At 38.3% G+C, this 72,089-nt stretch overlaps 1 protein-coding gene across 4 annotated transcripts; it reads right to left on the reverse strand.

Annotated features, from left to right (window-relative positions):
• Positions 1-24,494: 24,494 nt before the first annotated feature.
• Positions 24,495-30,976, reverse strand: LOC147615081 (uncharacterized). Of its 4 annotated transcripts, none has more exons than XM_086779038.1 (7): positions 29,700-30,976; positions 27,645-27,747; positions 25,713-27,070; positions 25,485-25,598; positions 25,248-25,408; positions 25,021-25,155; positions 24,495-24,854 (listed from the first exon to the last, which is right to left on the reverse strand). In XM_086779038.1, exons 1-6 carry the CDS (start codon positions 30,291-30,293, stop codon positions 25,098-25,100), a joined length of 2,388 nt encoding a protein of 795 aa, XP_086635164.1. In that variant the 5' UTR covers positions 30,294-30,976; the 3' UTR covers positions 24,495-24,854; positions 25,021-25,097. The 4 variants fall into 4 exon arrangements, with proteins under 4 accessions (XP_086635164.1, XP_086635162.1, XP_086635165.1 ...); XM_086779036.1 differs by having other exon boundaries at positions 24,603-24,854; positions 25,021-25,176; XM_086779039.1 differs by having other exon boundaries at positions 24,603-24,854; positions 25,713-27,067; positions 29,700-30,967.
• Positions 30,977-72,089: the final 41,113 nt, after the last annotated feature.

Below are 72,089 nucleotides of genomic sequence, written 5' to 3' on the forward strand. Positions count from 1 at the left end.
CTACTTGGTGATTAGGGGCTTCAAGTTGATAGACAGGTTGTCATCTATTGTGACAACCTTAGCAGTATACAGTTGGCCGAGGAACCTAATTTTTCATGCGCGGACCAAACACATAGAGGTCCATTATAACTTCATCAGAGAGAGGGTCTTAGTAAGAGACATTGATCTCATGTATGTTAGCATAGAGGAGCAAGTAGCTCGCATCTTCACACAAAAGCCCTAGGAGCAGAGAAGCTTCGTAGATTTTAGACTATGCTTGGAGTCCTAGAGATGGAGTTGAGCTTGAGGGGGAGTGTTAACATGTCAAGCTCAATATGAGCTGACACTTATGACCGTTTCTGCCACTTACATCACTGGCATGTTTGGTAGGATGCTGACATGATGGATCTTTGCTAGTGATTCTATACCTAGACTATACTAGCTACTATTCCACCACTAAGTTATGGCATACTTTTCTTGCCAACTCACTCAGCCTGTTCACATTATGGACTGCATATACATAGTACTTTAGTAATTATGTTGTATTTTCCTTAGAAATATTTTTGTTGAGAAGAAGAAGAACAAATTTTTAGCCTCTCATCTTGTGTGTTCTCTTCTAGGGTTTGTGTGAGTGTGTATGTGCTTTCAGGAGCTCAAGTTATCTTCCTCCTTGCATCTTTTCACCTATGGGATTCAGTTCTGGCAGCCATGCCCTTCCATTTTAGACATGTGATAAAATCTTTGTGTGCCATGGGTATGGTGTCAATGTTCTTGCAACCCCTGTCCTTTTCTTGAAAACCATAGAATGCAACAACATCAATGGGGATAGACAAAATGAATGCTCTTACAACCCATGCCCTTTTCTCTTGGCTTGATAGCAAATCTTAGAATGTATCAACATGATGAATTGAAATTTATGCCCCTAAATTTGAACTTATGTCCAAACCTTTGTGTGATTTTGATGACAACCCTATTGGCCACCATTCAAAGGACCAAAACAATGACCACACTTATCCAATACCAAAAGTGTCCAAAATTATAGTGCACTACCTCTAGTGCCCAAAGCTTAGGAATGTAACAAGATGAAGACTTGAAATGCATGCCCTTAGATTTGGACTTATATAAAAATTTGTGTCCAAACTTGCAGTGCACATAGTGCCCAAATGTTGGGCATTCAACATGATTAAAATTGGACTTATATCAAAATCTGTGTCCAAACTTATAGTGCACCTAGTGTCCAAACGTTAGGCATTCAACATGATTAGGACTTGAAACTCATGCCCTTACATTTTTAGACTTTCAATGCAATGGCCTCTCCAAATAGTGTCCAAATGTTGGGCATTTGACAAGATTAGGACTTGAAAATCATGTGCTTATGTAAAAATCTTTGGGTAAGGCCTAAATTAACACTATTAGAAGAAATACCCAATATTTGAACTAGTGTTGAAATCTTGGTCTTCTCCAAGTCCTACTATTAAATCTTAGATTTGGACCAATGCTAACCGCATGTGGTTAACATGTTTCTGTGGCAACCATGTCCGCACACTTATGAAACAAGTGCCCATACTATATTATAAATCCCATCATTTGATGAGGCAAACGCCCTAAAAATACTCCCAAGTCTTGAGCTTCAAAGGATAGACAAGAGGATCTTGGCTAATTGGCCAAACCATAAAGAAAAGCCTTGTAACTATGTTCCGGGTGCCTCGGGTCACTTACTCCCCGGGCAACCTAGTGGGAAAAGGCTTGGAACCATAAAAGCCAATTTCTCTTGTTTATAACTCAATCTTCCATTTATACAATAGAATTAGAGTGTTCTCTCTCCCTCTCTCTTGTAACTCTAATCTAGCATGTGTGGTATGCTTAGGGTTAGGGTTTGGGTGTGATTAACACTTCCTCTTGCTTCTTCTCTCCCTCTTTCTTGAGTAATCACGCTATCACCGCCGCGATTGGCTTCCGCAAAGATCCCACATGATCTTTGCGAGCGGTTGCACCACCCGTAGGATTAGAAACCGCCTCGGTGTGATAATGAGTGCATGGGGATCGCTGACAACGAGCGGCTATCCATATGCAAACGGTGGAGCTCTTGAGCACGGCTCGAGCTCGGTGGATCGGTAACTTTCCAAGATAAATTTTTGTTAGTTTACCATCTTTGGCGCCGCTGTTGGGAAGTGCCAACCTGCTTCTTGTTGAAGCCTTGTTTGAATTGGATCGAGTCTTGATTGCCCTGTCAAGTAAGTAACTATGGCATTCCGGTTTGGGTTGTTTGATTTGTTTTGTTGATTATTTTGGTTGTTTTTGTTGTTTTGGTTTTGATTTTTTGCATAGATTATGGTTTGGAGTAAGATTAGTAAGTGTTTAAGCTAAAAGACTAGAGATTTGATTGATTAGAGAGCTCAAAAGAGAGGGTTTTTGCTAAAACCTAGAGTATTTTCTTCTAATTTTTTAGCTTTGAATCATGTTTTTGTTATATTTATGTATATATGTAGGTTATGAATGTAAGATAGAACCTTAATCAACCAAAAGCCATAAAAAATCACCAACAATCTCTTAATTTTTATTAATTATCACTAATCTATTGGTTAGTGTCATTAGTGAGCTTAAAGAGAGTTAAAAAAAATGAGCGTAATTACTTGTAATTGGACTAATTGGGGTGGCATTAGTGTTCTAAACACTTGCTTTCACCTAAATGCATTCTTATACCACTCCCATTAGGTCACACTTAGTGAGAATTAGCACTAATTAGGCCTCATTTGCCTAATTTTATCTCTTTTGAGTGGGTTAATTGGAGGCTTAATTATAAGGGTTCATTGGGGATAATCACATCATTGATTAACCTTGAGATTTCTAATTAAAAGGGTTAATAGGAGATAATCACATCATTAGATAAGCCTTGACATTGCTAATCCACCAATCAAATCCCCATCTTAAAACTCCTTGCCATTAAAAGGAGGAATTATAGAGAGCAAAGAAAGAGGGCTAAAGGGTGATTAAGTTTTAGTCAAGTTAGATAATATCTAGATTATTTGAAAACTAGTGAACCTCCTCGACCCACTAGGGTTGTTTTTACACACACGAAACACCCAAAAAGACCTTATTTCACCTTAAGGGGACGTTCATGTGGAAGAAAAAAGCGAGCAAAAACTTATATTTTTGATCCGCACATGCACCTTTGAAGCTTTTCTAAGCCTCAATGTGAGATCCCTGTTCCCACCGCGCAACGGAATCGGGGTACTAGCAACGGAAGTAGCACTTCTTGCACAGGGTAGAGTCCCACACTCGGGGCCTCATCCACGGATATCCGGACAAGAGACTAATCCGTCGGTTTTTCCAAAACCGAACCTGGAAAAACTTCCTTTATCCGGAAAGCACGGACGATTTCACCAGGATAACTTTTTACTCTAACGTAGTCAAGACCATTACTGATCAAACTGATCCGTCTGCACCTATAAAGGTACTCGGTCAGATCAAGGAAGAAACTTGCACTTGGATCATTGGGATCAACGCTTTTTTCCCCATCAAGAGGCACAGCCGTTGATTCCTATCCATAGAACAATTACTATCCGGGATTTACTTCATCTATCGTAATAACAGAAATTGAGTCTCGGTTTACAGATCCATCAGTCCAGCCTAACCCCATCCAGTCCCATGGGTTAGCCAACCACCCAACCACTGTAGTGATGCGATCCAATTAGGAATTTGGTTAGGTTTTGTCTCGGTACCAAGGAAAAGAGTTCCAAGGCCCCCTAGCCGGAAGTTCATGCAAACATAAAACTACTCACACCACTTACACACCCAATATGAAATTGCCTTTTTCTCAACATCAGCTAACTTTAAAACAATCCTTTAATGAAACCATTATGTCACTGATGACAATCCTCAAAGTCTCTGGTTGAATCCTTATTTCCAGTCATTCATTCATCGGTGTGCTTATGGCATCATTGGCAACCAGAACGCTCACCACCTGTTCACTCAGGGCCTTTTCCATAGTTCCTAGCTCATAGTAACCGGCAATATATTCATATAACAGAATGGAATCTCCGTGGAAGATCAACAAGATCAACCCACAGATCCATATAAAAGAGCCATGGACTCATCCGTTGAGGACCAGCAAGGTCAATCAACCAGATCCATGCCCGGTTTTAGAAAACAACTCTTATTCCTTGTTCCAATATCTTCCACGACGCACGTGTGGGTATCTTCGGCGACCCAAAGCCCGAGCACCGTATGGTCAGCACCCTCTAGGATCCTTCGCAGGTGACCTAGCGCTTCACTCATAGGCCGCTTCCTTGGTCCCTCATCCACCGTACCGGAAGCTCACCATTTAAATCGAACCGAGGCTGGTCAAGACCTCGGTCGACCTTGCTACGCGAGACGTCCTCCATTGACTCTCCGTCAGCAGTTGCAACTTTAACAGTTAGGTCTCCATGACCTTAATCCACAAGACGGTCAAAATGCTTCCCCAGCATTCTTGACATAAAACAGTCATTTACAAACAGGTCACAAAATACAGTTTCTATATCGACTCTCGTCTTTCCACATTATCCCTCCTCAGTCCACATTACTTATTCTATTTTCCATTCATATGTGTACTCATTCTCATCCATTCACTCATATTGACAACACATTATTTCACAATACACATTCACATTTAGTATTCTACATACACCTCCATGTTCGTACATCCACATCATACCTCCAATCCCACATCCACATACATACATCCACATCCTCATTCACACATCTACATCTACATGCATACATCCACATCTCCATGCATACATCCACATCCCCATTCACATTCATATCCATACATTCACATCCACATCCACATCTCATCCATACATTCACATCTCCATGCATACATCCACATCCACATTCACATTCACATCCATACATCTACATCTACATGCATACATCCACATCTCCATGTATACATCCACATCCACATTCTCATTCACATCCATACGTCTACATCTACATGCATACATCCACATCTCCATGTATACATCCACATCTACATTCTCATTCACATCCATACATCTATATCTACATGCATACATCCACATCTCCATGTATACATCCACATCCACATTCACATTCACATCCATACACCTACATCTACATGCATACATCCACATCTCCATGTATACATCCACATCTACATTCTCATTCACATCCATACATCTACATCTACACGCATACATCCACATCTCCATGTATACATCGACATCCACATTCACATTCATATCCATACATCTACATACATACATCCATTTTTACATTCATACATCCACACTCCCATTTTCACATCCACATATCCACATACATACATCCATTTCCACATTCCTATTCATATAACCCCATACGCCTTCACATCTATTCTTTTACATCACATCCATTCTCGCCCTATCACAACCCATATACATCTTATCCCATCAGATACACTCTTTACTTCATCCCATACACATCTTATCACATCCTAACTCATCTCAGCACATCCTATCACATCTCATACACCTCTTATCATATCCTATCACATCCTATCACATCTCATACACCTCTTATCATATCCTATCACATCTCATACACATCTTATCACATCCTATCACATCTCATACACCTCTTATCGCATCTTATCACATCTTGTCACATCTCATACACCTCTTATCACATCCTATCACTTCCCATACACCTCTTATCACATCCTATCACTTCTCATACGCATCTTATCACATCCTATCACATCTCATACACCTCTTATCACATCCTATCACTTCCCATACGCATCTTATCACATCTCAATATCTATTTATAGAATACAAGAGAATTCTTATATTTGATATAAGATTTCTTTACACATCTATTTATGCATAAATTCCATTTTAAAGAGAATTACACTTTCGAAATAAAAATCAATCTTTTATGCATCTTCCTATGCATAAATTCATTTTAAATGAGAATGACACTTTTGAATCAATCTTTTATGCATCTTCCTATGCATAAATTCAATTTAGTAGGAATTACACTTTTAGAATAAAAGAATTTCTCTTATGCATCTAATATATGCATAAATTCCATTTATGATGAAAATCACACTTTTAGTATAAAAATATCTTTTATGCATACCTCTATGCATGAAATCCAAATATAATAAAAGTAACATTTTTATAATATAATAATCATCTTTTATGCATACCTCTATGCATGAAATTCAAATGTAATAAAAGTAACACTTTTACAATAAAATAATCATTTTTTTGTAACATTTTTACAATAAAATAATTTTTTTTTCATACCTCTATGCATGAAATTCAATATGATAAAAGTAACATTTTTACAATAAAATAATCATTTTTTAACTAACGTTTTTACAATAAAATAATCATTTTTTTAATGCATACCTCTATGCATGAATTTTAAATATAATAAAAGTAACACTTTTATAATAAAATAATCATCTTTTATGCATACCCCTATGCATGAATTTTAATTATGATAAAAGTAACACTTTTACAATAAAGTAATCATCTTTATGCATACCTCTATGCATGAAATTCAATTATGCTAAAAGTAACACTTTTACAATAAAATATTCATCTTTTATGCATACCTCTATGCATGAAATTCATTTATGCTAAAAGTAACACTTTTATAATAAAATAATCATCTTTTATGCATACCTCTATGCATGAAATTCAATTATGTTAAAAGTAACACTTTTATAATAAAATATTCATCTTTTGTGCATACCTCTATGCATGAAATTCAATTATGCTAAAAGTAACACTTTTACAAATAAAATATTCATCTTTTATGCATACCTCTATGCATGAAATTCATTTATGTTAAAAGTAACACTTTTATAATAAAATAATCATCTTTTATGCATACCTCTATGCATGAAATTCAATTATGCTAAAAGTAACACTTTTACAATAAAATATTCATCTTTTATGCATACCTCTATGCATGAATTTTAATTATGCTAAAAGTAACACTTTTATAATAAAATAATCATTATAAAAACTTGACATTAATCAATTAACCATTCACCTAGGATAGAGAATGGTTGGTTTTGTTAGAGAAGAGAGGGAAATGCCTTTTTGTAATGAAGCATAACATTTTTAGAAAAGACATAAAGCATCAAAACCATTTAAAGCCATATAAACCATAAAATAAGTGAAAAGAAGAATCACCAACTTACCAATGGCTTTGAAAGCTTTCCTTTGGCTTGATGGTTTGAGGGTTCAACTCTTGTTTGAACAAGAGTGGCCAACCAATCTTTGGAAGAGGGAGATGTCAAAAACTAGTGAATTATTAATAAATTCACAGTTCTTGACTTGGGTGGAGTAGAGTAACAATGTATAAACATTATTGAGTTTCAATAAAAGGGGAAGGCCTCTATTTATAGAAAAAAGTGAGCTCCTAACCAAACAAACTGATTCTAGAATTTTCCAACTCAGTTTGGTCAATTTTTGACCATTTTTAGGTCAGTTGAGCTAACTTTTTGTAACTAGACTTGAATTAGGAGAGGGGAGAGATGAAATATCTCAATTTTTTATGATTTAAAACTCAATTTGCATATGTGAAGTAGGCGCCTCATTAAAGGGGCTCCCCTTCTTTACATATGTGTCAAAAATGAAATCATTATATCCAAAATATCTCATATTTTAATATTGCTCATAGTTTCTTACTAATAAACCTTGTACATATTCAACTCTTCATCTTATGTGAGCATTGAAGGGACTCCCCTTCCTTACATATGTGTCAAAATGGAATCATTATACCCAAAATATCTCATATTTTTAATGTTGCTCATAGTTTCTTACTAATAAACCTTGTACATATTCAACTCTTCATCTTATGTGAGCATTGAAGGGACTCCCCTTCCTTACATATGTGTCAAAATGGAATCATTATACCCAAAATATCTCATATTTTTAATGTTGCTCATAGTTTCTTACTAATAAACCTTGTACATAGTCAACTCTTCATCTTATGTGAGCATTTACTCATTTTTGGGTATCTTCTTTTACAAAATTGGATTTATCTCCTCCCCACACATGGATTGATCTTATTGGTCCATAGGAACCTTAATTGGACCATAATCCAAAAATTTCTAAAAATCTAGACCCTTAGGCTAAGGTCCTTCATACCCATTTCCAATTAATTCCAATTGCACATTGGAAAGTTCTTTTTGAATTTCTGTTTCAGGGGAACTTATTTTAATAAGATGAGATATTTTTCTATCCAAAAATATTCAAAATTTGAAAATTCTCTCTCTAGAATGTTTTCTCTCTCTATGTCAAAACAAGCAGAGACGAGATCTCTTATATTTCTGAAGAGGGAATTGATTACAGGGGGAAGATGCTTGACATTTTGAGAGGCTGGGGAGGAATCTTACACTCAACGAACATCATGGGCATCTTTTAGTCATGGTTTCATGCCTCGAGTGCCTCCATTCCATTGGGCGGTACCCCAATCATTGTGCATTCACATGTGGTCAACATGCCAACAAGCACATTTGGCCCCGTGAGGGTGAGACGATTTATGAAGAGCTTTCATTTAATGGTTCACCTCCATACATGAACCAAGACATAAATAGATGCCCTGAGCACACACATGTGGCTCCTCTTATAACCACAAGAAACACCTAAAAGACCTTATTTCACCTTAAGAGGGTATTCACGTGCAACAAAAAAGAGAGCACAAACTTATATTTTTGATCCGTACGCGCACCGTTGGAGCTTTTCTAAGCCTCACCATACACCATGGACACCTTTCGGTCCTCATGGTTGCATGCCCTGAATGCCCCCATTCCATTGGGTGGCATCCCAACCATTGTGCATTCACATGTGGTTGACACGCCAAGCACATTTGGCCATGAGGGTGAAACGATTTATGAAGAGCCCTCATCTAGTGGTGCATCTTCGTACATACACCAGTGTGAATAGATGCCTCGAGCACACACACGTGCCTCCTTCTATAACCACGGGCCTATTCTCATCCCCCACTCCCCTTGATCCCCAAATTGATATTTTGAGCTTAGCACAAGCTATAGGTGTAATGATGGTGAGAGAAAGAGATTGCACTCATGATGGAGTACCACATGCACTCAAGGGAGTACCACCATAGCCATAGAATCATGGAGCTCCAAGAAGTATGATTTCATTAGTCAAAAAGTGAGTAATGCCCCTAGTTACAATATTCACTTATATACTTGCCCACCTTTTCACACTCATTAATGTTGGGCCTCCATACTTTCCCGGCCATATCCATGCCCATGGGCTCCCTTTGATCTAATTCCAAGCCCCCTTCATTACAAACCATCCCCACAAAAAGGTTTCATCCTCGAACCATGTATCCTCGGAGCAATGTATGGGCTGTTGGGAATCTTCTTGACTTCTCTCATGAATGCGAAAGTACATTTGTTGCAACTCCAAAAGTTCCTCACACAAGAGAACTCCACATAGAGCTGTGCACTTATTTGATGTACATATGGACTGCCCCCTATGATGTCCATAAGCCCATGGAGTCTTGTTGAGCTTTGGATTGGTGAGTGGTGAAGTACACCAATGACCATGGCTGTCTATACAGTAAATTTACAGCAATAGCATCCTTCATATCATCATCCAAATCCATGCAAATAGCTATCCAAAGACGCCATACAGTTGTACTCATTTCATTAAGACTCAAGCATAAAGTAATAGATGACCCACACCAAGTCCCCACCATCAATAAGGTTGACTTCCAAAAATGCCCTGTTCCCATCCGCTTCAAGTGGCAATGCATAGTATCCACCCGGGTCATATGGAAATCCATCTGCTTCAAGTGGCAATGCATGCTGTCCACCTGGACATATGGAAATGAATACACATCAAGCATCTTTCCATGTATACCGGGATCAAATGGGTATGAAACATCATGGTTGGAAGTGTCATCACCAACCAATGTTCCGCCATCAAACATAACATAGACTATGAATGGCTCAAGTGTAAGTTTGAGCCTCAAGAAGCATTGCCTTTATGGACAATACACTATGAGATGATCAAACTTTAGTTTGGAACTTAAATTAGCTTTAAGTTTGAGCCTCAAGGAGCATTTCCTTTATAGACAATACACTAGGAGATGACCAAACTTTAGTTTGGAACTCAAATGACTTTTTTAAAGTTGTGCCAAAATTGTGAATATTTCCCAAATTTCAAGGAAAAAAACAAACAATATTATACTTGCAGAAATAACTTCATGTACACAATTAAGTATCCTAAGGCAACATTCTAAGTTTACAACAAAAAAAAAACACATTTATTAGGAATGAAAAATTCCATACAAATGAGAGATCTCTAACCAAAACAAGCAAGTCCACAACATTTACATCTTCTAGTTACCATGATTATTCCCTTTTATTCAATTCATGGCAAGACTATATGTTCTATTACACTTCTAAACTAGGTGTATTTTTCTTGCACTTTCTTCTCAAGCTCCTCAAATGGATTCTTCATTCTCGCTCATGTAGCCATGTGTATGCCAACTCCCTATTACAGTATTTAATTTCATATTCTATTGATATACGTCTCCATCTTCAAAAGGACCATCTTCATTGAGTTTATTCCATAGCTTTTGTGCTTCTAGACTCTGTTGTATGCGCTCCAACACTTCGCATCCATTTGCTCTTGTCTTTTATCAAGATGTCTTCTTTGATGTTCCGCATATTGCTATTCAACCTAGACATGTTGGAAGGATGAGAGGGTGAGAGATAGAGAGTATGGGGTTAATGTGTGTGTGTGTGTGTGTGTGTGTGTGTGTGTGTGTGTGTGTGTGTGTGTGTGTGAGAGAGAGAGAGGAACAACTTGTTGAGGGACTATGCATTCAAAGAGAGGAATTATGGTAGATCTAATGAGCTCCAAGCCATGCCTTTATATAATTTTAATTTGTTCTAATTGTAGCCTCCGCAAGTCACTTTCAATAGGAACCTCTCCATTTTTTTGTTGCATGCAAAAAATAATGATTAAAGGAACCTCTTGGTGCATGCAAAAAAAAGAGTGACTAAAGGAACACCTCTCCTTTTTTGGTACTTTCAAACTGGGAGAGACTACCGGATAGAGAGATTGCACATGATCCCGCCCTATTTATGACCTAAGCACTCCTTATTTTTGAAAAAGAAAAAGCGAATTTTATTTTTATGGTTAATTTAATGGAAGTCAATTATCACTACATTGTTCGCAAGGTCGTTTGAAAGACATACATTCCCCAATTTTTGTTAGCTTCAGGGTAAAATCTTTCAAACTATTCATTTTAGTTTTTGAAAAATATTTTAAAAACACTTCATAAGTTCTGGATAATGTGCGAAGACATGCAGGTCAAGAAATCCAAAACCTTTAAAAAACTTGACATAAACAGAAACATGCCAAAACCATCTGATGGCTTTTGATCATGACGTTGCAAGTCCTCCCATCATGCCACTCTATGAAATTTTCAAAAAGAGATAGACACAACACTTCCCTAGGCACACTATGCTTACATTAGCATTGACCTTTTTGCACTCAAAATCCTGACCAAATCTTCCTTTTTAGATGTGGTTGAGGTAAAAACATGTTATTGTTTACATTGAGCCCAAGTACACGTAGTAGATAAACAAAATACATGTGCTTACATGCACTAAATGAACGTCCTCCACTTGCTCTCATCTGAAGATCTGGACATGTACAGCATGGTAGCTTTGCAATTATGACATCAAACCTCTCACCTTGCATCCTTGAAGAATTAGTCTCTACTACACACACCTCATGTTCCATTTTGATTACATCCCTTTTGCAATGATTGAAGCTAACAAAGCAAGAGCACTATCTATCTGCTTGGCTATTATCTATGACACTCATGTCTTGTTGTTATATGTACATTATGTGTGCTATGTTATATGCACATTATGTGTGCATATACTAGGAGGCTAACCCACCTTAGGCTTGTGAGCATGGGAGCATGGGAACAAGCTCTAGTGGAGCATGGGTTAGGACTAACCTTAAGGGTTAAGGTTAGGGTCAGGCATCCAAGGGTCACACATGGGAAATGGAGAGTGAAGAGTCACTTGAGGGCCCTCCTATATAATAGGGGCATGGGGCACACTCAAGGGGGGCTTGGAGGCTTGGAGGCTTGGGCTTGTGAGGCCAAGGCTATGTTATGCTCTCTTGTGTAGAGGATCATATCTACCCACTTACCATTTCACACTATAGCTACATGCTATTGGATTGGAGTTATACCTCTTGATGGTATGGGATATCAAGGTAGAGGTATGATGTATTTCATTTATAATTCATGTGTGCATCCCTTGGGCTTGGGGGTGGTTGGGTGGATGAGTTTATGCCTGATTTATGCATGTTTATGCATAACAATTATCTAGAGAGATCTTAGGGTTTTAACAGTGGTATCAGAGTACTCTCTAGTTAATTGTTGTTGATTTTTCTTTCTTATTGCAATTTTTGACATTTTTAATGAAGTCAATTTTAATATTTACTAGTAAAAATATTATTTTGTTGATTTGTGTTGATGATTTGCATGTGGATCATCAATATGGCGATTGGAATGCGTGTTACTACTATTCAATGGACGAATCAACGTTGCAGGGAAATTTCGTGAGTTTAATGCTATTTTTCTCTATTTTTGTGGTTTAAAATAAGCATTAATGGAAATTTCTACAAAACTACCACATTTTATTATGGATATTTTTGGTAGAATGGATTCCCTAAATTTCTAGAATTTTAAGGAATTTTTCCCTAATTTTTTAGATTTTTTTAGAGCATTTTTATAGTTCAAAATGTATTTTTTATACATTTTTACGGGTTTTTCCGGGGGTATGCGATCAAATTTCTGTCAATTTTCTGCTAAAAGGCAGTAGGGGACAGCATGTTGATGCATGAAATGCTCTCCCATGTGCATGGGACCCTCTCCGCCTCTCAATTCTGATTTTCCCGTGTGAATTTCTCTTAAAAGGGGTTTTTTTAATTAAACATTAATCATAATTAATATTATGATTAATTATGATTAAGTAAAGGTTTAATTAAAAACTTTAATCAAAGGATTAAAGTTAAGCTCTCTGTTAACAGAGAGAGGAGGAGGGAGAATTAAGTGGAGAAGATGGAGGAGAGAAGGAGTGGAGATGGAGAGGAGAGTTGATCCTCCCTCCCTCTCTTGGATTTTGGCGCACGCAGGGGAGCTGCAGGCAGCCCGCCGGGCGAAAATCGCCCCCCCCTCCCAAACAAATTTTTCATAAGCTTTAGTTAAAGCTTATTAAGGTTATTTTTAAAAAAATGAGTTTTTAATTACCAAAAAAAAGCTTTTGAAATTGTTTTAAAAAAGCTTGGAAAAAGCCCTAAAATTAGAGAAAAATTGAACCACTCACCACCATGACTTGTCATGTGGTTCAAAGCACCTGAATCAACATACTATACATCATCCTTACATGCTCCTACATCATGTCTAGACACAACATTAACTACATGTTGCATAACAAACAACCTCTCATTATCCTCATTATTTTTGCTAGAGGACGCATAATTATTTTACTGCACTTTAGCCCCTAGCTCAGGGGTGGTTCGAAGCATACAACCTATGGAGGTGAGCTAGCCTGCCCCCCTCTTAGGGGGTTCGTTTTAATCACTCATGATTTGCATTTAGGAGATATGTGGGGTTGTAACACTTGGTATCAGAGTGGCTTAAACGCAGACGGTATTGCGATGCACGGGCTTTTCCGTTTTGCTTTCCATCCAGGTGGTCGACGAGTATCATATCCCCCAGCTGTGTGCACTCCGTGAATTATATCCACCACACTACCATCAGGAGGAAGCGTCCAATGGGGGGCCTCTTTTTGAAGATTATGCCTGCCACCCCACACAGTTGTCACATCTGGGGGAGCCCTTCATGAAGCTACACAATACACTCATTGATGAAGAACAACCACAAAGTAGAGCACAAGATCCTCTACTTCACAGGGCCATGTTATAGGGCAGTGGCAACAGACCCTACAGTTGTCACAAAGTTGGAGCAACATGGTCTTGGAGGATTGCTTACTCTGGAGCCATGGGGCCTGGACCTTTACAACTGTCTATATTTCACTGAGACATATGATGCCAACATGCACACATGGGAAGTTTTGGATAATGAGGGCCATCCACAGAGAGTGCAACTCAGCGTGGAGCTTATCATAGAGGCTTTACAGCTCCCCCACCTGGACCAGCCATATGTTAGACTCACAAATTCCCTCAAGCTGACCAAGGGTACCTACAAGGGCGCAACCAACAAGGACGGGGTGGAGTGGGTGAACATTACTCAGGAGGATTTGGTCATGCTAGCCAGAGCTCTCCAATTTCTTTTAACCACCCCGCTAGACTGGCAGATTCAGTAGATGTAGCATGTCCACCACTAGCCTGGGTGCACCAAGGACAAATGGTCAACTGGGCAAAATACTTACACAAAGAGCTTCATGTAGTATGCTCTACCCACAGGGGAATCAGGAAACGGCCACTTTATTGACAAAGGTACTTTATCATGCGACTAAGTGGGAGGAGTTACCCCGCCCCATCCAGTTGAGTGGCCCCAATGTCGTACACCCATCTCCATGCCCCCGCAACAGTCCTCTCCAAAGTTACCACCCGCAAAGCGCCACCACCCTCCCAAGGGCAAGGAGTAGGTACACCCACCGCCCAATCTAGACCCTACAGAGGAGGAGCTGGAAGCTGAGGAAGCCCAAAGAAAGGCCAAGGAGGAGGGGAGGCAAAAACACCCGAAACTGTTGGCTTTCTGTATTCTGAGAAAACAGTTGAAATTTTTTGACCGTTCGTATTCTAAATGCGTTCGGGGTAAATTAAAATTTTTAAAAATATCTTAAAAATTAGTGGAAAATTAGACAAAGGTTATTTTAAATTTCAAGAAAATGTGGGGTTGGTGTTTGGCATGTGGTGTGTCCATTCGGGCGCCCGTGAGCGTTCAAATTCCTTTAAAAATATATTTTTTGACCCCGAAAATTAAAAAATCCATTAAAATTATAAATTTTCATTGGATTTGAGAATTGTCGGGCGGAATTGGAAATTTTGTGAACGATGGGATTCTCAGAAAAAATTAGGAATATTCTAGAAATTATTTTTAGAAATCCTGAAAATTGGTATTTTTAAAATATCAATGGTATTTTGGCAAAATTAATTGTTAAAAATTTTCTGGAAAAATATAGATTTGGAATGCCATAAGATAGGTTTGGTGGAATTCAAAATTATCATATTTTGAGGCCCTAGAAAATTAGGAAAAATTAGAGAAAAATTCATGATAATTCTTTTTCTCGAGAATTTAATATTTTCGAGGGTTATTTAATGTTGAAGTACGTTTTCTCGTGCTGACATTAGATAGATGTGGGTTATTCACATATTATTAATACGATTGTACCTCATATTAGTAGTTATTTCTGTTTGAATTATTTCTAAACGATATTTTTACCATTGTTTAGCCATTCTTTTCCTTAATTTCTTTTGATGGCTATAATCTGCGTTCAAAGTGTGTTTCACCTTTGATACTTTTTCATGATAATTTATTTTACACTTATTTAAGTGTGGTTTGTGCTTAATTTCTTAAGCCTAAGACACATTCTATCATGGGTTAGTTGATCGATTTGTTTTGGTGGATTTTATTGGATGTTTTCCAAGTTTTATATGTACTCATCAGGTTCTGCCTAGATCACTTGTGTCTAGGGGGTTTTTAATGAGTGCTACACACATGTGTTTCACTTACTTACTTTGGAGTTTTGCTTGAACAGCAACACGTTCATATACTCTGGATTGTTGAGTTGGCCACCAATTTTAATGCTTCTTTTGGCATGATTAATGTCCATTAGATGGTATGCATTGATTTTTATGATCAACTATGGTTTTCATGGATTCGAGAAGCTTCTATGCTTTTATCCATGGTTTTACAAGGATCTTTTGATCTTTTGAATAATTTTATATGCTTTGAAGGTAGCATTTGCCTTTATTTTTTGCACATAATTTTGGAGTACATTGCTTGTACTCTTGTACATATTCCAACTCGGATACCTAGTTGCTTATATATCTAGGTGAGTTATTTTTCTACCCTAACTTTATTGTGTTTTGGGTAGTTATCATTAGAAAGGTACCAATAATTCAAATTCTTTTCTAATGATGTACTCGGAAAGACTTATTCCTTGATGTAGTCTCAGAAATATAGAGACAGGTTTTAGTATGTGAAAGTCTAGGATAAGGCCATCTTATTCCTTTTATACTATAGGATTTTATTCATTTTTCCTGGACGGCATACTAGGGAGTTTCAAATTGTTAAGGTATGTATGGGTGGTATCATGGTGGTATGGGACACTAGTGATCCCTCACATATATTATCTTATGGGATAATTTGGGCTCAAGATTGTTGCTTTGCTTACATCACTTAGCATGTTGACCTCAACATTCAAAGACAATCTCATTTTCTAAATTCACTAGAAGTTATAGTGTGGACATTTTCTAGATAAACTTCTTTTATCTATAGCCTGCATGTTTTGATGAGTGTAATCTCGTCGGCATTTTCACTTGTTGAAATCTCTTTCTTTAGAGTTCAATGAGTTTATCTTGTTATGTTCGGATTAAGGAAATTTGGATTTTTTCTTTGTTGGCATTTCTTTCTCTAGTTTCGTACTTTAGGTGATTTATACAATCAACCTGATGGTTTACGGATGGACATATGTGACTCATCGAGACACTGATGACTCTCTATGTTGATATGGGTAACTCGAGACATCAATTATTCCATGTGCAGATGTGGGTATGTCGGGTCGCCGATGAATCCCTAGTTCTACTGTTATAATGCCATGTTTTCCTACTTTATTCCGAATGGTTTACGAGGAAGTTACTTTGAATGTGAATTTCTCTGATCATCCACAGTCTGATGGGCAAACAGAGCGTATGAATCATATTGTCGAGTATCTGCTTCATGCATATATCTCTGAAAAAGTATCAAATTGGAAAAAATATCTTCCAATGATGGAATTTACCTGTAACGGTTTTAAATATACGGCTATTGGTTTTAGTCCGTTCATGCTTATGTATGGGTATCAACCCAGGGCACCTATTGATGTCGGTCTTAAGGACATTGGTTTTAGTCCATTCATTTATGTATGGATATCAACCCAGGGCACCTATTGATGTCGGTCTTAAGGACATCGAGCTTGATGCATCAAGGGATTTCTTGCATGATATGCAGGAAATGCTGACCGAAGCTCGGGATTCTATCAAGAGTGCTTAGGTAGCATGGTTCTATGCTGATAGAGGACGTTCAATTTGGTCTTTTGAACCAGGAGCATTGGTTTATTTAAAAGTTCCTAAAGATTTTCAGACTTTGTCAAAAGGAAAATGCTCGAATTTATCTTCTAGATATTGTGGTCCATTTTGATTTATACATCGGATCGGCACGGTTGCGTATGAACTTAAACTACCTCCACATGTTAGAGTTCATCCAGTCTTTTATATCAATAGATTGAAAAGAAAACTGGGAGGTGAGGATTACACAGTTACTCCTTAAAGAACTCATTGAAGGCGAAGATTTATCCTATGTTCCACATGAACCTGATAAGGTACTTGAATTCAAGGAAAGGAAACTTTCTAGTTGACCAATCCCTGAGGTTAAAATTAGGTGGAAAGATAGGGAAATAGAGGATTCGACTTGGGAGTCGGTTGAGATTGTTCAGCGCAGTTCTCCTTCTTTTCATTGCAAGAGTGCAATGTTTTGAGAGGGGAAGTATGTTATATGTACATTATGTGTGCTATGTTATATGCACATTATGTGTGCATCTACTAGGAGGCTAACCCACATTAGGCTTGTGAGCATGATGGGAGCATGGGTTAGGACTAACCTTAAAGGTTAAGGTTAGGGTCAGGCATCCAAGGGTCACACATGGGAAATGGAGAGTCAAGAGTCACTTGAGGGACCTCCTATATAATAGGGGCATGGGGCACACTCAAGGGGGCCTTGGAGGCTTGGAGGCTTGTGCTTGTGAGGCCAAGGTTATGTTATGCTCTCTTGTGTAGAGGATCATATCTACTCACTTACCATTTCACACTATAGCTACATGCTATTGGATTGGAGTTATACCTCTCTTGATGGTATGGGACATCAAGGCAGAGGTATGATGTATTTCATTTATAATTCATGACATGTGCATCCCTTGGGCTCGGGGCTAGTTGGGTGGATGAGTTTATGCCTGATTTATGCATGTTTATGCATAACAATTATCTAGAGAGATCTTAGGGTTTTAACACTTGTACCTTGGGGTTATGCTTCTTGTTGTGTTCTCTTCTTATAAACTCTCCTTTTACAGAATAAAATCCAGCTCCTTCTAGACCTTACACCTCGTCGCTCGTAAGGTTTGTGCCCTTCTCTGAACTAGCCAAACACTTGGAGGCTGCACATGTGCGTTTGTTATTCTTGAGCACATGGACCATGTAAGGTCAATGCTTGTATTGCAAAACCACATGATCTGTCTACATTGTCGACTTGTCCATTTGTACATTCCGTAAAAGCTCGGTGTCAGGACCCCTTTTCCTGACTGTTTGATTTGTTTTCTGCATTTCCCTACTTGGTCACCTAGCCATGCTGCTTGGCAAGTGACTTTGCTGTTTATTTTTGTGCGACAAAATACCCACATTTGTATCATGAATATCCATTTCCCACACTCTTCTCATTTCCTCCTCCTCCTCTTTGCTCACCTCTGTTTGTTTATTGTTTTGGGGGAAAATCAAGTTTTTTCCCTTTAGCCTTCCAGGGTTGATTCTCTGTAACGTATTATGGCCCATGGGACATATTTTCATCCTCATTTATTATGGTTTATGGACGTTGCTTGTGGTGCACTGTCTTATTGTCGCCCATGATATTGGAAACGTGGGACATAGAAGTTCGTCTAACTGTCTCTCCCACCAACCTACTTGTTTGTGGTTGGACGCAATAATAATCCACTTCTATTAGCACACCTCTCTAATAATAATCCACTTCTATTAGCACACCTCTCTAATAACTTTGCGATGCTTTGACCATATCCTAAGTGCTTCCCTTGTTGACATGCGTGTATTTTTGCACTTTGAAGTAGTGCGTTGGCAAAGTCTATCTCCTACTGCATCATAAAGAAAGATGGTCCCCTTAAACCCCTCACCAGCAAGCCAACTTACATGCTTGGACTCTGCCAAGTTTGTCTGTGCAATGTGCTCTGTTTTTGTGTCATCTACAACCTATGAAACAAGATGAAAATAAAAAAATAATTTCAAATAGAAACATAATTTCCACAAACCAACATTGATTCTCCCACCCCAAAGAAGTTGTTTTCTCCAATGAGGGTATCGTACATTCCACTAGCTCAACCAACAATCCATAGTAGGAACCGTATGCCACTTTGCCATTACCCCACCATGCTCTTATATATCTGTATTTAGCTAAGGCATCTTCTTCGCTTTCCGCACACCTCCATTGCCTACACAAAAGCTTATGATTGTCTTGGTAATTCTTGACCACATACTCCTATGTATGTATGTGAAGACTTTGTTCCCAATGAAACAAGCATGATCTATCTCTACCCTCCATTCTCTTATCTGGCCTGCCATTGTAAATAGACTTCAGAGCCCTCCAATTTGCTACGGCCTTGTCTGCCCATGAAGCCAGCAAAGTTTCATTTTGGCAGCCCCTTTTGCTCCACTACCTCACTAAGCATCTGCCAAAACATTTCTTGTGCATCTGTGGCTTCCTCTTTCATTTCACAAGTGGCAATCGTCATAATCTCCTACACACTAAAGTTTGTACTTCAATGTATGAGTGCATGTAAAATATTAGTAGAGCATGGACATTGTATAAGTACTATCGCAAAGTATACCTAGGGTCATAAACATGTGTTGCCATCATGGTCCACCCTACAACCCTACGTACATGGTCAAAGCATACCCAGGCCTGCCTCAAATCTCCATTCCCAGAGTGATGCATCCTACTCACAAGGTCGACACACCTGATGATGGTTGACATCTTGAATACATAGCAATTCTTGTGGTCTTTTGTCCCTTGTCTTGGGAATCTACTCCCGTGTGAAAGAATTCATATGCACATTGTTTTTTTAGATCCAGTATGCCTGACTCTGTACCACTTGAAGCGCGATCACCATGCTTTGAAGCCTTAATCATTCTCTTGAACCTAAGTTGAACAAAAGAACTAATAACATTAGATGGAAAAAAGTTCACTCAAAAGAGTTTGAAATATATAGATTTCGAAAGCCTTTACCTATGTGCTTGAATGAGGGGTTTCATTTTTTCTAAAAGACTTTCAAGTTCCATTGGTCCAATTTGATTTTCCATTGTACTTGGTGGTCTCACCATTGTATCCATGACAAGGCGCTTGCGGATATTCATTTGAATTTTGTGTAGTCCAGAGGATGATAAATCAGATACTGCCTCCTTAACTAGCTCCTTAGTACAACTAATGGCAACTCTTGAAGTTCCTTTTTGGACTACATGTGTTGATGCACACCGTGGTGTATCATCAATCTTGTTGAATGTACATGGGCAGGCATGCAATAGTATACTAAAGCCCCACATTTTGCAATGCAAATAGGCATGCTTTTGCAAAAAAAAAAAAAAATTTGCAAGGATCCAAAGCCATGGGTAGAAATCCCCACTTGGCGTACATTCTTTGTTAATTTATCTACAATTCAAGACATTAGTTAGTTGCATCCTATTGTGTGATTAATGTGTGAAATATCTACAAACACTCGCCAATCCTTGACAATTTGTTTGCCTTGCCATTGATTCTAAAGCTTCCACAGAGACTATTTGTGCATTCAAAAACCCCTCCATGATAGCTCTTACAATGCTCGGGAACTTTACATGTGCTTTGTCGGTTTAGTCTAGAAATGGCCTTCATACATTTGTTCCATTCCATCTCTATACGCACGAACATCCCATCAACATTTTCTTCAATATTCCACCATGAGAGTAACTATTCATTATGACATTGACAACATTGTTCAACTCATCACCCTTTGGAACCACATTGAGAGTCGTTGAAGGTTCTTCATTCGTGAGATCCACCATCTCTATAGACCCTGATGGAGCATCTTTCATGAGATACACAAAATCTTTTTTGACACTTGGAGCGGACTTCTCACCCTCCCTTGACGGAATCACTAGATATCTATTTGTTGACAACTCCTTGTCATCAAAAACATACACAGTAGAGGGGGAGGTGGTCTTGCTTGGATTCAATTGCATTAAGTGATTTGGATTGTCTTCTAATTCACAGATGGTGAAGACACTAAGAGACACATTTGGATTTCTAAAGAGAGGAGATTGTAACTCCCAGTCTTTCAATACCAAATATTGACCTACACAAGGAAAAGATACCATGTGGTCATTGTTCAAGGCACCAAACAATACTGATATAGCAGAGTAATCCATTACAAACACAAAATCCAGACAGCTCACTGTAGAATATTGAAAATATATTCGCACAAAAATGTGAGAGAGATAGAGAAGCTTAAAGTAGTGCTTAAATAGATAAAATTTGATAAAATCTTTAAAAACATTTCACGTATAGTTTTGGATATAGGTAGAACTGCATTAAAATTTTAAAAGAGATCTAAAAGAATTTGCATCAAAAACAATGATTGGCACTATTTGGGATGCATTGACTAGTTATTCCTCAGTAGATTTTATTCTGTTGTTTCATTTTTTTATCAAAAACAATGATTGATAATATCCTCAATGCATTTAATGTCATTTAATGACATTAAATTCTCTTAGTTTACAGAAAGGCCAAAAGATAAGAGTTTTCTTCAGAAAAATGCACGGGGGATGAAGGGAAGGAGGAGGAAGAGGAGGCAATAGAGAGAGGGAGGAGTTCTATAGATGAGAGGAAAGGGTTTGATTTTCTAGAGGAGAGGGAGGGGTTCTTTTGGAGGAGAGGGAGGGGTTCTTTAGAGGAGAGGAGAGGGAGGTGGGATGTGGGGGGTAGTTGCGGGGTTGTGGTGAGCTCGCCATAACCCCCGACCATTGGGAGGGTAGGCATGGGGCCCACTTCCTCCCAAAATAGGTGATTTTCCCCTTATAAAGGGGGGGTCGCCTATTTTGGACTCCCCTCCTCCCCTCGCCTGCTAGGCCCTCTCCTCTCTTTCCCCTTGCGCCTCCCTCTCCCCTCCCCTATTGCCATCGGCCCTCCCCTCCCTGTCCCTTGTACGTGCCCCGCAAGCTTCCCCTCCCTCTCCTCTTATGCCTCCCTCTCCCATCCCATGTTGCTGCCAGTCCTCCCCTCCCTCTCCCCTCCCTTATTTGTCGTCGGTCCTCCCCTCACTCTCCCCTTGTGCCTCCCCCTCCGGCTCTCCCCTCCCTGTTGCCGCAAGCCCTCCCCTTGCACCTCCCCCCGCCTCCTCTCCCCTCTCTATTCTGTCAGCCCTCCCCTCCCTCTCCCCTTGTGCCTCCCCTCCCTTTACCATTGTGCCTCTCACGCCTCCCTCTTGCCGCCTCTCCCTCCCCTTGCTTCTTCTCTTCAAAAGCAAGATGGCTTGCATGCTTGGACATCCTATTTGCTAGGTTTTTTTTAATTTTTCTTATATTTGTATTTTTTAAAATGATTCATTTGTTAAAAAATCATATATATTTGTGTTTAATAGTTATTACAATACAAATATCTTTAAAATTTTTATAAATGTATTATACATAAATATTAGTTATCTAATTAAACGTATAAAAATTTACATTTATAAAAACGATCTTGGAATTTATGCCAACCCAGGAATGGTACTGACTTTTCCATTGTGTACAACGTGCACAGACACACAGGACTTCAAGAGGTTCTTGAAAAGAGAGGTGTTGTGGAGCCAAATTTTAAAACAAAGCACCTCTACAATCTGGAATATAGAGACGACCTACAAATTGAAATTTCCCAACACATTCTCTATCACCATACTTGAAACGAAAAAGAAGTACTTCAATAGCGCGTTTGACGAGCTAATCGAGAGAGTAAAGTCTTCCTTCACAATTGACAAGCAGCCCGAATTGAAGCAAGCATCAAAGAGATACGTATTCAGGTACTTTCTTTGTTAACTAAGCTTCTAACACCTTGTTATAGCACTATATAACCTACATTTTGTAAACCCTTGGTGTTGTACGCAAGTGGCTTAGAGCATGCACTTTAGCTCGAGAAATCAAGGCGATCCCCCAATCATCAAGTATTGGTTGGATGGATAGATCCTCCAATGACACAATGTACACACATTTGCAAGCCAATGATTTTTGGGAGGAGAATGTGTTTCTTACTTATCCTTGGTGGTTGGACTTCCCTTGTGAAAAATATCCTTTTTTTTAAAAAGCAAGTAAAAATTCTACTACAAGAAAAGAAAAGAATAGTCAACCAAAGCTACTAAAGTAAGTAAGCGTAATTTAAAAAAGGGTAAAAAATGTTGGACCCACTCTATGTAAAAATACACAACCATTGGTTTTATTTCATAAGGAAGAAGAACCGCCTCCTCAAACCAAGGAGAGAGAGAGAGAGAGAGAGAGAGAGAGAGAGAGAGAGAGTGGCTGGGCAAGACTAGGTGGGGCTAGGCGAAGGGTTAAGGAGGAGGATGGGGAGGGCTAAAATTGTAGAGAGAGAACAAGGAGGGAAGAGTTGAGGAAAAAAGCCCACTCGGAGAAGCCCACCCCATGCCCACATACCTAGTGTGCTTGCTTCTTCATCTACATAATGATTTTGAACACCTAGTGGTCTACAGTGATTTCCATAATTGTTTACTTTGCTTTCTTTGCTCTCGTTGGGACTATTATTAAGGTTTTGGCTCTACAACTTTCTTTTGGCTATTGGTGGAATTTCTTTTTTAAGGGCTCTTGTTGCTCTACAATTCCAATGTGTTGTGTCTCAATTCATGAGAATATTCCCACCACAATGGGCAATATGGCCCTCTTTGACACACCTATAGGATACCTTCTATCTGGCTTGACACCAATCTTTGAGGGAGGCCTTCCAACTTATACACTAGCAATTACATACAGCCACCAAGAGAGTTCAGTAGCCAGAAGTGGCCAAACAGATAGACCTTGCTAAGAACATAGCAAAAAGAAGTTCCAAACTAAATGTCAATTGAAATAGCACTGATGCTTTGGTTGGTAATCTAGTTTTAAAAAGCTCCAACTTCATCTTAGACAGTAAGGCAATTGTTCACTCTAAAGAGCCACAATGTAACCTTGATGTTATAAATCCCATATGACCAAGAAAACCTCACCCATTTCTGCATCGAGGCCATATGTGTTTTAATACAATGAGCAACTCAATGAATGAAAAGTCCATGTTGGCATTTTCTCCCGATGGGGAACGAACTGAAAGCTAGGTTACTCCCAACAAAGGTGGTGAACTTGCCCATCACACAGTAGTGCGTTCCCCTCAAATGACTTGTTTTGACGACTAGTACATATAAGACTACCCGATCAGAAATTGGATCCACATCTAAATGCCACGTGAAGGGCAATTGTATGCTTTCTTAACAAACAAAGAACATTTAGCACACAAAAAAAATAGACATAATGACTCCAAACAACAAAAATGAGAAGCAATAGCAAATGTTGGTCTTGGCAAGAGATTGTGAAATTCAAGTTGAAGCACCCAAATGTAGGATAAAACATCTCTAGATATGTAAGGGACAAAAAAACAAGAACTCCAAGCCCCAGTAAAATGACTATGGGGAAAAATATGGCGCCTCCTTGAAATATAAAATGTACACTCGCAGAGCATGGATAAACATTTTCCCAGAAAACTCTATATCTTCATGTGAGAGACGGCCTTTGCACGGGATGTACAGAGCTAACCTGAACAGCCAATCCATGGATTGAGTAAACATTAAGAGTAATTACCAGTGAATGTGATGCTAACCAAACACCTTGACTAGCCCTACATCTATGCATGTATGGTGATGCAAGTAAGAAGCTTTTGATGAGTGAGCCATGTCTGCTGATAGTAAACCAGGTCGCTTACCAGCCACTCAAAGAGGCACCACAGCATGAATACTTCAGAGATTGTTGCCATTTGATTGCAACAGTCTTTACCAAACACTATGGTGGAGCCTCAGTTGCTGGTTTAAAGGTTGCGCTAGGCGCATCATAAAGCCACCTGCAACAACCCACAACATAGCTGCTGCAAGTTGATAAATTTGAGGAGTATATTGAGGGAGATACAAGCCAATGCAGGGGAGGTAAAGGGACCTGCACAGGAAAATTGGGACAAGGCCTTCAGCCGTATTGCCACCCTTCAGAAGCTCTTGGCGCCTTTCCATCTCCTTCGCATAGCTTTCTGCCCGTAAGACTAGACATTGACCTTGAATAGTCCCGAGCAAATTATTGTCACCATGGTTGGATTCGTAAACCTGTTGTTTGTATCAGCTTGGTTCAAAAAGACGCATATTAGCTTCTTGTGAGAACTCATGCTAAAACCAAAATTACCTCATGACCCTCTGGATTTGCAGGCCGGCCAGCAATCATGGCCATGTCTGTGGGATAATAACACCAATTAACCCTTACCCACTTGGATCCAGTATCGGTATCCTCCCATAAAGCCTATACAAAACACAATCCACGCACATTAGAAAAGAGCAATATATCAAATATCTCAGATGGATACTAGAATGCAAAAGCTTCGCTGATCCACCTAAAAGTTGATATAAATATGACCTGCAGCCGGGCAATGTAAGGGGGCACATTCGGGGCCTCGGGACGGAACAAGGCACAGTCTTGTAGCCTATACACAAATCCACCCACACTGCAAGCTCTGTAGAAATTCTTTCCATCGTATTTCTGTGCTACATCACCTATCCACTCTACTCCAAAACGGTCATTGTCTTTTACAAGCCGATTAAAGTCTCCTTGTTCCGATCCCCTTGATGTGTCGTTAAAGCTTTCAGCTGCCTCAGTTGATTTGGACTGCTCACTTGGATTAGGAACCCCAACAAAAGGGAAAGAACGAGAGCTGATGGACTCTCTGGATTTCTTGCGCTGCACATCTCTACCAGCTATCTTCCCTGCACCTCCCCCACCTTTTAATCCTTGAGACTGGGACTGTGAAAGCCATTGGGATTGCGCTGTAGGCGGTTGCCCCACTTGTGCGCGTGAAAAGGCTGATCTAGTACTGATCTGAGCCTGAGAATGTGAGGGTATTTGATTCAGAGTATGATTGAGAGATTGTCTGACTTTCGGCATACATGCGCGTCTCTGATTCTCTGCTTGCGCAAAACTGTCCAACAAAGCAATAAAACTCCCCCCCACGCTGTCATTGACCACAGGATTTGCAAGCTCAGAGGATGATTTGTCAGGATCACGAGCCAGGACATAAATTTCTTGAGCCACTGCATGATTTTTTCCAGCCCACGTTGCCATGCCTTCTTTGGAAGCATTTCCAGAAGCCATATTAGTTGAGCCCATTGTCCTCTGTGAGATGTCAGTCCTTGCTGGACCCTGTGCAGGACTCCCCATGACAGCATTAAGTCCTCCCGCACTTCCACCAGCAAAAGAGGACCCTGCCTTGACCCGTCCATACTTGGGTTTATGATGCTGTTCTTGGTTGTCCTCACCGCCAGCAGCACATTTTGGACAGTACCAGTCACCTTTTGGAATGCCCTTCAGCAGATAAGACTGCAGACACCGCAAATGAAAGACTTTCTCACAGGAATCACAAACCAAGACATTTGCAGTCTCTCTGACAATCAACTTGCACATCTCACACGGCATCAGAGCACTCATGAATGTTCTTGGATGAGCTGCTTGGAACGGACAATCAGCAGGATACCTGGACTGTAGCAGGTCCTGTATAGCCTGCGTAAACTGTCTGTGTGAACATGTTGCCTGTTCATGCTTCTGTGCAGATAGGTTTTCCTGATCCAGTGTAGTAACAGAAGAAGATGGCGAGACTTGTCCTTCGAGGTGCAAGTGGCCTTCTTGCAAATTGACGTTTGATAGCTCAGCCTGCATCTGATCAGCTTCGTCTCTTGCAGCCAGCAATGTTCTAGGGGCTGCCCAATCATTGCTAGGAACTGCTGATAATACAAATAAATTTCACACACCAAGATTATTATCTTTTTGGTTCAAACATTCAAAACAAAACACCCACAGTAGACTTTTCAAACGCCCATAGTAGACTTTTCCTTTGGAAAACTAAAAGATAAGAGACCTCGTAGGTACACAGACTATTTGAGACCCCAACCGAAATATCCTTGACTCGACCCTCACTCACCCAAACAATGTCAAGATAGCTGGCCAAAATAACAAAATGGGAGGAGCTCTGATTTCCCCTCTGAAAGAAATTATTTCAACTTTGAGGCCAAGCCTTCCAACTTTGAAGACTTCAAAGACTCCTGAAGGCTTCCTGACAATCAGGCTATTCAACTAACAGCTTGTAAAGATCACAAATCCTTGAAATTTTGGACTTCCAACCCCAAGTCTCGAAGTATACCAAGTGAATGAGATAGCAGTAAGAAAATGGAGCAGCTTTTATCAAAAAACAAGGGCATTCTTCTTTAGATACAAAGAAGCTCGAAGGCAAAAAAACTCGAGGCTGAAAAATATTTGGAGAATTACATACTCTAAACATATGAGTGTCTTAGACTTTACCAGGTAGGAATGATTTCTGGGAGTCAGCCTCTTCGATATCCCTTCCATCGAAGGTCATTTGTGACATTGAGCCAAAATCTGTGTCGTTTTGTGCATGCTCAACCTGTAAGAATACAATGTTTAGCAAAGTAACAAGCATGTTAGTGTGGCCTGCATCAAATAACTTTCAAGATTTAAATCGGACTGCATGCATTTAGAACTCCATCAAGATACAAGAGAAATAAAGCCCTTAATGGACAAGATGGATTTAAGATGAAACTGTCTGTATTGTTGAAGATATCATCCTTTCTGATGTCTTAGAGGTACCACCCATGTATACAGCATGTTGCGCATACACATAAAATCAAGAAGATGAAGAAAATGCAGGTAGGGAAAGAGAAGCCCTTACAGAAAAAACGAATTTTTAGAATGAGATAGGTCCCATATTATGGTCATTTCTATGTGTTTTCAACGTGCACAAGTAGTTTTTGTAGAGGTCTTCGCAATTGTCTCAAAGAGTGATGCCTATGCCTTTATTTTTACCTTTACCTTCATAATCTTGATAAATGAATCATTTTTTGCAAGACAAGGCATTTACTTCCTCTGTTCTTTCTAGATCAGTGGGAGCTACCTTCAAGTTCCAGAAAGTAAGGGAGTGGCGGTTGCGGCCACACACCACATGTATTTGAGAGGAAACATTTTAGAGCTTTGTAAAGTTATGAGCAGCTCAGGACTAAAAAACACACCAAGATGCAGAGATGACCAAGTAGAGTGGAGATTGAGGTCAAGGGACCTGCAGCAGATGCCTTTACAAGTTGATATGCCTTAACTTTCAGATTAGGAATCAAGCATATGACGAAGCCCTGATACCAGCTGCCATACCCCTTGGGTAAAATAGCGCAACACCTGGAGATGAGAGCCTTAAGCTAGAGTCAGCACCACTGCCTGCCTTGAAGCCAGAGTCCACAAACCAAAAGCAAGACAGCACCGTGAAAAGAACAGCAAGAAAGATCTCCCTATCAGACATACTCTCAATAAATATATCCTTCTGATTCTGGTTTTATTTTGTGTGTGCTGGTCATGGTGGATTTCAAGGGGGGCACAGTAGAGGTTTTCCGCGTGCGCACGAGCATGTGCACAGGCGTGCAGGTGCGCAGGCATGCATCTGTATGTGTAGGCATATGCGTGTGCCTGTGTGCATGCCTGTGTGGGAAATAAGGGTAGAAATTGATCATAGTTGTGTATGTTAAAATTAAGCATCATTTCTTGCATTGACACGTTTCCAGCCATAAGCAGAGAGTAAATGAAACTGGATGAGATTCAATTCTTTACAACCGATAGAAAAAACTTTTAAAATTGCGTGTGCCCATTAACACATGACCAGTGTAATATCAAGTTCAAAACCCAAAACACTCACTTCAGTAGCAAAGTGGAGAAGAGTACACGAACAAAGTTAAGGGTCTAAGCTTGGCCAAAGAGAACCATAGCTTCATCCTGACAGTAAGTTACCCTCTCTACCCATCATCAGTGGGCCATTGGACTCCTCAAACAGGCACGGCTGATGGTTAATCGCACATGTGTGGAAAAAACAAAAGACTACTTACTTTAATGATTGACTTAAAGGCAAACGAATAAAAGGATATGCCTTCAACCCCATTTTCACCCATCAATACGTAAACACTGCCCACAATGCTATGTCCTAAAATCATGGCATGTGACAAACACACACCCGGTAGCCCGAGTTATGTGATTGAATACCTATGATGACTCATTTCTCTAACAAAGATCTCAACCTCCTCACGCCTACTAACAAACTAATTCATGGAACTTGGAAGCATGTGGATACCAACATTACTTAACGACTCGATATTATAGCTTGGCAATAATGCAATAACCGTCCATGTTCCTCTTATCAGTAGCAGAGACCATTAGCATCTTGTGATTCAGTTTTCATAAACAATTTAAGAACCCGAATTGTAGTCCACTGCATGAGCCATTTATTATAAACAATTGCTGAAAGACCAAAACAATAATTTGATCATGAGTTGAGGTGACTTGGCATGACGGACTACATACCTGATCTGTCTGCATTGATGGTGGTGGACGAGAACTCTCCAGAATTTGTGAGAATGTCTTGACTTCCTGCCCTGCTGGTCTCCTCAAACCAAGGTCTTCAATCAGATTCTTAATCAGATCCGGTGATACAAGGTCCCTTGGAGCCAGTTCCTGCAGTAAAAAACCTAGGTGCCCATAAGCTTCAGCTTGAAGCTTTCTTTCTACACCAGTTGGCTCCCTTCCAGCCCTTATGAGTCCAAGTCCTGCCAGGATTAACACAATGTCTGCCACGTGTTTGGTGATGGGGTCCAGACAATTTCCTGAATCCAGTGTGCTGGTCTTTATCCGCTTTGTGGCCGGTTCTATTGAAACCTGCCTTTCAGCCAAGTCTATAAAATTGGTTAGAGGAACCATGGCCCTATCCTGAGAATGGGCATCAACTTCAGAAGCCTGTTTCAGGGAGCCACCTTTGGCTGACCCATTTAGTGTTGTCAAAGGGCACTTCTTTTCTGTGGATGGTTTGTCTCCAGGTCGATGTTTAGAACCATCCTTTCTATCATCATTATACCGGGACATGGAAGAGTCTTCTTCCAAGAGGGGACTGGTGTGAGCCATTATTTAAGAGCATGAAACCGCATGTGGACCAGTGCTGCTTCAACAAGGGCAACCCTCCTCAAATGAAATAGATCCCATTTAAGGTCATGGAGATGAACTCCCACATGCAGTAGACCCCATGCAAGTAATGCACATGGGAATCATGCTTATGGGCACATAATGGCATAAAATCTTTTCAAAATTTTCGTGTGGTTGAAAAGGGTAGCTTGGCAAGGGGGCAAACTGGTGACCCAATACCCAATGGGTGAAAATGCGATCTTCTACCTTCTGAAACAAAATGACCAGTGTGTGCAGAGGAAGTTGCCGGTCCTCCCAATAAGCTTCGGATGAAGAGACCCGCAAGTGCCGGTTGGGCGAAATTCTCTGCTAGACAGCCCCTCTAATCTCGCTGCGAAGACGAGACAAGAGGTCCTCCGCGATCGTTTGAAATAAAGAGCGAGAAAAGCTAATAATTCGAACACAGGAACGAGCTGTCTTTGCTATCGGAGATGGTTGATCCATCAACCAACTCGAATTGCCGCGCAACGGACATTGGTGGCCATTTAAAAAGAGAGAGAAAAAAAACCCACAACGTGCGCCCCCAAGCCGAAGGCAGGAAAACAACGAGCAAGTTAATCTTACCCCAAGGGCCCAAACCTCTCTTCAAGATGTGTTGTGTTATGAGCTTTTTCTTTACAAGCCCTAGCTTTTCCTTCACTTATGGTTTGGTTTTTATCTAATTTTTCATCATTTCCAAAGCCCTTAGAAGCTAGTGTAAAAAACTAAGATGCATTTTATTCTGGTCCACACATACCAAACCATAGTGAGACAACAATCCTCACCTTGTAGGAGGACCCAACTTATGCCTTAATTTAGGGTCCATAAGCTAAGTCTAACGTGAGAAGAGGAGAGAGTGTGTGTGTGTGTGTGTGTGTGAGAGTGAGAGAGAGAGAGAGTTAGTTCACTCATCCTCATCATTGAAGAGATGCAAGTTCTAGTTCTAGTTCTCATATGACATAAATTTTTTACATTTTAGATGACGATGTTTTTTCTAGGATAAGAAATTTGATATAAAGAGAATTCTTATGTAGTTTGATTTGGGATTAAATGCCAAGCATGAGGTCGGTGGTCCCTCCCCTAGTTTCACTGGCTTTATATCTTGGAGGAGTGTTTTTTTTATAAACTTTGTATAACCTTGAAATTTAAATACCTCCATGTTGAAGGTAGGAAAAGAACGAGTAAGTTAATCTTCCTCTAACCCTCCCTTCAAGATGTGGCTCTATTGTGTTATAACTAAATGGGATTTCTTTTAACCTTCCACAAGCCCTAAGCTTTTCTCTTGCAGTTTGATCTATTTTTCATTTGTTTCCCCAATTTGAAAAGGTATTTATTAAAAAAACTATTAGAGTCTAATATAATTATAATTATGTTTTCAAAAAAAGTACTCATATAACAATGAGCTAATTTAGTCATCGATAATAATTTAGGATAGGAAATACGATTGAAACAAAACTTTCATGTAGTTAGACTTTGTTAACTCTTTTCTATACACCCAAAATCCTCACTTCTAGCACATTATGTATAGGTTGTGGGCCATTAATGTATCAAAGCCAACCATGTATACATGGGTAGAGATATGAGTTGGGCACCGACTTAAGTTGGACTTTGTTCTTCTTTTGATCTCTTATCTTCTTGCTTGCTTGATTGTAGGGTGCATGCTTGTGTGTGTTGATGGAGTGTGTTGAGTGTGTACGCTTGCTTACTTGAGTGAGAGTATGATTAAGCATTATTAGAGAAGAAGGGGGTTCAAGTTTTCTAGCTTAACCTTTGACTTTTGGAAGGATTGCTTAGTTCATTAGAGAGTAGTGGTAGGGCTTAAATAAGAGGGATCAACACACCTCTTGGCCTCTTTAGCCTCTCCAAAGGGACTTCCATGATCCAAGACAAATGGTCTAACTACTAGGACTATGGTTCCTTGCCAGAGTGCAAGAAGGTTCTTGACATGTATCGTTATCGAGGATCAAGCTAGTCTTGCATGAGATAAGGAAGTAGAGCTATTTTTCTACTAAAAAATCTTTAATTTTTCCCACTCTATCTTGCCCTTGGATTTTCACTTGGATGCAAATCCTTGGTAGATTGTTATGGAAATGTGTTCTAGAGTAGATTGTTGAGAAAATGTGTTCTAGAGTACAATTAGAGTTGCATTGTCATCACAAGGGAGATTCAACCCACTCTTATGTCGATGGTGGCTTCTACTGAAACTCTCTTGTTTATTTAATTTGGTTTATTTAAGGTTTATGCTTTCAAGTTGTGCATGTATATGCTTTCAAGTTGTGCATGTATATTCCCAATAGATGATTTATGGGAATATTTTGAACCATTGGATCAAGGGCTAGGGTTCAATACCAACTTTTTCAAAACCACTTTTACAAAACCCAAAAACCACCCTTCTTTTGCAAACCCACCTTCTCTAAATCTCAATCTCTCATGAATCAAGCCGTATGGATTTGCTCAACAAGGCAGGGGCTCCAACCCCCTAATTTTGGTTTTGCTAAGCTCAACCTACAGTGCACTACCCGTTTATTTTTTTTAATATTTTTGGGTTTTCTTTTCTCAAAAATCTCAGTAGCGCCGCTTTTCCCTTCTCTCGAATTGCGCCGGCTGCCAACCATATAAATCTCATCCTCTCCCAACGCCACCTGCTATTCGACGCTCAATCGTCACAGCCAGCCGCCTCAACATTTCTTGTGCTGCTAATTTCAAACTTATTGGTCGTTAACCTTTCGCAAAAAGATTAAGTTTCAAAGCTAAAAGATTTAGTATTAAAGCTTAAAGCTTTTTGTTACCAAAAGATTTTAAAAAGCTTCTAACAAAAGCTTTAAAGCCTTAAAGCTTTATATTATAAGCCCTCAACAAAAGCATCTCTTCAAACTGAATTCGAAGGCTTCCACAAGCTAAGTTCAAAGATTTCTAAAGATCAAAGACATAAATTCAAAATTTTGGATTAATACAAAAGTGGGTTTTACCAAAATTGATTTTTGGGGATGAAGGCAACCATCTCAAAGCACAACTGGGCTACTTCAACAAATTAATCTCGAAAGCTTCAAAGACCACTTACAGGCTTTGTGACACTTGAAGTTGGGAATTATTGCTCTACAAAATTGGGACAACATACGACTTCAACAAATTCAAAGCAAGGATCATAAGTACTACTCTTCACATATTGTTTATTTGCTTATCTTAATTATTATCAAGTTTTTGCAATTTTTATTTCTCTCTCTATCTTTATCCCTCCTCATCAAACCCACAACCTCCTTCTATTTCCAAGCAACTTCTATCTCTTCAAGATCAATTAAATGAAGAATGAACTAAGAGGATAGAATTAGAAGAACTAGCATCATTTTTAACTGTAGCCTTTGCCTCTACCCATTTGGTCAAATAGTCAGTTGCGACTATAATAAAATTTTAATGGTAAGAAGGATGCAAAAATGGTGTTATCATCGATTAGTCAACTTGATAATTATTTTTCTAGGATTTTTCGAGACAGATAAAGTCAAGTGTGCTACAAATCATTTAGTTGAAATGGCATCTTTGTGGTGGAATGCAATCAAGCAAGGGCATGAAGGCCTAGGACTTGAAAATATTTTCAAAAGCTCATCAAAAAGAATTTCTTGCCACCTCAATATAAAGCAAGAGCACATCAACAATGGGATATGCTTTGTCAACTTGACAAAGAAACTATACAACTTTATGTGGATAAATTTTGACAAGTTCTCATTCAACTCCAAGTCATTAAACGAGTGAGAACAAAGGAACAAAGACACAAATTTATAACTGGATTAAAGCCTACTCTTTGAGTAAAGACCAACATGTTCCAACCTTATTCTCTCTCCATGGCAATCTCTTTGGTTTCCAATTGTGAGAAAAACAATGGAGTACCAAAGGATAACAAACCACAATAGGATTCTCATGCTAACAAATTTCAAAAGTTTGATCCTTTTCGTAAGTTTGACAGGTACACCAATGATACTACCAAGGGTGTTGTTTCAAGCAACAATAACAATCGTGATGCTAACAAAAACAACAAGAAGAACGATGACGCAAAGAAGAAGCAAGATTTTGTACCTCGAGTGGTGACGTGCTACAATTGTTGACAAAAGAACACATTGCACCCAATTGCTCGGAGAAGAAGAAAAAGTCAACCACCCAATTGCACCCAATTGCTCGGAGAAGAAGAAAAAGTCAACCACCCAATTGCACCCAATTGCTCGGAGAAGAAGAAAAAGTCCCCACACAAGTCAACATGATTGATGGTGATGAAGATGCACAAGACGACGACTTCTCTCCCGAGCAAGAGGGTAATTCCAAAAACGAAGATCTGTCAAATGATCCAAGTGTGCCTAAACCTATTGAAAATCAAGTTTCACCTTATATGCTTTTAAAAATTAAAGGACAAATTAAGGATAAGGAAGTAAATATATTATATAATAATGGTAGTATGCATGATTTTATTTCCAAAAAACTTGTGCATACTCTTAAATTGAATGCTATTCCTTCAAATTATAAAATCAAAACTGCTTTTCAAGGAATAAAGTATAATTACACAAAATAAGTAAAAGATATTATTTTATCCATTGCACCATATTCTCAACCCCGTATTTTTCTAGTTGCACATTTATATTCGTATGATGTTATTCTTGGAATGCCATGGAGACATGAGCATAACCCTCACATTGATTATGATTCACATGTTATCTTTTGTATTCAATGGGTGAGAATGTATGCTAAAAAGGATTAAGGGAATCTAGTGCACTCCTTAGCCATACCCAAGATAAGTGAGCCATGAGGAAAAAGGAAAAGACTTATCTAGTCATGGTTAATGAGGTTTCTGCCTCTAAACCAATTTCCAAGGACACCTTACACCAATCATTCATTTCATAATTTTTTGATTTTTTTATGAATGAGTTACCTCCTGGATTACCTAATTCTATACCGGAAGACCATAGGATAGACATTATCCTTGGTAGTATTCCTCCTTGTAGGGCTCCTTATAGAGTAAATTTTCTAGAGCAAAAAGAGATCCAATCTCAAATCAAGGATCTACTTAATATTAAACTTATTAGGCCCAGTAGTTCACTATGAGCACCTGTTCTTCTCGTCATAAAGAAGAATGGAATGTTTTGCATGTGTATTGACTACCAAGCTTTAAATAAGAATACTTTCAAAAAGAGATATCATATCCCACGTGTGGACGACCTCTTAGATAAGTTGAGAGGAGCTAAAGTGTTTTAAAAAATTAACCTTAAGTCAGTCTATCATCAAGTTAGAATGGCCGAAGATAAGACTGCTTTTCGTACACAAATGGGACATTGTGAGTTTTAAATAAGAATATTTTCAAAAAGGGATATCATATCCCACGTGTGGACGACCTCTTAGATAAGTTGAGCGGAGCTAAAGTGTTTTAAAAAATTAACCTTAAGCCAGTCTATCATCAAGTTAGAATGGCCGAAGATAAGACTGCTTTTCGTACACAAATGGGACATTGTGAGTTTTTAGTAATGCCATTTGGACTTACTAATGCACTGGCTACATTTAGTCGTATGATCAACCGTATATTCTTGAAGCACCAAAATTTTGTAGTTGTTTTTTTCGATGAGATCTTAGTCTTTATCAAAGACGAAGATGAGCATAAGAAACATCTAGAGATAGTATTCAATCTTTTGAACGAAAACCAACTCTATGCTAACCCAAACAAGAGTGAATTTTTTCAAAAATAAATTAAACACCTTGGACATATCATGGCTGCCGTGTCGATCCAAAGAATATAGAGACCATTAGATCATGACCTAGACCAAAGGATACCAGTTTTCCTTAGACCATTCTTTATGGTAGTGTGATTAATGCTAGTAGACATGGTATTGGTGTTGCAATTATGTAAGATAATCACTCAATTGCTTTTTGAAAGTAGAAAATTGAAACCATCTGAACTTAAATATAGTACCTATGATAAAGAATTAATTATCGTTGTTCATGCATTAAAGATTTGTAAGCATTATCTTATGGGTTTTGAATTTATCATTAAAACTTATCAATAAAGTATTAAACCCGTACTCTCACAACCATTAATATCATATAGACATATTAAGTGGGCATCTTTTATTCAAAGTTTTCAACCTACTATACAATACACACCTGGACGTGAAAACGTTGTGGTTGATGCTTTGAGTAGGAGACCTAATATTAATAATATATATGTTATTGAAGGTATCTCTTTTGATAACATGAAAGAAACATATGATAATGATTATGATTTTTTTGATACATACGACAAATTAAAAAATAATGATTGGTTACCATATTTTGATTATTCTTTTGAGGATGGTTTTATTTTCTATTAAAAGAGATTATGCATTACTAAACCATTTATGCATTACTAAACCATTTATGCAAACTATTATTGAAGAATCTTATCAACCTCTAGAGGAGCATTATCCACTTTACAAATAGTTGCCAGAGATTTCTTTTGGCCTACTATATGCAAAGGTGTTGCTAAGTTTGTTTCAGAATGTGTTATTTGCAAAAAGATCAAGAGTCATAAAGGAAAGAAGTTTGGTTTACTTATGCCTTTGCCTATTCCTAACGAACCATGGGAACAAATAAGTATGGATTTTATAACTGGATTTCCTTTGACTTCTATTAACACAAAAGATATGATTTGGACTATAGTTGATAGATTTAGCAAACAGACTTATTTCATTGCTTGCAAAAAGACATTGACTACTTATCAAGCTGCACATATGTTCATTAAACAAGTGTTTGTACATCATAGTCTACCAAAGATTCTTGTTTTAGATAGAGATAGGAAAAGTTTATAGTGATTTCTGGACTACATTGTTTGATAATCTTGGTAAAAACTTGATTTTTCTATTTCTTTACCCTGAGTCTAATGGACAAACTGAAGTAACAAATGGCACGATACTTGATTTGCTTAGATCTTATGTCTCATCTCAGCCTAAGCAGTGGGATAAATATTTGCATATTTTACAATTTGCATATAATAATTGTCCTCACACTGCTACTAAGAAAGCACCATTTGAGAAAGTCTATGATAAGGTTTTACCTACTCTACGACTAGACTTTCGCATTCTATAGAGGCTACAAATTACTTTGTTAGAGACTTTGACCAAATCCATGAAATAGTAAAATCGAACATTCAAAAAGCTCAAGAGAAATACGTGAAGTACGTTAATCGTAAATGCAAACATATCATCTTCAATGAAGGCGATTATGTGCTTCTTCGTATTGAGAAAAGGAGACTAAAATTTGTAGCGACCAACCTTGTTAAGTTAGCTTCTAGATTTTATAGACCTTTCAAGATAATAACAAAGATCAATGATAATGCATATAAGTTGGAGTTACCTTCTACTTGGCATATTCATAACTCTTTTCATATTAGTCTTTTGAGACCATTTATAGGAGCTCTACCATCTCATCCTACATTACAACAACCTCTTGAATTGGTAGATGAAGAAGAACATCTTGTGCCCAAGTCTATTATTATCTATGAGACCACCACTACACGCACGGGTAACACTTATGTCAAGTATCTTGTGACCTTCAAGAACCATCCTATTGAAGATGCTAAATGGATGCCAGAAAAGTTTTTCTGTTCTTACCAAAATCTCATCCACTCTTATCATCCATGCAATTGAGGTCAATTGCAACCCGAGCAAGAAGGAATGTTAGTCGTAACCTCTTTGTGGGACACCCATTGTTTTATTTCAAGACATTTTATTTTGGATGCACCTTTTATTTATATCATCTACTAGGATTAATGTGTTTGATCAAGCTATGTGTGTTGGTATGATGTCTACTAGGATTAATGTGTTTAATCAGATGTGTGCACTAGTATGATATGGTCATAATTAATTTGTTTAATCAGATGTGTGCATTGACTATTATTATTTTGGATGTAGGCAAAGAATGATTGGCGGATTATGTGTTAATCGTGGGTGGAACATGTGTTGGACTACCATGAGATATTTTGGAAGACATGTGAACACCTTTATGGTTTCATATTTAGGTATCTATATTTTTGTAAGGCTAAGACCTCATACCTTTTGTACATACTAAATAGTATTTTATGCTTTTGAGGCCCAAGACTTTATATTAATTCTTGTTATATTTTTGTAAAGCTTGCACTGCTTGTGATTTGTTTTTGAAATTATCTTTTTGAAAATACATATAAATGGATGAGTGATACAAGGGCCACACTCATCCCATGGGAGATTCAACCCACTCTTGTGTTGATGGTGAATTCTACTCAATATCTCTCTCTTGTTTGTTTACTTTGGTTTGTGCTTTCAATTTGTGCAAGTATATGTTTTGTGATAAGAAATTAAAGTTTCCTTCTCCAAGTGTCTAAAGGTCCTAACAAGAATAGCGATAATGGATGATGCATCCATGCTTCTTACCCTAACAAGAATATCGAAACATCTTTTGGGGTGCTAGCCTATGGATATGCGGGACCTGGTCTACAATGGTGGCAACCACACTAATCTCATATCCTTGGAGACGTGGAAAACTCTTGGAAAACCCACACTTAAACAAGAAAACACTTACATTCAAATTTCACATGAAATGCATTTAATGAGTGTTGGGTATTTCATTCCTAAAAATTTTATAGGAAATAACCGGTTGGAGTGCAGATTTCATGTCATAGATAAAAAAGCACTCCAAGGCCAGATTATCATTGGAAGAGAATGGATTGATGCCACTCACTGCCAAATCAATTCTTGGCACGAAGAAACGGACACCACCATGGAAATCAATGGCAAAAATATTCTCATCACTAGTAGTCTCCACTATTCCCACACCCGATGCCTCACCAAAGCCGGTCGAAAGGCCACTGTCGACACCATCCAAAATTGACAATCAAGTTTCGTCTCGTGAACAATCCCTCTTAACTCCACATCCTTGACCACCCACACCGTAAGCACCTTGACTTCTTACCTTTATCATGGCAATCAATGGTGGGTGCCTAAGCATCTTCTTACCGCACTCAGGGATTCCATGATGGCTACACAGAACGTTGGATCCCCAAATGGCCATCTCTCAAACCCAAGATCAAGTGTTAAGGAAACCCTACCCTAACATGTTGTGGGAATTTGCCTATCCATCGAGCTTGCGCTAGCCTCAAGAGCTCCACCGTAGCTGCTTGTCACCATCGTCCTCTTGCACTTGTTGTTGTCACACCAAGGTGGTTGCTCTAATCCAACAGGTGATACAAGCTCTCTCAAGTGATTAGCACTAATCACTCCCAAAGCCTAACCCTAAGCACACCACACATGCTAGATTAGAGTTGCAAGAGAGAGAGAGAGAGAGAGAGAGAGAGAGAGAGAGAGAGAGAGAGAACACTCCACCTCTAGTTCACAGATGGGAGAATGAGTCACAAACAAGAGAAATTGGCTTTTATAGTTCCAAGCCTTTTTCCACTAGGCTGCCCCGCCGGGAGTAAGTGACCCGAGACACCCAAAATATGGTTACAAGGCTTTTCTCTATGGTTTGGCCAACTGACCAAGATCCTCCTGTCTATCCTTTGAAGCTCAATACTTGGGAGCATCTTTAGGGCGTTTCCCTCATCAAGTGACAGGATTTACAATATATAGTTCTGGTTCCCATTACATAAGTGTACGGACATAGTTGTCAGATAAATGTGTTAACCAATATGTGGTTAACAAAACAAGAAGCCAATTAAGCCAACAAAAACCACCCCCAAGCCAAGGCTTCAATGTTGGCTAGTCCTCGACTTCCTGTTACAAGCTCAAGGCTTCTATGAAGGTAACACTTGCCTTTGGCTACCCAAAAACACCGCTTGTGCTTATCCACCCACAACAACTCCTTGGGAAGCCGCAAGGTCCCACAACCACGGGTTAGGCGACCCCAAGCACAACGAAGCCAACCACATTGGGTGCCTACCAATCTACTCCAAGCTCAAGGCTTCTATGAAGGCAACACAAACATGTGGCTCCCAAGCCACAATCAAAAGCCTATCCTCCGTGTTGACAACCTACTTCTAGCTCAAAGCCTCATCGACAAACACCCGGAAGCCTCGATAACCCACGGACTTTTATCACTCAGAAACGATGGGTACCCAAGCGCCTATTAGAAGCTCAAGGCTTCCATGATGGCAACTCCATCATTTGGCTCCCACGGCATACCCCCTCAATAGTTGGTCTAAACCACACCAACAAAGCCAGTACCTGTCCAATCAAACAAAGATGGTTTAGCAACCAACATGCAAGCAAGTTCCCTCTTCATCAACTTAATCCTATGAACTTTCCCATACCCAACCCATGGGCACTCAAAACCTCAATTTTCCCAGCGCTTTCAACCACAAGAGCCTTGTCCACGATGCTCTGCCATGCCCCTCAAGTCTATTGAACCAAGGGGCAGTGCTACAAACGTCAGCACTTATCCAACCACTCAAGGATAAACTCAAAGGTAAGCTCACAAATCTCACCAATTGGGCCACTCAGTACAAAACCCTCTTTAGGGGTGCTGACCAATAAACACATGTAAGTCCTCATCCACATGAGGACCCCAAAAAAAGAGAGTCTCTAGGTGATTAGGAATATCTAGGTGATTAGGTCCATGGGCACACCTTTTTCCCTCGCCCATGCACAACACCTACAATTCTCACTGGGATCTGTCCTATGCGCACATACCATGTAAAGACTCATCATCATCGACAACCATCCAAGTACATATATGGATGGGAGGGACCATGGTGGGTGCAAGCTTGGTTAATGGTACAACCCATCGCTTGGATTTTCTTAAAAAACCCCGCTTTACTCGAATAACTGTGCTTCATGACTAATCCACCTACCCATAACTTCTTCTTTGGTTCACCATCTTTGTATCCTCACCATCATCGACTACCACTCCTATTAACACAGGATCCTAGTTCCCTGAGCTACCATGACAAAAGAATACAAAGCACCAAAAGAAAAAGAGAGTACACCGCAACCCGATAACTCAACATCCACGGGAGCCATGATGGTGTCTTGCTAAAGATGCTTGAGCTTCATGTACATCACCATTAAAATACATGAGCATAGTTTATTCCAACTATGCTCATGAAGATAATAGCAACACGGATATGTGTCTGCACAAGAGTATCAGAAGAGTAATTGTAATGGAAAGTGTTGTTTAATGGCAACCTTTTATGAGAATCATAAGCACCTCTATGGTTAGTGTTTCTCACCTCTTGTCCAAATAGCTTTCCAATCTTTGTTGTTTCAACACGATGTCCAATACAAAGCCAAATTGTTCAACCTTCCCTATCATGGTTATGACTTGATACATAGTACCAATGACAATAAGGGAGCCATTATTGTCAAGGATGGTCTCACAAATCTTGAGCAATAAAGGATCGTCTCCATCTACATGACATCGTGAAAACATGAGAATTGGTGCCCAACGTAAACATAATAATAGGTAAGGTCATAACATTTGTTGAAAATTTTCTCTTGATCACTTACATGTACAGACATTCCATGGTGAGATAACATCATCACGGAAGACATAAACACAACCTCATATGAGCAACCTCACTACAATAAAATCACATCATGTGCTTGTATTGAAACCTTTAATATTAAAGGTCCGGTTTGTCTCTTTGACACTTTGCAATATATCTTGAAGACGTGCTAGCTCCTCTGGACTCTTCTGGTTTTGAATTGCATGGCCTATCTTGAAAGGATCCCCTACAAATGCTCTCATCTTTGAAAAAATATCTTGCTACACCATGTTGACAAGAGTTACACATTAATTTGTCATTACACGATATAAAATACACACATTTATTTTCATTACACATGTGATGCATAATTGATGTACATTTGTGATGAGCGCTAAGGTTTCTACAAGCGTAGAGAAACTTGCACTTTGATGTTGCAACATGTTTGGAATATCGAGGACTGGTGTACTTATCATACCATGAGATACTCCTACAAGCATAAATTTTGTAAGTACATTCACTACACATATACATTATATTGTCATCAATATTTCGTAAAATCATACTGAGCAAATTCATTTGGATTGGTGTCAAAACCGTAAGATTCCTCCTCAGCCCCTAAATAATGAATAAGCTTTCACCTCAATCCCCTGTAATCATCCCCTATTTCAGAATGCAAGAAAATATTGTTTTCCCTTGCCTAGAGAGAAGAAATATTCTAGAGAGAGGTAATTTAATATTGAGATATTTTTGGATATAAAAAATCTCCTAATATCTAAGATATATTTCCTTGAAACAGAAGTTCAAAATAAATTCTCCAATGTGCATTAGGAATCAATTAAATATGTGTATTAAAGGTCTTAGCCTAAGGGTCCACATTTCAGAAATTTTTGGATTGAGGTCCAATTAAGGTTCCAATGGACCAATAGGATTAATCCAAGTGTTGGGATGAGATAAATCCAAAGAATAAAAGAAAATTTCTAAAAATGAGTAAATGCTCACATAAGATGAAGAGTTGACTAAGTACAAGGTTTATTAGTTAAAAATTAAGGTATATTAGTAAAAAAATGAGATATTTAAGAGAAATGATGAATTTTTGACACCTTGGTTTAAGGAAGGGAAGCCCCATCAAGTAGGCGCCTTTTTCTTCATCATTACTTGGATTTTTTAATTCAAAAAAATGTGATATTTTTATCTCTCCCGGAGCAAACTGGATCAAAAAGGGAGCCAAACTGATCCAAATCTTGTCCAAATTGAGTCAAACTAAAGCTGGAAAGCTCTAGAACCTAGTTGGACTTGGTTAGTGGCCTCCCTCACCTATAAATAGACCCTCATTCCTTTGTATTTTTTATCTTTGAGCTATACCATGCTAGTATTATCTTAAAAATTAGCATATTTTTATTATCCCTTAAATTGCCTCTTCTCTTTGGAGCTTGGAGCTTCTCTCTCCTCCAACATCTCTTGGAGATTGCTCTCTCTCTCTTGGTGGCCAAGGACTTGCTTGGGGGCATCACTGCTAATCAAAGAATCAAGCCAAACTTAGAGGTAATCCTATTTTTATGGTTTTTTTTTCAATTATCTCAATGATTTTCTTCTTCTCAACCCCTCTAAAGCTTGAGAAGCTTTCAAAGTAATGGTTCTTTCTTCAAATCAAGCTTTCCAAAGATTTATAATGTCTAATTAGAATTATGTTAATATTTATGCTTAATTATAATGTTTTCTTTAAGAAAATCTCTCTCTTGTAAAGATTAATCATCTTTATGGCTAGATCCTTAGAAAAAGGATGAATTTCAATAATAATCTCTTGTTTCAATTTAATCTCTTGGCTTGATGAGCTAGAGAATGAGGATTGATATTTTCATGATTCTTAATTTAGAAAAAAATAATGGTTAATTCTTTTAGGTTGATTATGAGTAGAAAAAATTACTTTAACTCATTCTAAATTGAAAGAGGATTATACTAATAATTTTGGAAATTAAGAATGGTTAATTTAGTTTAATCAAGAAAAATAATCATAATTATGCTTATAATTATGGTTATAATTATGCTAAGTATACATAATTTAATTTTAAGTCTAAAAGAAGAGTTTCTATCATATTTTCATTACAAGTTTTCATTCAATTAGAAAATTGAATATTATTAATAATTGCAGTGAAGCTATGGTAAATTTTTTTTGGAAAAAATAGATATCTTATTTCTATGCATAATACTAAAAGAGGGATTCCTACCATATTCTAGGTTTAGATATTTTATACAAAAAGAATGATTTTTATCATGTTCATGAAAAAATACTTTTTTGTATTTATGCATAAGAATTTAGTTGTAAAAAGAGGAATCCCCATGATATTCGATATTCAAACATTTAAATGTTAAAAGAGGAATTTTTGGCATATTCCAAAATATGGATATTTTGATATTAAAAGAAGAGTTTTCACCATAATTTCACATAAGAAATTAGGGTATACTAATGTTGAAGATCAAATTGGTGATAGGTAATTCAATATTGAGATATTTTTTGATATAAAAATTCTCCTAATATCTAAGATATATTTCCCTGAAACAGAAGTTCAAAATAAATTCTCCAATGTGCATTAAGAATCAATTGAATATGTGTATTAAAAGTCTTAGCCGAAGGGTCCACATTTGAGAAATTTTTGGATTATGGTCCAATTAAGGTTCCAATGGGCCAATAGGATTAATCCAAGTGTTAGGATGAGATAAATCCAAAGAATAAAAGAAAATACCAAAAATGAGTAAATGCTCACATAAGATAAAGAGTTGACTAAGTACAAGGTTTATTAGTTAAAAATTAAGGTATATTAGTAAAAAAATGAGATATTTAAGAGAAATGATGAGTTTTTGACACATTGGTAAGGAGGGGGAGCCCCATCAAATAGGAACCTTTTTCTTCATCATTACTTGGGTATTTAAATTCAAAAAAATGTGATATTTTAATCTCTCCTCTCTCTTAGAGCAAACTGGATAAAAAAGGGAGCCAAATCGATCCAAATCTTGTCCAAATCGGGTCAAACTAAAGCTGGAAAGCTCTAGAACCCAGTTGGCCTTGGTTAGTGCTCACCTATAAATAGACCCTCATTCCTTTGTATTTTCATCTGTGAGTTATACCATGCCAGTATTATCTTAAAAATTAGCATATTTCTAGTATCCCTTAAATTACCTCCTCTTTGGAGCTTCAACTTCTCTCTCCTCCAACATCTCTTGGAGATTGCTCTCTCTCTCTCTCTCTCTCTCTCTCTCTCTCTCGTGGTGGCCAAGGACTTGCTTGGGGGCATCACTGCTAATCAAAGAATCAAGCCAAACTTAGAGGTAATCCTATTTTATGGTTTTTTTTTCAATTATATCAATGATTTTCTTCTTCTCAAACCCCCTAAAGCTTGAGAAGCTTTCAAAGTAATGGTTCTTTCTTCAAATCAAGCTTTCCAAAGATTTATAATGTCTAATTAGAATTATGTTAATCTTTATGCTTAATTATAATATTTTCTTTAAGAAAATCTCTCTCTCTTGTAAAGATTAATCATCTTTATGCCTAGATCCTTAGAAAAAGGATGCCTAGATCCTTAGAAAAAGGATAGAAAAGAATAATGGTTAATTCTTTTAGGTTGATTATGAGTAGGAAAATTTACTTTAACTCATTTTAAATTGAAAGAGGATTATACTAATAATTTTGAAAAGGTTTAGATATTTTATACAAAAAAGAATGATTTTTATCATATTCATGAAAAATACTTTTTTGTATTTATGCATAATTATTTTTTTAAGGACTGTTTTACGCCAGAATGTCGAGGAAGATATGGATGAATTGGAAAGGAATTATTTTTGTGAACTAGATTTTGATATTGGATCTCGTTGGTTGACCAGCTGGTCTTCAACGGAGAGTTCGGATGATAATTTTTGTAAAACAATGGACTGCATATTTTGGAGGATTATGATCAGTAATACTATGGTTTCATTGAAAGACTGTTTTAAAGACAACCAAATCTATTAAAAAGGCAATTTCATATTGGGTGTGTAAGTGGTGTGTCTACGTTGAATTTTGCTTGAAGAGCCAGCTAGGGGGCCTGGGAACTCTTTTCCTCGGTACGTGGGATAAAATAAAACCAAATTTTTATATAAAGGATCCCACCAATACAGTGGTTGGGGCGGTTGGCTAACCCATGGTCCAGTTGGGGTTAGGCTGGATCGGGGGATTCCTATGCGACGATACAGATAGATACGATTAAGTTACGTTAGTTAGATTAAGTCCTAGGGAGACCCTTTGCCGTCTCATGCTTATACCACAAAGGTTTTGATTTTATGGAGCCATGTTGCTCTATGTACATATTGCAACCTTTATATAAATAAAGAAATGTTTGGTGGAAAATTCCCAGTTATATAAGTGATTGTTTATTATATGATGAATTGAAGAAACGAGATCTATTCCTCGGACATATGTCGTAGATTTCCAATAAGATCGATTATCTTGTTTAAGAAATTATATTTTCTGAACCTCTTAAGTCTTAGGATCTCGTTGATGAAATCCAAAAAAATATATTTTAATAATGTATCATTTTTGGCAGAATTGTGAGGCGCACGAACCATGGTCGACAGCCAGATCCTCTCACAAATGAGGAAGAACTTGATCCCGATGTTCGCAAAGCCCTTCATAGATCTCAGTTAGGTCCCTTCAAGGGTGAAGGGGAGAACTTAGGCGAGGCTGTGGAGAAGTGGATCGAAGCAATGGAAGAATACTTTGATGTTACTGGATACAACGAGAGGAGCAAAATACTTTTGCAAGGCTGAAGATAGTGGAAACAGCCAGGGTGGCATGGAGAAACCATTGCAAGACCAACCATTTGGATAGGAACACCCAGACCTGGAATGATCTCAAGACTTAATTAAGGAAGAGATTTTTGTCCCCCCGGATTTTTGGAAACCAAGATGAATGAATTCTTAGAATTAAACCAGGGGAGCAAAACTATTGAAGAATATCACCAGGCATTCGCTCTTCTTCTCAAGTACTCGCTGCTGGGCGAGAGCAACTCATGGCCAAGTTTATTCTTCGAGGAATGAACGAACCTTTGGACACCCTGGTCAAGAATGCCAAGCCAGTTTCCATGGGGCTGAAGCAGTAAGGATGGCGAAGGACTTCGCCAAAGTCTTTATTATTAAGGTCTCGCCAAAGCTATCTCCCTCATCCTTCAAGAGGTTCCAAACACCGAGAAGCTCTTCCAACCTTCCGCCTCCAAAGAGACACCAAGGTCCCAATCAGAATCAGGAGACAGGAAGTTTCAGAAATTAAGGAATACCTTTTCCGTGCGAAGCTCTTTTTCAGGAACTTCGGCTCTTTCTAGAATGCAGAGGGAAGAGCTTCGAAGTGAAAACAAGTGTTTCGGTTGTCAAGGGTTTGGGCACCAGCTCAAGGATTGCCCAGCTCCTTCTATGGGCCAAGGAAACCAAGGTCCCAGAGTTCAGAGACAAACTCCTTCGTATCAGTCCCCAATCAGGGTCCCCACGCGCCAAAATCAGGGCAACCCCAGAAGAGTGCCAGCTCAACTTGCAGCCTCCATGTAAAGTAGTCTCAGAACTCCCTCCCAGAATTGGGGAAACCAAAGAGAGAGAGTTCCATCTCAGAGTGCAGCTAGAGTCGTCACTATAGCTGAGGAAGTGGAGGAAGAAAAAGGACATATCTATGCCGCCATTGAGCATCAGGGGTAGAATCGTCAATTCTCAGTCCTCCAGATTCTAACAGAGTACCAGGGTAAGAAATTAAAGCTTTTAATTGATTCAGGCACAATACTCATTCTTTTATTTTCCGAGGATGTCTACGTAAGGTAGTCCTAAATCAAAAATCAGGGAAACCTATGCAAGTGGAATTGGCTAGTGGAAAGATTCTTTTCACACACCTTGAGACAGACCCTATTTAGTTTAATCTAGATGGGAACGTAACAGATTACCAGTTCAAAGTCCTACCCTTGGGAATCTATGATGGAATCCTTGGAATGGATTGGCTCCATAAGAATCAAGCTGACATTCACTGTCACAATGGAACCATCTCTTTCCTTGACCTTCACGGGAATAAAGTTCAAGGAACTGGAATTTTCGGATCCCCAGTGCTGCAATTAGTCAAAGCTTCTAAATTGTTAAAGGGACTCAAAAAGAGGCAACTGTTTATGTTGTTAAGATGAATCCAGTAGACATAAAATGCAAGGCTAAAGAACTAGAGTGGTTAAGTGAGTATGCCGATGTGTTCCCAGAAGAGCTGACTGAGATGCCTCCGACTCGCGAAGTAGATCATGAGATCGACTTAACCCCCGGAGCTCAGCCAGTAGCCCAGTGTGCTTACAAAATGCCAGTTCCAGAAGCCATAGAACTTTAGGAGCAGTTAAGAAAATTACTAGAGCAAGGATTCGTGAGGCCCAATGTTTCACCTTGGGGTGCGCCCATTCTCTTTTAGAAGAAGAAAGATGGAACGTTAAGACTCTGTATTGATTACAGAGGATTGAATCAGTTAACCAATTAAAAATAAGTATCCTATCCCTAGGATTGATGAACTTTTGGATCGATTAAATGGAACCTAAATGTTCACAAAGATAGATCTCAAATCCGGGTATCAAGAAACAAGACATCCCAAAGATAGCAATCAATACTCGCTATGGGCATTATGAGTTCACAGTCATGCCATTTGGATTGACTAATGCCCCAAGGACGTTTAACCATCTCATGTAGGATATTCTCAGAGAATACTTGGATGATTTTGTTCTGGTCTTCTTTGATGACATCTTAGTATACTCGAAGAATGCTGCAGATCATGAAGATCATGTGCGCAAGGTCTTGGAAATCCTAAGGAAGCACCAACTCTTTGTAAAAAAGAGAAAGTGTTCTTTCTCTGTTGACCAGGTGGAATACTTGGGATTCATAGTGTCTAAAGATGAGATTACCCTGCAAAAATCCAAGCAGTCGTAGTTTAGTCAGAGCCCAAGACAGTGAAAGAAGCCAGAGGATTCTTGGGATTAACCTAATGGTATAGAATCTTTATACCCAGGTATGCTCAAATAGCATCCCCTTTAACTAACCTTCTCAAGAAGAGTACTCTATTTCAGTGGATTGCTATGTGTCAGAGTGCCTTTGATAAGTTGAAGACAACCCTAGTAACCAACCATGTCCTTAAGTTGCCAGATTTTTCTAAACCTTTTGAGGTAGTTACAGATGCCAGTGGTTTTGCCTTAGGCGGTGCTCTTATGCAGGAAGGTCATGCAGTAGCTTATGAATCCAGAAAGCTCAGAACACATGAGAGAAATTATGATGTCCATGACTTGGAGTTACTCTCAATAGTTTATGCTCTGAAGTTGTGGAGACATTATCTTTTGGGACAGAGATTCACCTTGATGATGACAGATCATCAAAGTCTGAAGTGGATCTTCACCCAAAGGGATCTCAACATGCGTCAAAGAAGATGGATGCAGACCCTGCACGAATTCGATTCTGAAATTAAGTATCAGCTAGGGAAAGAAAATGTGGTAGTTGATGCGCTCAGTAGAAAAGCCTCCTTGCTTGCAATAACATTGGTGTCAAATCCATTGATCAGGGAAGCAAGGGAGAGAATCATGCAGGGCAAATTCTTTGCCCCCATTGCTACCCTTCTGATGCAAGACTACTCACAGGAAATGAGTCAAGTTCTTGGGTACAAATTGGATGAAGGATGCATGTATTATAATAATTGGCTATGCATTCCCAATGATGAGGGGATAAAGGGAAAGATTCTAAGAGAAGCCCATGATAGCCTGATAGCTAGACATCCAAGGTTTATAAAAACCTACATGTCTGTGAAGAAAAGCTTCTTTTGGCCAGGACTCAAAAAGGATGCACTTGATCATGTGCGACAATGCTTAATGTGTCTCAGAGTCAAGGCAAAGAGAGTCAAGATGCCAGAAAAGCTGCAGCCCCTAGACATTCCACACATGAAGTGGGAATGTATCAGTATGGATTTTGTCACTGGACTACCTTAAGTGCAATCAAGTTACAACTCCATTTTTGTGGTAGTTGACAAACTAACCAAAGTTGCCCATCTGATTCTAGTGAAAGAAACCTACACTGTAGTGGATGTTGCCAGAGTTTTCCTCAAGGAGATCTTCAGATTGTATGGCTTACCCAAAAGGATAGTAAGTGACAGAGATCCTAAGTTCACATCGAGATTCTAGACTACATTCCTCGAAGCAGTAAGAACTTTCTTTAATTAAGAGAAAAGAGGATTTTTTTATAAATTTATTTTTATGCACAAGAAATTAGTTGTAAAAAGAGGAATCCCCATGATATTCAAGATTCAAATATTTAAATGTTAAAAGAGGAATTTTTGGCATATTCCAAAATATGGATATTTTGATGTTAAAAGAAGAGTTTTCATCATAATTTCACATAAGAAATTAGGGTATACTAATGTTGAAGATCAAATTGGTGGAAAGAATATTTTAAGATATTTATATGTGGATAAATCAACAAATTGATATATACTCAAAATTGGATTATTGGAAGAAGCGTGTTTTTATAAAATCTCGTTATTCTTGTATAGAACTATTTCTTAATTCTATTGTGGTCAGGAAGGAATGAATTTCATAAAGTTAGAATTTTTTTAAGGACTGTTTTACGCCAGAATGCTGAAGGAAGCATTTGGCTTGTGATTTAAGACTAAGGAGAGATTCGTTGTTGCAACAACTGGCGGGGAGTCATCAAAGGACATCGCTTGCGGCAAAGCCTGCCGAGGTCTTGACCAGCCTCGGTATGGTTAAAAATGGTGCGCTTCCGCCGATACGATGGGCGAGGACCGACGAAGCAGTCCCCCCGAGTAAAGTGCTAGGACACCTAAGTAGGATCCTAGAGGGTTCTGACCAGGTGATGCACAGGCTTGCGAGCGATTGCTAGGACACCCATGCATATGTCGAGGAAGATATGGATGAATTGGAAAGGAATTATTTTTATGAACTGGATTTTGATATTGAATCTCGTTGGTTGACCAGCTGGTCTTCAACGGGAGAGTCCAGATGATAATTTTTGTAAAACAATGGACTGGATATTTTGGAGGATTATAATCAGTAATACTATGGTTTCATTGAAAGATTGTTTTAAAGACAACCGAATCTGTTAAAAAGAAAACTTCATATTAGGTGTGTAAGTGGTTTGTCTACCTTGAATTTTGCGTGAAGCGCATGCTAGGGGGCATGGGAACTCTTTTCCTTAGTACCCAGATAAAATATAACCAAATTTTTATATAAAGGAATCCCACCAATACAGTGGTTGGGCAGTTGGCTAGGGCGGTTGGCTAACCCATGGGCCGTTGGGCTGGTTGGCTAGGGCGGTTGGCTAACCCATGGGTCGGTTAGGCTGGATCGGGGGATTCCTGCGATACAGATAGATACGATTAAGTTACGTTAGTTAGATTAAGTCCTAGGGAGACCCTTGTTATGTGGAAAAGAATCACCGGCTTTGCCTCGCTTAAGGGGGGGGGAAGTGATGATTCTATGGACCAAGTGCAAGTCTCTTCCTTGATCTGACCATGTGACTTATGGGTTTGGTCGGATCAGTTTGGTTAGTTAAGACCTTGACCCATTAGATGATTTTCCTGGTGGAATTGTCGGTGTCTTCCGAGCGAGGGAAGTTTTTCCAGGTTCGTCGGTTCCGGAGGAACCACCGGGCTAGTCTCTTGTCCGGACATCCGTGGGCGAGGCCCCGAGTGTGAATCCCTGCCCCGCGCGTAAGAGGCCGACGCTATTTCTGTCGGCACCCCATAGGGAGGGCATCACGCGGAGGGGACGGGGGGTCTCACAAAAACACTTAGGTCAGGTGGATTATGATATAAAAATGGTGCATTTCGCACTTCACTTTGCCAGCACCCATAACCAAATCATCTACAGTAGTAATCCAACTATTTAATAATAAAACTAGTCAATCATGAGTAAAAGAGTAGCCTTCCTGTGTTGCAACATGATCTACTTCGTTAATTTTTGGGATTGTCTCGATGGGCCGAATGTTATCCTCAGAATTTCTATTAACATACTCTAATGTAGTGATAGTATCCTTGTCATCTTCTTTCCCTCTTGCATTTGCTTCTTCCTCTTCATTCATGGAATCTTTATCTGGCACTTTTACCACTTCATCGTCATCATCCTCTTCATCTCCATTAGCCTCTCTTGATCTTCCATAAGGTCTTTGCCCTTTGCTTGAGGATGTGATTGGTCACATAGAATTCGAGTCTTTACAATATAAATCATGATTCAAAAAGATGTAAGATGTAAGATTCCTCCCTCCAGCTTTTGAGGTGTGCAGGTGTAAGAACCTCCTCTTCTGATCTTATAATTATTCCCCTCTCTGAAATAAAAGAAAGATCTTGTTTTACCCTATTTTGGCCCTGGAGAGAGAAATTGTCTAGAGGGAGGTAATTCAAAATTGAGATATTTTTGGATATAAAAATCCTCCTAGTGTCTAAAATAGTTTCCCCTAAAACAGAAATTCAAAAAGAAATTTCTAATGTGCAATTGGAATTAATTGAAAAGAGGTATAAAGGACCTTAACCTAAGGGTCCAGATTTTCAAAAAAAATTAGATTATGGTCCAATTAAGGTTCCTATGGGCCAATAGGATCAATCCAAGTGTAGGGAGGAGATAAATTGAAGAATGAAAGAAACCCCCCCCCTCCCCCCCCCCAAAAAATAAGTAAATGCTCACATAAGATGAAGAGTGGACTAAGGACCAAAGAAAAGAATTTAAAAACTGAATTTTGACACCTCAGTGTGGAGATCTCCCCTCATGAAGTAGGCGCCTTTTTCTCATCATTACCCCCAATTTTTAATCAATATAATGAGATATTTTCATCTCTCCTCTCTCCTATTTCAAAACTAGATCCAAAAAGTAAGCTGAACTGACCCAAAATAAGATATCATATGTCGCAGAGGTCTCACATTCGTGTGACACATGCTTCAACACCCAAAGGATGCAAAATGAAGATTTGCATTCAGTCATTCAGGCAAGGTTGGTTCGTGAAGTTGTTTGCAAGAGAAATTCAAGAATCCAATGTTATGGCGCTTAGGCATTTGTTGCCTAGATTTGATGTCTGTCTTCTTGTTCGAGGTAGTCTACAATACTTCCCTTTTGAGGAGGAGGAGATTCAGATTCTTTCCAATGAACTCAATGAGGTCAATGATAGAGTTATTATAACTATTCTCAAGTTTGCTACGTCCTTTTCATCATCTTGATTGTAAGGCATTTTTCTTGACCAACTAAGTAACTTAATGTTATCTCTTCTATTGCAGCCTAATTTTATCAAATCTCCCATGAGACATGCAAAATTGTGTATATCTTCTCAACTCTCTTGTCTCCTCAACTCTTGTTTTAGAGGAGACATCTTTTGTGGATGTATGTCCATGGTTTTCACATGTATTTAGATCGAGTGGAGGTCATTATAATGGCATACCATCAAAAGTAAGTGTCATGCACTTTTCTTTATACTTCAGTATTGTGTTGTAGATTAGTATTGTGTTGTAGATTAAGTGATTATCTTCTTCCAAGACATTTCACTCTCTTAATTGACTATTGTAGCTCACATTGGAGTTTGATAGCTTAAGATATAGAAAGAAGGTGATGCTACTTGGCCAATTCAAGCTTAGGCTTTCATGATACCGCCAGACAATAAGTCGACAAAGTCGAGAGAGAGAGAGAGAGAGAGAGAGAGAGAGAGAGAGAGAGAGAGATTTCAATATTGATAATCTTATTGTGACCTGTAGGTCAATCAGGAAGTTAATAACTAGTCTCTCGAGGTCATCACCCAAGAAGACTTGTTTGTTGACACACACAGCCAAAAAGTGGACTAAACTGACCCAAAAATGGTCAAAAATTGACCAAACTGATCTGGAAAATTCTAGAATCAGTTGGCTTGGTTAGAAGCTCACTTTTTCCTATAAATAGAAGCCTTCCCCTTTGTTAAAGCTTAATAGTGTTTTTGCACTGTTACCCTGCTTCTCCCAAGAGCCAAAAACTGTGAATTTACTCATAATTCATTAGTTTTTGACCTTCCCTCTTCTAAAGATTGGTGGCCACTCTTGTTTCAAACAAGAGTAGATCCCTCAAACCATCAAGCCAAAGGAAAGCTCTCAAATTCTCCGTGTAAGTTGGAGATTCTTCTCTTTTCTATTCATTTTATGGTTTTTTATGATTTTTGTCTTCTCTAAAATGAATATGATGTTATGCCTCATTGAAAAAAGGCATTCCCCTCTCTTCTTTAGTAAATCCAACCATTCTTTATCCTAGATGAATGATTAATGGATAAAATCAAGTTTTTCATAATGTTTCTCTTTGATAAGTAGAAAATGTTTACATTAGAATGATTTAAATACTCTTGGTGAACTTCTAATTAATTTTAGAGAGTTAAAAATTGAAAAATGGTCAGCCATACAAAGGAGGTTATGGCGCAATTTTCTAAAATTGTGAAAAATAAGTTTTACTTTTTTATTCAAAAAGAGTAATTCCCATCGTATATGTATTCTTAATGTAAGATTCCTCCCCAGCCTCTCAGGATGTCCAGTATCTTCCCCTGTAGTCAAATCCCTCTTCAGAAATATAAAAGATCTTATTTCTACTAATTTTGGCTTAGAGAGAGAAAATCTTCTAGAGAGTGGTAATTCAGTTTTTAAATATTTTTGGATGGAAAAATATCTCTTCTTATTAAAATAAGTTCCCCCGAAACAGAAGTTCAAAAAGATTTTCAAAAGGTGCATTCGAAATAAATTATAATCTGTTCAAAAGGCCTTATCCTGGGGGTCCAGATTTTCTGGAAATTTTAAATTAAGGTTTTGAGGGGCCAATCAGATTCATCCAAATGTGTGGAGGAGATAAATGGAAGAAATAAAGAAAATCCCCCCAAAAATGAGTAAATACTCACATAAGATGAAGAGTTGACTAAGGACAAGGTTAATAGTTAAAAAGAGAGATATTTAGAAGAAATGATGCATTTTTGACACCTCAGTATGGAGGAATTTCCCTCATGAAGGAGACACCTATTTCACATGTGTGGGAGAGTTTTAAACTCCCAAATAATGATATATTTGTATCTCTCCTCTCTCCTGTTTCAACTAGATCCAAAAAGTGGACTAAATTGACCTAAAAATGGTCAAAAATTGACCAAACTGATCTGGAAAATTCTAGAATCAGTTGGCTTGGTTAGAAGCTCACTTTTTCCTATAAATAGAAGCCTTCCCCTTTGTTAAAGCTTAATAGTGTTTTTGCACTGTTACCCTGCTTCTCCCAAGAGCCAAAAACTGTGAATTTACTCATAATTCATTAGTTTTTGACCTTCCCTCTTCTAAAGATTGGTGGCCACTCTTGTTTCAAACAAGAGTAGATCCCTCAAACCATCAAGCCAAAGGAAAGCTCTCAAATTCTCCGTGTAAGTTGGAGATTCTTCTCTTTTCTATTCATTTTATGGTTTTTTATGATTTTTGTCTTCTCTAAAATGAATATGATGTTATGCCTCATTGAAAAAAGGCATTCCCCTCTCTTCTTTAGTAAATCCAACCATTCTTTATCCTAGATGAATGATTAATGGATAAAATCAAGTTTTTCATAATGTTTCTCTTTGATAAGTAGAAAATGTTTACATTAGAATGATTTAAATACTCTTGGTGAAATTCTAATTAATTTTAGAGTATGGTCAGCCATACAAAGGAGGTTATGGTGAAATTTTCTAAGATTGTGAAAAATAAGTTTTACTTCTTTTTATTCAAAAAGAGTAATTCCCATCGTATATGTATTCTTAAAGTGTTATTTTCATCCTAGGTATAGAAAAATGCATACTAAAAATATTTTTATTAAAAAAGTGTTACTTTCTTTAGAATTAAATTCTATGCTAAGCATAAATGGATGCATAAAAGAAATTCTTATATATTAAAAGACTGATTTTCATCATAAATGATTTGTATGCATAAAAGATATTTTTTATATTAAAAGTGTGATTTTCATCATAAATGGATTTTATGCATAAATTAGATGCATAAGAGAAATTCTTTTATTCTAAAAGTGTAATTCCTACTAAATTGGATTTATACATGGAAAGATGCATAAAGAATTTATTTTAATCCAAAGTGTTATTCTCATCAACTTGATTTTATGCATAGAAAGATGCATAAAGAAGTATGGATGTGGATGTGGATGTGGATGTATGGATGTGGATGTATGGATGTAGATATGAAATGTGGATGTATGAATGTGGATGTGGATATGGATGTATGAATGCGGATGTGGAAATGGATGTATGGATGTGGATGTGGATGTGGAAATAGATGTATGGATGTGGATGTGGATATGGATGTATGAATGTAGATGTAGATGTGGATGTGGATATGGAAATGGAATGTGGATGTATGTGAATGTGAATGTGGATGTGGATGTGTGAAGGTGAATATGGATGTGGATATGGATGTATGGATGTGGATGTATGAATGTGAACGTGGATGTGAATGTATGATATAGATGTATGGACGTGAATGTATGATATAGATGTATGGATGTGGATATGAATGTGGATGTATGGATGCGGATGTGGATGTATGGATGTGGATATCGTTGTGGATGTACGAATGTGGATGTGTATGTGGATTAATGAATGCGAATATGTATGTGAATGGATATGACGTCGATATGAGCGAATGGATGAGATGAGATGTCATTTGAATCAGAATGTGAATGAATAATATAAGATGTGAATGAATGAGATGTAATGAGAAATGGATGTGATGAGATGTAATGTAATTTAAGAAAGATAAGAATGAATGTTATGTGAAGTGAGTGAATCTGATGTGATGGGATGGAAATTGTTGTATTTGGTTAAGAATGGATACGCATATGATTTGGAATTGGGTTAAGTAATATGGATTGATGTGGAATTGGGTTAAGTAATATGGATTGATGTGGAATAATGTGGAAAGACGAGAGTTCATTATAGAAACTGTATTTGTGACCTGTTTGTAAATGACTGTTTTATGTCAAGAATGATGGGGAAGCATTTTGACCGTCTTGTGATTAAGGTCGTGGAGACCTAACTGATAAAGTTGCAATAGCTGACGGAGAGTCAACGGAGGACGTCTCGCGTAGCATGGTTGACCGAGGTCTTGACCAGCCTCGATTCAAATGGTGAGCTTCCAGTACGGTGGATGAGAGACCAAGGAAGCGGCCTATGAGTGAAGCACTAGGTGACCTCTGCGAAGGATCCTAGAGGGTGCTGACCATACGGTGCTCGGGCTCTGGGTCGCCGAAGATACCCACACGTGCATCGTGGAAGATATTGGAACAAGGAGTAAGAGTTGTTTTCTGAAATCGAGCATGGATCTGGTTGATTGACCTTGCTGGTCCTCAACGGATGAGTCCATGGCTCTTTTATATGGATCTGTTGGTTGATCTTGCTGATCTTCAACGGAGATTCCATCTTGATTTTATAAGTGATTATATTGCCGGGTACTATGAGCTAGGAACTATTGAAAAGGCCCCTGAGTGGACAGGCGGTGAGCGTTCTGGTTGCCAATGATGCCATAGCTACTCCGATGATGAAGGAATGATTGAAATTAAGGATTTAACCAGAGATTTTGAGGATTGTGATCAGTGACACAATGGTTTCATTAAAGGATTGTTTTAAAGATAGCTGATGCTGCTGAGAAAAAGGCAATTTCATATTGGGTGTGTAAGTGGTGTGACTAGTTTTATGTTTGCATGAACTTCCGGCTAGGGGGCCTGGGAACTCTTTTCCCTGGTACCCGGGACAAAACCTAACCAAATTCCTAATTGGATCCCATCACTATAGTGGTTGGGGGGTTGGCTAACCCATGGGACTGTGGATGGGGTTAGGCTGGACTGATGGATCTGTAAATCGATACTCAATTTCTGTTTAGTTCGATAGATGACGTAAATTCTGGATGAAAATTGTTCTATGGAAAAGAATCAATGACTGTGCCTCTCAATGAGGAAAAAAGCGTTGGTCTCTATGATCCAAGTACAGTCTTTTTCCCTGATCTGACTATGGGACTTACGGGTTCGGTCAGATGAGCTCAGTTAGTTAAGGCTTTTGACTACGTTAGGAAAAAGTTATCCTGGTGGAATCGCCCGTGCTTTCTGGGCAAAGGAAATTTTTCCAGGTTCGGTTTTGGAAAAACCGATGGATTAGTCTCTTGTCCGGATATCCGTGGGCGAGGCCCCGAATGTGGGACCCTGCCCACGCAAGAAGTGCTATTTCCGCTGCTAACACCCCTGAATTTGTTGCATGGTGGGGACAGGGATCTTACAGTTGGTATCAGAGCTATTTGGCTAATGAGGATCAACCGAGAAGCCAAATATGTCAAAAATTTATCAAGAAGCACTAAAAGGTTGTAATTGTGTGATAAAATTCATACAATTTGATATTCAAACTGAAATTCGTAAATTAGTAATTGGGTCTTTGGATGGAAGTACCGCAATTGTATGGAATCCCTGACTTGCTTGAGGCCTAGACATGATGGTATTTACCTTATAGTTCCAAGAACCATGACTACCCGTATATACCGAGGATATAACTGCAGCTCTTTACTGGCAGTATATACGAGTAAATCGAAGACTTGAAATTATAAGCATTAATGCTATCCAGATGATGAATTCGAATGTGGTTGATATGATTTTTAAATTCTAGTTGAGAACTGATGAGTTGATTTGGATTCTGATTGAAAAATGATGATCCCTGAAATTTGGTTGAAATGTAATAAGCTGAGCGAAACCGCAATGAGGATGAATGGGACGAGTCCCTGTGATGATGTTCTTAACTGGAATGACGTTAATGACTTCAGCCAATCACTATGAGATTAGTGGATTGTGCTGGCAAAATGCTACTGTTAACTTTTGTCCAGTGGATCAAGTTAAGGGATGATAAATTAAAAAAATCTGAAAAATTGAAATCCCCATGGAGGATTGTTCAGATGGAAAAAAAAATAGTCTGATGGACCATTATTGTGTTGAAGATATCAATGAGATATTCTGAATGAATTGTTAACAGATAATGCATTCTATATGAGTATCTTTACCCCTTGATTATGTGGGAAGCTGACCTATTTACAGAACCCTGGAATCAGTTGAATCAAAAATCGGATTGAATCATAAATAAAGAGACTTAATAAGAATTTTCGTATTTGATAGGAACATGGATCGAGGTCGTCATGGTAGAAATGTTAACCCCCAACTCGATGAAGAAGAGCTCGACCTGGATGTTTGTAAAACTCTTCATAGTTCGTAACCTGGACCTTTCAAGGGAGAAGGGGAAAACTTGGGCGAGGCTGTGGAGAAGTGGATCGAATCAATGGAAGAATACTTCGATGTCACTGGGTACAATGAGAAGAGCAAAATGGCTCTTGCAAGCCTGAAGATAGTGGAGACAGCTAGAGTGGCATGGAGAAACCACTGCGAGACAAACCGTCTGGACCGAAATACCCAAACCTGGACTGATCTCAAAATTTACCTAAGGGCGAGGTTCTGTCCTCCTGACTTTTTAGAAACAAAGATGAACGAATTCTTAGAGATAACCCAGGGGAGTAGAACTATTGAAGCATATCACTAAGCATTCACCCTCCTCCTCAAATACTCACCTTCACTGGATGAAGAACAGCTGATGGCCAGGTCCATTCGGGGACTAAACGAACCTTTGAATATCCTGGTGAAGAATGCCAAGCCAGTTTCCATGGCCAAAGCAGTTCGGATGGCGAAGGATTTCGCCAAAGCCTTTGATGTCAAAGTCCCGCCAAAGCCAGCACCATCACCTTTCAAAAGGTTTTTATTCCCAGAAGATAATTCCAACCTTCCTCTGCCTAAGAGACATCAGGGTCAAACCCAGGATATGGGAAGTTCCAGAATGGAAGAAATGTCCTTTTTTCGAAACTCAATCCCCTGGATTTCAACTTCAGAAATTCCACCCTTGAACAAGGGAGTGAAATGCTATAACTGTCAAGGGTTTGGACATCGCAACATGGATTGCCCAACTCCTTTTGGATCAAGGTTTTCAGGGCAGGAAAATCAGGGATCAAGATTCCAGACTCCAGTCCCTTTCGTCCAGAGTAATCAGGGTTCTATCTGCCAAAATCAGGGAAATCCCAGAGGTAGACCCTCTATCCAACCACCAATTTCAATCCAAAGTAATGCAAGACTTCCACCTCAGAATAGGGGAAGTCAAAGGGAGTTGTTCCCAAATCGGTCGTCCACTTCCAAGGTAGTAACGCTGGAAGTGATTGAAGAAGAAGATGATGAAAGAGATCATACTCCACCTGCGAGATGAGGATATCTCACGTTTTTTAAGTGGGGTAGAATGTAAGATTCCTCCCCAGCCTCTCAGGATGTCCAGTATCTTCCCCTGTAGTCAAATACCTCTTCAGAAATATAAAAGATCTTGTTTCTACTAGTTTTGGCTTAGAGAGAGAAAATCTTCTAGAGAGTGATAATTCAGTTTTTAAATATTTTTGGATGGAAAAATATCTCTTCTTATTAAAATAAGTTCCCCCGAAACAGAAGTTCAAAAAGATTTTCAAAAGGTGCATTCGAAATAAATTATAATCTGTTCAGAAAGTGCATTCGAAATAAATTATAATCTGTTCAAAAGGCCTTATCCTGGGGGTCCAAATTTTTTGAAAATTTTAAATTAAGGTTTTGAGGGGCCAATCAGATTCATCCAAATGTGTGGAGGAGATAAATGGAAGAAATAAAGAAAATCCCCCCAAAAATGAGTAAATACTCACATAAGATGAAGAGTTGACTAAGGACAAGGTTAATAGTTAAAAAAGAGAGATATTTAGAAGAAATGATGCATTTTTGACACCTCAGTATGGGGGAATTCCCCTCATGAAGGAGGCGCCTATTTCACATGTGTGGGAGAGTTTTAAACTCCCAAATAATGAGATATTTTTATCTCTCCTCTCTCCTGTTTCAACTAGATCCAAAAAGTGGACTAAACTGACCCAAAAATGGTCAAAAATTGACCAAACTGATCTGGAAAATTCTAGAATCAATTTGCTTGGTTAGAGGCTCACTTTTTCCTATAAATAAAAGCCTTCCCCTTTGTTGAAGCTTAATAGTATTTTTGCACTGTTACCCTGCTTCTCCCAAGAGCCAAAAACTGTGAATTTACTCATAATTCATTAGTTTTTGACCTTCCCTCTTCTAAAGATTGGTGGCCACTCTTGTTTCGAACAAGAGTAGATCCCTCAAACCATCAAGCCAAAGGAAAGCTCTCAAATTCTCCTTGTAAGTTGGAGATTCTTCTCTTTTCTATTTCATTTTATGGTTTTTATGATTTTGGTCTTCTCTAAAATGAATATGATGTTATGCCTCATTGAAAAAAGGCATTCCCCTCTCTTCTTTAGTAAATTCAACCATTCTTTATCCTAGATGAATGATTAATGGATAAAATCAAGTTTTTTATAATGTTTCTCTTAAATAAGTAGAAAATGTTTACATTAGAATGATTTAAATACTCTTGGTGAAATTCTAATTAATTTTAGAGAGTTGAAAATTTAAAAATGGTCAGCCATACAAGGAGGTTATGGCAAAATTTTCTAAAATTGTGAAAAATAAGTTTTACTTCTTTTTATTAAAAAAGAGTAATTCCCATCGTATATGTATTCTTAAAGTGTTATTTTTATCCTAAGTATAGAAAAATGCATACTAAAAATATTTTTATTAAAAAAGTGTTACTTTATTTAGAATTAAATTCTATGCATAGAAGGAAGCATATTGAAATTTTTATTTTGATTATAAAAGAGTGTTTTTCATCATAAATGATTTGTATGCATAAAAGATATTTTTTATATTAAAAGTGTGATTTTCATCATAAATGATTTTTATGCAAAGATGGATGCATAAAAGAAATTCTTTTATATTAAAAGAGTGATTTTCATCATAAATGAATTGTATGCATAAACATATGCATAAAAGATATTTTTTTATATATTAAAAGTGTTATTTTCATCATAAATGATTTTTATGCATAAATGGATGCATAAAAGAAATTCTTTTATATTAAAAGAGTGATTTTCATCATAAATGATTTGTATGCATAAACATATGCATAAAATATATTTTTATATTAAAAGTGTGATTTTCATCATAAATGATTTTTATGCATAAATGGATGCATAAAAGAAATTCTTTTATATTAAAACAGTGATTTTCATCATAAATGATTTGTATGCATAAACATATGCATAAAAGATATTTTTTATATTAAAAGTGTGATTTTCATCATAAATGATTTTTATGCATAAATGGATGTATAAAAGAAATTCTTTTATATTAAAAGAGTGATTTTCATCATAAATGATTTGTATCATAAAAGATATTTTTTATATTAAAAGTGTGATTTTCATCATAAATGGATTTTATGCATAAATTAGATGCATAAGAGAAATTCTTTTATTCTAAAAGTGTAATTCCTACTAAATTGGATTTATGCATGGAAAGATGCATAAAGAATTTATTTTAATCCCAAAGTGTTATTCTCATCAACTTGATTTTATGCATAGAAAGATGCATAAAGAAATCCATTTTGATTAAAAGAGTTATTTTTCATTGGATTTAGTTTTTATGCATGGGAAGATGCATAAGAGAAATTCTTTTATTCTAAAAGTGTAATTCCTATTAAATTGGATTTATGCATGGAAAGATGCATAAAGAATTTGTTTTAATCCAAAAGTGTTATTCTCATCAATTTTGATTTTATGCATAAATAGATGCATAAAGAATTTTATTTTTAATTCAAAAGAGTTATTTTCATCAATTTTGATTTTATGCATAAACAGATGCATAAAGAATTTTATTTTTATTCCAAAAGAGTTATTCTTATCAATTTTGATTTTATGCATAGAAAGATGTATAAAAGATTTATTTTTATTTCGAAAGTATTATTTTCATTGAAATTGAATTTATGCATAGATAGATGCATAAAAGATTTATTTTTATTTTGAAAGTGTTATTCTCATTAAAATGAAATTTATGCATAGTAAAATGCATAAAAGGTTTATTTTTAATTTGAAAGTGTTATTTTCCTTAAAATTGAATTTATGCATAAAAGGATTTTTATAAAAGTGTTATTCCTACTAAAGTTGTCTTTAAGCCTAATTAGATGCGTAAAGAAATCTTTATATCAAAAAATTTAGAATTCTCTTACATTCTATAAATAGATGTGATGAGATGTGATAGGAATCACATATATGTAAATGGATGGATGGAAGTGATATGAATCAGATAAATGTAAATGGATGAATGGATGAGGATGTTTGTGAATGTGAATGTGGGATGTGGATGTGGATGTATGAATGTAGAAGTGGATGTGGATTTATGGATGTGGATGTGGATGTGGAAATGGATGTATGGATGTGGATGTGGATGTGGATGTATGGATGTGGATATGGATGTGGATGTATGGAATGTGAATGTGGATGTATGAATGTGGATGTGGATATGGATGTATGAATGCGGATGTGGAAATGGATGTATGGATGTGGATGTGGATGTGGAAATGGATGTATGGATGTGGATATGGATGTATGAATGTAGATGTGGATGTGGATGTGGATGTGGATGTGGATGTGGATATGGAAATGGAATGTGTATGTATGTGAATGTGAATGTGGATGTGGATGTGTGAAGGTGAATATGGATGTGGATATGGATGTATGGATGTGGATGTATGAATGTGAACGCGGATGTGAATGTATGATATAGATGTATGGATGTGGATATGGATGTGGATGTATGGATGTGGATATGAATGTGGATGTATGGATGCAGATGTGGATGTATGGATGTGGATATCGATGTGGATGTACGAATGTGGATGTGTATGTGGATTAATGAATGCGAATATGTATGTGAATGGATATGACGTCGATATGAGGGAATGGATGAGATGAGATGTCATGTGAATCAGAATGTAAATGAATAATATAAGATGTGAATGAATGAGATGTAATGAGAAATGGATGTGATGAGATGTAATGTAATTTAAGAAAGATAAGAATGAATGTTGTGTGAAGTGAGTGAATCTAATGTGATGGGATGGAATTGTTGTATCTGGTTAAGAATGGATACACATATGAAGTTGGAATTGGGTTAAGTAATATGGATTGATGTGGAATTGGGTTAAGTAATATGGATTGATGTGGAATAATGTGGAAAGACGAGAGTTCATTATAGAAACTGTATTTGTGACCTGTTTGTAAATGACTGTTTTATGTCAAGAATGCTGGGGAAGCATTTTGACCGTCTTGTGATTAAGGTCGTGGGGAGACCTACTAACTGATAAAGTTGCAACAGCTGATGGAGAGTCAATGGAGGACGTCTCGCGTAGCATGGTCGGCCGAGGTCTTGACCAGCCTCGGTTCGATTCAAATGGTGAGCTTCCAGTACGGTGGATGAGGGACCAAGGAAGCGGCCTATGAGTGAAGCACTAGGTGACCTGCGAAGGATCCTAGAGGGTCTTGGTGCTCGGGCTCTGGGTCGTCGAAGATACCCACACGTGCATCGTGGAAGATATTGGAACAAGGAGTAAGAGTTGTTTTTTGAAACCGGGCATGGATCTGGTTGATTGACCTTGCTGGTCCTCAACAACGGATGAGTCCATGGCTCTTTTATATGGATCTGTTGGTTGATCTTGCTGATCTTCAATGGAGATTCCATCTTGATTATATAAGTGATTATATTGCCGGGTACTATGAGCTAGGAACTATTGAAAAGGCTCCTGAGTGGACAGGCGGTGAGCGTTCTGGTTGCCAATGATGCCATAGATACTCTGATGAAGGAATGATTGGAATTAAGGATTCAACCAGAGATTTTGAGGATTGTGATCAGTGACACAATGGTTTCATTAAAGGATTGTTTTAAAGATAGCTGATGCTGCTGAGAAAAAGGTAATTTCATATTGGGTGTGTAAGTGGTGTGACTAGTTTTATGTTTGCATGAACTTCCGGCTAGGGGCCTCGGAACTCTTTTCCCTGGTACCCGGGACAAAACCTAACCAAATTCCTAATTGGATCCCATCACTACAGTGGTTGGGGGGTTGGCTAACCCATGGGACTGTGGATGGGGTTAGGCTGGACTGATGGATCCGTAAATTGAGACTCAATTTCTGTTTAGTTCGATAGATGAAGTAAATTTCGGACGAAAATTGTTCTATGGAAAAGAATCAACGACTGTGCTTCTCAATGAGGAAAAAAGCGTTGGTCTCTATGATCCAAGTACAGTCTTTTTCCCTGATCTGACTATGGGACTTACGGGTTCGGTCAGATGAGCTCAGTTAGTTAAGGCTTTTGACTACATTAGGGAAAAGTTATCCTGGTGGAATCGCCCGTGCTTTCCGGGCAAAGGAAGTTTTTCCAGGTTCGGTTTTGGAAAAATCGATGGATTAGTCTCTTGTCCGGATATTCGTGGGCGAGGCCTCGAATGTGGGACCCTGCCCCGTGCAAGAAGTGCTATTTCCGCTACTAACACCCCTGAATTTGTTGCGCGGTGGGGATAGGGATCTTACACTTAAAGTGTTATTTTTCATCCTAGCTATAGAAAAATGCTTATTAAAAATATTTTATTAAAAAAGTGTTACTTTCTTTAGAATTAAATTCTATGCATAGAAGGAAGCATATTGAAATTTTTATTTTGATCATAAAAGAGTGATTTTCATCATAAATGATTTGTATGCATTAGCATATGCATAAAAGATTTTTTTAAAATATTAAAAGTGTGAATTTCATCATAAATGATTTTTATGCATAAATGGATGCATAAAAGAAATTCTTTTATGTTAAAAGTGTGATTTTCATCATAAAGGATTTTTATGCATAAATGGATGCATAAAGGATTTTCATCATAAAGGATTTTTATGCATAAATGGATGCATAAAAGAAATTCTTTTATATTAAAAGAGTGATTTTCATCATAAATGATTTGTATGCATAAACATATGCATAAAAGATAATTTTTTATATTAAAAGTGTGATTTTCATTATAATGATTTTTATGCATAAATGGAGGCATAAAATAAATTCTTTTATATTAAAAGAGTGATTTTTATGCATAAATGGATGCATAAAAGAAATTCTTTCATATTAAAAGAGTGGTTTTCATCATAAATGATTTTTATGATGATAAAAGTGTGACTTTCATCAGAATTGGATTTTATGCATAAATAGATGCATATAGAATTTTTATATTTAAATAAGGGTTCTCTTTAATCCTTTGTTTGATTTCCGTAAAAATTGGAAAAATGAATAAGTAGATAATCTGTGAGAGGAAATTCTACCATTTCATATTCACTAAGATGGTAATGAGAAAATTCAAATAAACTATCAAAGTCAGAGATCGAGATAAATGATTATTTTATTCCTCATAGGAATTCATGTTTAGTTTAGAAATCTGTAAGCAAATATTCAATGAACAAAATTTAGAAAAAGAGAAATTGAAATATTACCTTTCAAGAAAGATAGTTTAGAAAGAACCTTTCCAGACTCAAACTCTGATTCAGACTATTGACCAAGACCTAATTCCTTCAATCAATGACGATGTGCCCAGTTCAAGAAAAATACACTCAAATCATCCACCGAATCTGAAACTAAGTTAAGACTTTTGATTTTGATCTGAGGATCAAGTTAACAGAATTCGAGGAATTCTGTTTGGAATTCAGACCTGGATCTAGAAGTATTGGGATACAGATTTAAGATTTATTCATGGTATTCAAACAGAATCAAAACTGAAAACTTGCATAGAAACTCTGTTTTCTTAAAGGACTGTCTTACGCCAGAATGCTGGAGGGAGCATTTGGCATACGTGTTTATCTAAGGGAAGTTCGGTTACAATAGCTGGCGAGGAGTGTTCAAGGGACAGCTCACGCGGCAAAAACTTGCCTAGGTCTTGACCAGCCTGGGTATGGTGAAAAATGGTGTGCTTCTGGTATGATGGGCGAGGGCCGACGAAGCGGTCCCTGAGTGAAGTGCCAGGACACCTAAGGAGGATCCTGGAGGGTTCTGACCAGGAGATGCACGGGCTCGCGGTGCTTAGGACACCCATGCGTATGTCGTGGAAGATATATATTTATGTATGTTGACAGAATGATTATTGTAATCTGTTACTGGATCTCGTTGGCTGACAAGCTGGTTCCAATGGAGAGTCCAGAGTGGTACTGTTTTTGTGAAACAAGGGATTAAATGGAAATTTTGAGTTATGAAATCTGTGACCATATATGTTTTGTCAATGGATTATTTTTATATTAAAGTTTTGTGCGTATCTGTTTTTTAAAGCTAAAGTTAAGAAAGGCATTCAATTATGGGTGGGTGAGTACTTGTTTGGTTCTACCGATTCCAGTGGTAGGGTATAGGCTGGAATCAGTGGAGTTTTAATAATCAAACAGAAAAATCTTAGGATTACGCTAGGATTCAAGTAGTTAGTTAATTCCCTGATAAATTTCTCAATTGAGTGGATCTATGTCTGTGCCTGATCTTGATTAGGAAAAAAGCGTTGAAATTGCTCAGATGATCAAATTATATCAGTGATAGTTCCTTCTATCTGGTTTATTCAGGTGAAGGATAGTTTAGATTGATCTCATCAAAAAAATTCGTTAAGAAAATTCAAAAAGGTGGAATCGTCACCGCTTTCCGGGCATGGGAAATTTTCTCGGCTTTGGTTTTTGGAGTGACCACCAGCCTAGTCTCGTGCCCGGACATTCGTGGTGGGCAAGGCCCCGAGTGAGAAACCCTGCCCGCGCATGAGGGGGCTGCTTCCGCTGTCAGCTATACTGGGAGTCCGGTGCGCGGAGGGAGCAGAGGGATCTCACAGCTGGTATCAGAGCGCTGTTGTAAATTTAAGTAACATAAGCAGAAATTGCCTAAATTTGTAATAGAAATCTGAGAAAGAAATGTTTTTCGCTTGTTAATACTATGTGAATGAACTTCAAAATTGAAAGACTCATAAATTGAATTGGAAATTTATAGATGGATACCCCGAACCTATCTGGAATTCCTCGACTCTCTCAGAGTCAGGATATGATAGCTTTTGCATTTGATCACCTCATCAACTACTGTGCTATGACCCGAATGAGCAGAGTGAGACTCGCTCGCCATTTTGAGAGTCTTTACTTTCCTGATCCTCTTGAGCGACATCGGTATATGTGGTTCTGTGGAGGACGATGTATTAATGTCAGTACCAGTCAGCGTCAGAGGCTCAGGCAAAATATTTCCTTGGCCATGATTCTGATAAGGCTAGGGCTTGTTCAGCATGTTCAACTCTTTGATCATTCACCCAGGAACTTCAGAACTTCATGCCGATTTTTTAGGCTTCTTAGCCGCTTTATCCCTAGAGATAGAATTACAACACCTCTTTGTGTAATGAATTGTGTGTACCATGGCATGTCTCCTTCGCAGTTTTGCTTCTTTAAGCGAATAGGATTGAGGCAGTGATTTTGGGAGCCGTGATGCTCTATGTGTATATTAAAAACTTTTGATAATAAATGATATTTTACGAAAACAATTCCATTTTGTTTTCATGATTGTGAAAATGGTTGATGAAATTATCAGGGTAAATCTTGCTGTAAGTTGTATGATGAAATAACTATATGTTTAAAGATAAAGTTCAAAAATTAAATAATCATAAAGCTATTGTCAAAGTTAAACTGATAAAAATCTCGTTTTGTTAGAGTCATGAGGCGCGCAGCCCGTGCAAGGCAACCGGATCCTCTAACTGATGATGAGGAGTTAGATCCGAATGTTCACAAAGCCCTGCATAGATCGCAGCCTGGTCCCTTCAAGGGTGAAGGGGAACAGTTAGGTGAAGTTGTAGAAAAGTGGATTGAGGCCATGGAGGAATATTTTGATGTAACTGGCTACAATGAGAGAAGCAAGATGGCTCTCGCTAGGTTAAAGATTGTGGAAGCGGCCAGGGTTGCGTGGAGGAATCACTGCGAGACAAATCGTCTCGACCGAAATACCCAAACCTGGACCGATCTCAAGGCTTACCTCAGAAAGAGGTTTTGTCCCCTAGGCTTTCTTGAAACTAAGATGAATGAGTTCTTGGAACTAAAGCAGGAAAACCGGACAATTGAAGAGTACCATCAGGCTTTTGCCCTTCTCCTTAAATATTCCCCTCAATTGGATGAAGAGTACCATCAGGCTTTTGCCCTTCTCCTTAAATATTCCCCTCAATTGGATGAAGAGCAGCTGATGGCCAAGTTCATTCGTGGAATGAACGAGCCATTGGATACTTTAGTCAAGAATGCCAAACCTATCTCAATGGCCGAAGCAGTAAGAATGGCAAAGGATTTTGCCAAAGCCTTTGTAGTAAAGGTCCCGCCGAATCCTGCACCCTCTAACTTTAAAAGATTCCAAACCCAGGGAAGTACTTCAAACTTTCCACCCCCGAAGAGGCAGCAAGGCCCGAATCAGAATCAAGATGCAAGAAGATTCCGAAGGGAAGGAAGACCCTTCCCCCAGAATACTTTCTCAGGAGCCCCACTTTTTTCAAGAAATCAGAGGGATGAGCTCAGAAGTGAAAACCGATGTTTTGGATGCCAAGATTTTGGTCACCAGTTGAAAGATTGCCTGACTGCTGCCATGTCAAGGGGACAGGGAAGTCAAGGACCCCGAGTTCAGAGCCAACCCCTTCATACTAGTCTAATCAGGGTCCGTCTCGCCCAAGCCAGGGAAACCCCAAAAGAACTCCAGCTCAGCCATCTGCCTCTGTCCAGAGTAACCTCAAAATTCCTTCCCAGAACTGGGGCAACCAAAGAGAAAGAGTTCTGCCTCAGACTGCAGCAGCCAGAGTAGTCACAATTTCAGATGTAGTAGAAGAGGAAAGAGGGCAGATCTATGCTGCAATTGAAAACTAAGGGCCTAACCGTCAATTCTCAGTCATCCATACTCCAGCAGAGTATTAGGGTAAGCCTTTTAAGCTTTTGATTGATTCAGGCAGTTCTCATTCATTCATTTCCCCTGGATGCTTGCGTAAGCTAGTCTTAGAACAGAAATCAGGGAAACCTATGCAAGTTGAATTGGCCAGTGGGAAGATTCTTTTCACTCACCATGAGACAGATCTTATCCAGTTCAATCTAGATGGTAATATGACCAACAGTCAGTTCAAAGTCTTACCTCTACGAGTTTTTGACGGGATCCTTGGAATGGATTGGCTCCACAAAAATCAAGCTGACATACACTGTCACAATGGAACCATTTCCTTCCATGACCTTCACGGGAACAAAGTTCAAGGAACTGGAGTTTCTAGATTAGGTTGCTGAAAGGACTTAGAAAGAAGTAGCAAATTTATGTTGTCAAAATGAACCCAGTAGACTCAAAGCTTAAGGCTAAAGAACCAGAATGGTTAAATGAATTTGATGATCTATTCCCAGCAGAGCTAACTGAAATGCCTCCAATTCGGGAAGTAGATCATGTGATAGAATTGACCCCGGAGCTCAGCCAGTAGCCCAGCGCACGTATAAAATGCCAGTTCCTAAAGCCATCAAACTCAAGGAACAGCTTGGGCAGCTATTAGAACAAGGGTTTCTTAGACCCAGTGTTTCACCTTGGGGTGCACCAGTTCTCTTTCAGAAAAAGAAAGATGGAACGCTTAGACTCTATGTGTGGACTACAGAGGTCTAAATCAGCTAACAGTTAAGAATAAGTATCCTATTTCCAGAATTGATGAGCTTCTGGACAGGCTAAGTGGAGCCCAGATCTTCACAAAGATAGATCTCAAATCAGGGTATTACCAGATCAGGATTAATGAGCAAGATATCCCGAAGACAGCCATCAATACTCGGTATGGGCATTATGAATTCACTGTCATGGTGTTTGGATTGACAAATGCCCCAGCTACATTCAATCGCTTAATGCAAGACATTCTCAAAGAATACTTGGAATACTTGGATGATTTTGTTCTTGTTTTCTTTGATGATATTCTGATTTACTCAAAGAATACAGCTGACCATGAAGTTCATGTCAGAAAAGTTCTTGAGATTCTAAGGAAGCACCAACTCTTTGCCAAAAAGAGCAAATACACTTTCTCTGCTGACCACGTTGAATACTTGGGCTTTCTGGTATCCAAAGATGGAATTTCTCCAGATTCTGCAAAAGTCCAAGCAGTCATAGATTGGCCTGAACCAAAGACAGTGAAAGAAGTCAGAGGATTCTTGGGATTGACTGGTTGGTATAGTATTTTTATACCAAAGTATGCTCTCATAGCTTCCCCCCTGACTAATCTTCTCAAGAAGAATATCCCGTTTCAATGGTCTGCCAGGTGCTAGAGTGCTTTTGATAAGCTGAAGACCATCTTGGTAACCAATCCTGTTCTGAAGCTGCCAGATTTCTCTCTACCCTTTGAGGTAGTAACTGATGCCAGTAGTTTTTCCCTAGGAGGTGCACTTATGCAGGAAGGTCATGCAGTGGTCTATGAATCCCGAAAACTCAGAACGCATGAGAGGAATTATGCTGTCCACGACCTGGAACTACTTTCAGTAGTATATGCCCTGAAGTTGTGGAGACATTACCTACTGGGACAAAGATTCACTTTGATGACAGATCATCAGAGCTTAAAGTGGATCTTCACTCATAAGGATCTAAACATGCGCCAAAGAAGGTGGTGGATGCAGACCCTGCAGGAATTTGATTTTGAAATCAAGTACCGTCGAGGCAAAGAAAATGTGGTAGCAGATGCCCTCAGCAGAAAAGCCTCCTTGCTTGCAATTACTGTAGTATCAAATCCTTTGATTATTGAAGCAAGAGAGAAGATCATGCAGGATAGATTCTTTGGCCCTATTGCTACCCTACTTATGCAGGAAAGCAAAACTCCATAGGAGTTGAACAGAGTTCAAGGGTACAGCCTGGATGATGGCATTATGTATCGCAGGCTATGCATTCCCAATGATGAGGGAACCAAGGGTCAAATTCTGAATGAAGCCCATGACAGCCTTATAGTAGGACATCCAGGTTTCATCAAAACCTACATGTCTGTAAAGAAAAGCTTCTTTTGGCCTGGTCTGAAAAAGGATGTACTGAATCATGTACATCAATGTCTGACATGCCAGAAAGTCAAAGCTGAAAGAGTAAAAATGCCCAGGAAGTTACATCCATTGGACATCCCCCAGATAAAGTGGGAATGTATCAGTATGGATTTTATTACTAGATTACCTTCAGTGCAATCAGGTTACGACTCCATTTTCGTGGTAGTTTGACAGACTAACCAAAGTTGCCCATCTGATTCCAGTAAAAGAAAACTACACTGCAGTGG

The sequence above is a fragment of the Cibotium barometz genome, chromosome 40 (genome assembly GCF_041138505.1).
Source record: "Cibotium barometz isolate CiBa-2024 chromosome 40, ASM4113850v1, whole genome shotgun sequence".
Lineage (NCBI taxonomy): Eukaryota > Viridiplantae > Streptophyta > Polypodiopsida > Cyatheales > Cibotiaceae > Cibotium > Cibotium barometz.

Bases quoted from the DNA above. Each gene is read 5' to 3' on its own strand.
- LOC147615081 (XM_086779036.1), bottom strand. From the start codon at position 30,293: ATGGCTCACACCAGTCCCCTCTTGGAAGAAGACTCTTCCATGTCCCGG. The intron at 25,599-25,712 runs GTCATATTTATA...TGTTTTGTATAG, and splicing joins CTTACATTGCCCGGCTGCAG to GCTTTATGGGAGGATACCGA. The intron at 25,177-25,247 runs GTCCCTTTACCT...AACTTGCAGCAG, and splicing joins GTCCCAATTTTCCTGTGCAG to CTATGTTGTGGGTTGTTGCA.